At 36.5% G+C, this 71,952-nt stretch overlaps 4 protein-coding genes across 5 annotated transcripts; 3 read left to right on the top strand and 1 right to left on the bottom strand.

The window, feature by feature from the left end:
• The first annotated feature begins 22,132 nt into the window (after window positions 1–22,132).
• On the top strand, window positions 22,133–25,489 carry LOC104114621 (bax inhibitor 1-like). The gene is made up of 5 exons (XM_009625107.4): window positions 22,133–22,469; window positions 23,301–23,444; window positions 23,536–23,627; window positions 24,651–24,837; window positions 25,079–25,489. The coding sequence occupies exons 1-5, from the start codon at window positions 22,341–22,343 to the stop codon at window positions 25,268–25,270; spliced, it is 744 nt and encodes a 247-aa protein (XP_009623402.4). The 5' UTR covers window positions 22,133–22,340; the 3' UTR covers window positions 25,271–25,489.
• A 1,088-nt stretch (window positions 25,490–26,577) lies between these two features.
• On the top strand, window positions 26,578–29,405 carry LOC104114622 (bax inhibitor 1-like). The gene is made up of 5 exons (XM_033660877.2): window positions 26,578–26,782; window positions 27,602–27,745; window positions 27,838–27,929; window positions 28,753–28,936; window positions 29,061–29,405. The coding sequence occupies exons 1-5, from the start codon at window positions 26,654–26,656 to the stop codon at window positions 29,250–29,252; spliced, it is 741 nt and encodes a 246-aa protein (XP_033516768.2). The 5' UTR covers window positions 26,578–26,653; the 3' UTR covers window positions 29,253–29,405.
• A 19,226-nt stretch (window positions 29,406–48,631) lies between these two features.
• Window positions 48,632–55,168, top strand: LOC104114623 (uncharacterized). Of its 2 annotated transcripts, XM_009625111.4 has the most exons (10): window positions 48,679–49,220; window positions 49,367–49,448; window positions 50,535–50,644; window positions 51,139–51,207; window positions 51,341–51,456; window positions 51,593–51,647; window positions 53,441–53,561; window positions 53,866–53,913; window positions 54,142–54,236; window positions 54,652–55,168. In XM_009625111.4, the coding sequence occupies exons 2-10, from the start codon at window positions 49,424–49,426 to the stop codon at window positions 54,751–54,753; spliced, it is 741 nt and encodes a 246-aa protein (XP_009623406.1). In that variant the 5' UTR covers window positions 48,679–49,220; window positions 49,367–49,423; the 3' UTR covers window positions 54,754–55,168. The 2 variants fall into 2 exon arrangements, with proteins under 2 accessions (XP_009623404.1, XP_009623406.1); XM_009625109.4 differs by lacking the exon at window positions 49,367–49,448 and having other exon boundaries at window positions 48,632–49,220.
• Window positions 55,169–56,955: 1,787 nt separating this feature from the next.
• Window positions 56,956–59,510, bottom strand: LOC104092117 (nucleoside diphosphate kinase 1). Its single transcript, XM_009597628.4, has 4 exons — window positions 59,111–59,510; window positions 58,836–58,884; window positions 58,143–58,374; window positions 56,956–57,252 (listed from the first exon to the last, which is right to left on the bottom strand). Exons 1-4 carry the CDS (start codon window positions 59,159–59,161, stop codon window positions 57,138–57,140), a joined length of 447 nt encoding a protein of 148 aa, XP_009595923.1. The 5' UTR covers window positions 59,162–59,510; the 3' UTR covers window positions 56,956–57,137.
• Between the last annotated feature and the right edge of the window lie 12,442 nt (window positions 59,511–71,952).

Raw genomic sequence — 71,952 nt, 5'->3', positions numbered from 1 at the left:
TTCATAGGCGAAACCCGGAGCAATATCCGCTCACCAACCATAAATGCAACATCATGAACCTTCCGATTTGCATAACTCTTCTGTCTAGACTGGGCTGTACGAAGTCAATCCTGAATCAACTTAACCTTTTCCAAGGCATCCTAAACTAAGTCTGTACTCAATAGCCTAGCCTCGCCTGGTTCGAACCCACCCACTAAGGACCGGCACTGCCTACCATACAAGGCCTCATACGGAGCCATCTGAATGCTTGACTGGCAACTGTTATTGTAAGCAAACTCCACAAGTGGTAAGAACTGATCCCAAGCACCCCCAAAATCTATCACACACACACGAAGTATATCCTCCAGTATCTGAATAGTGCGTTCGGACTGCCCGTCCGTCTGAGGGTGAAATATTGTACTCAACTCCACACGAGTACACAACTCTCGATGTACAGCCCTCCAAAACCGTGCGGTAAACTATGTACCCCGGTCAGAGATGATAGATACCGGTACACCGTGAAGTCTGACAATCTCGTGAATATATACCTGAGCTAGCTGCTCTGAAGACTAAGTAGTAATCACAGGAATAAAATGAGCTGACTTGGTCAATCTATCCACAATCATCCAAACTGCATCGAACTTCCTCCGAGTCCGTGGGAGCCCAATAACGAAATCCATAGTGATTCGCTCCCATTTCCATTCTAGAATTTCCAACTTCTGAAGCAATTCACCCGGTCGTTAATGCTCATTTTCACCTGCTGACAATTTAGGCACCGAGCTACATATTCCACTATGTCTTTCTTCATCCGCCTCCACTAATAGTGTTGTCTCAAGTCTTGATACATCTTTGCAGCACCCGGATGAATGGAGTACCGCGAACTATGAGCCTCCTGGAAAATCAAGTCGTGCAAACCATCTACATTTGGCACACATAGCCTGCCCTGCATCCGTAATACATCTTCATCTCCAATAGTGACTTCCTTGGCATCGCCGTGCTGAACTGTGTCCTTAAGGACAAGAAGATGGGGGTCACCATACTAACGTTCCCTGATACAGTCATAAAGAGTAGACTGAGAAACCACACAAGCCAAAACTCGGCTCGGCTCAGAAATATCCAGTCTAACAAACTGTTTGGCCAAGGCCTGAACATCCAAGGCTAAAGGCCTCTCTGCTACCGGTAAATATGCTAAACTGCCCAAACTCTCTACCTTACGACTCAAGGCATTGGCCACTACATAAGCCTTCCCGGGATGATAGAGAATGGTGATATCATAATCCTTAAGCAACTCCAACCATCTCCGCTACCGCAAATTAAGATCCTTCTGTTTAAACAGATGTTGTAGACTTCGGTGATCGGTGTAGACCTCGCAATGGACACCCTACAAATAATGCCGCCAAATCTTTAAGGCGTGAACAATAGCAGCTAACTCAAGGTTATTTACAGGATAATTCTTCTCATGCACCTTTAACTGTCTGGACGCGTAGGTAATCACCCTACTGTCTTGCATCAACACTGCATCAAGGTCAATACGTGACGCATCACAATACACAATATAAGACCCTAAATCAGTAGGTAATACCAACATTGAGGCTATAGTCAAAGATGTCTTGAGCTTTTGGAAGCTCTCCTCACATTCCTCGATCTATATTAACGGAGCACCCTTCTGGGTCAATCTGGTCTTAATAGTTGTTCATAATCAATTACAAAATCGTCAATTAACTTCATGTTAACAAAAATCTCGTTTCAAACCTTCACAATACTAATAACGAGATACGAGGCATGAAGACCTCATAATTATTTACCCGAATTAATGAGTCACATTTAATGTCACCTGGGCGGGAACCTACCTCGTAGGTTAAAACTCAATAATTACAACACAAAATTGGCAAGTATGCACGGATAATTTCATATAGAATTTTCAAATAAACCTAACAGGCATGACTCCCTATTAGTACTATAGTACAAATTAAACTTCACAAGGGAGAACTTAAACACAAGAATTTTCCTCACAAGGATCTCGTCCTTATATAACTTCCACCGCAGCTCGTAACTCGGTCTAAACATATCAGTTTATATTAAAATACGAGGATCTCATCCTCGATTCTGAATCACAAGTAATATGAATATCGTGCCAATCGAAACTTTTCATTTGCTCCTTCTAAATAATTTTCGTTAAACAAAATCACAACACATAATGAACCTCACACAGGTAGGGCATATAATTCACAATTTATAATTAATTATCCGTAAATTACATCAAAACTTACCGAAATGAGTAACAGAAAGACACATTTAGCCTCACAGGTCTTATTAGTGACCAACATGGAATGATAGGCGTAGTTATCTCCATGGAATCTCCCAACAGGAGTAAACACATAAGTAGATTATAGAATTATAAAACTCACTCATAAGTGGAGCACAATAGGAGGACTCATCTCGATACTCATAACCGAATCAAGTTAAGGAAATTATTCCTTTATATTATATCAAGGTCATACCTGTAACGACACCAACTGATGTAGCGACCTCTGCCATACCATAAAATAAATATATCAACGGCTGGGTCTCCACCTCTAGGACGCCTTCTACCCGTCTGTCCTCCACCCCTAACTGGTCGTGTGGGTGGTGTAGTAACTTCAATGGGGCACGTAGACTAAGTGCTTTGATGAAATAAGTCTCTCCCATGTTTGAGACAATTTTCTCATGATGTGCCTAGTATCACCGTATTCATAACAACCCCTTTGCGGGTTAGGCTGCTCATATTGAGTCTGTGCCAGATAACTGGAATAACCATTGTAGGAACTCATGTCGGTGGTGCATTAAAAGAATTTACTGGAGCACCCCGAGTAATCCGATGTGCGTACTGGGCTGGCCGATTGCCCGAGCCCCCTCCATAATGATTTGTACTTGCAGAGTAGAATCCACTGAATCTCCCAGAACCTCAAGACGTCTTGGTCTCCTTAGTTTCCTTTTTTCTCACCCCGAACACATTCTAATATCTTGGCAATTTGTACAACTAGCAGAAATTAAGTATCAACTTATAGCTTCCGAGTCGTACAAAATTTTACGATCATAATTGAGTTCTTTAATGAGTCTGTGGACTCGCCCTCTGGCTGTAGGAAACAAAGTAGGAGTATGATAGGTTAACTTATTGAATTTGATGGCATATTCTGACACCATCAATGGTGACCTGACGCAACCGTTCAAACCATATGTGCCACGCATTACGGAGAGTTCGAGAAACAAACTCTTTCAAAAGCGTTTTTGAGAACTGATCCAAGTGGGCGGTATTGCATTGGCTGGTCTGCCCTCTTCATAGGCTTGCCACGAACACCGGTGTAGAATTATCTCTCCCAAGGCAAATTTCTTCTTTTGTTATGCTAACTCAACAGTGTTGAGCTGACCCATTTCTTAACATACTTTTCGATTCTTCTTTGGGGTAACCCTTACCCCTATTTATACACAACGATCACAAAAGTAGAGCTCCATACAGACAAATCTTGTCACGAACCACATAGTCCAGACTCTCGTCAACAAGTGTACTTCCTCCGAAGCACCCCAAAATCTGCAACAGTGACGTCCATGCTGAGTAGACCTTCTACAAATTTAGAGTTGTTTCTATAACTCCTTTGGTATTGAAGTATAGGATTATTAAGGAGACGGACATACCACAAGTCCCAACCTTATCCTCTATAATATCTCAGGCCTTAAACATATGTAAATTTTAGGGAACCTTTCAGTACCACATATATACATTTCAGGGCCAAAACTGATATAATACATGACCCCGCAATCCACCCATTGATAGTGGACGGCGTGAAGTCATAGGTCACAATGTCTGATAATCCACAATAATAACCTTCATAGCTCGTATAAATCAACCAGACGCCAATGTACACCACACATGATTCACTAGGTGATCTCTCAATACGCCCGCATCTTCAGTCGGAACCATACGTTAAGGCAATGTTTGAGCATCTCTGGCTCCGTTGTAGTCCATCTGCGGCATCACGAACCGTCGACGCACAACTGATACTGAGTGCGCAATGTCATACACGAGTGGATACAAAGGAATATGAGATATATATTTCAAGCTAAATCAATGTCGCACGATAAGGAATCAAAAAAGTGAATATTTTCCTAACAATTCCATAGCCTCCCGAAGATAAGTACAGACGTGTCCTTATCGATCTACAGACCCTACTAAACCTACTTGTGACTCATAACACCTATGAATCTAAAGCTCTAATACTAACTGATCACGACCCCAAATTCCCTCTGTAAGATGTCGTGATGGTACCTAGTCTCTAAGACTAGGTAAGCCTATCAATGCGGAATAATAATAAATATCTGAAATAAATAAACTACAATTCAAACAATTTCAACTCCCAAAACCCGGTAGAAATAAGTCATAAGCTTCTAAGAATTTATTCTCTATGTCTTTATACATCAGAGTCTAAAGCAAATAAGGAAGACAAAATAGTAAGATAGAAGGGGACTCCGGAGTCTGCGGACGCTGGCAGATATACCTCGAAGTCTCCTCGTACAGCTTAGTTTACTGATGCGTGGTCTGATAAGATGTACCTGGATCTGCACAAAAAGATGTGCAGAAGCATAGTATGAGTACACCACAACGGTACCCAGTAAGTGTCAAGCCTAACCTCAGTAGAGTAGTGACGAGGTCAGGTCAGGCCCTACTGGAGAATAAATAATGGCATGGTAAAATGTTTAAATAATATTATAAAATAAAATGACAATGGAAATGAATCAAGTAGTATGTCACATTTAATTACATCAAATAATGGCAAATAAATACATCGTGGAAACAAACCAGAATTCTTTTCAGCTTTAAGAAAACCACAACAATAATCAAAGGCAACTGCGACCCTAAATCAATATCAACAAGGGCACTCCCGAGGTACCGCCTCGTAGTCCCAAATCATAAACAAATTCATAATATCTCATTTTCTTATCTTACCGCGGGAGCCTTCACAATTTATTTTAAAGAAAATATTTTTTCCGAAATAGCATCCCGCGTTTTAGCCATCCTTATCACACCGCATGACTTCTAGTAGTTCCCCTACTAGCCACGCGTATCAAGCCACCCTTATCTCACCGCATGCGTTTCAATACCCAGACCTTATACCACCACATGCATATCAATATCACAATATATCACAATTTGTATCTCAGGTGCTCAAATAATTTAACTTGCCAAAATAATTCAACAATAATATTTTTCCACAATAAAGAGCTCACGGCTCATGTCAAAATAATTTAACAATAATATTTTTTCACAATAAAGAGCTCACGGCTCATGTCAAAATAATTCAACAATAATATTTTTCCACAATAAAGAGCTCACTGCTCCATCACAATGAGTATGAAAATCTTACAAAACTATTCAGGAGTAAATAATTCAGGAAAATAATATTTTAAAATTTTTAATATGTTGATTCAATATCAAGTTTTAAAATGTCAAATACGATGATTTAAAGAAAATCAACCTTCAAATAATGCACAGAATAAAAGAAACCAAGTTCCAACTAAACAGATAAAACAATTAGCAGGAAAAGGTCAAGCAAATTTAAAATATAAACATTAAATCAATAATGAAGAATATAACAAAATAAAATAATTTATTTAATGCGCAACTGTGATCTACACAATTTAAAACATAATCTTTCATATTTACCCCGTGTACACACTCGTCACCTCGTGTATACGACTTTTCACACATTACAATTATCAATCCTAGGGGGAATTTCTCCCACACAAGGTTAGACAAGTCACGTACCTCGACTTGCTCCAATTTAACCAAGTATTATGCTTTTTCCTAAATTTTTCGACTCCGATCGACTCGTATCTAGTCATAATTAATTCGATACAGTCAACAAAAATTATAGTAATCAATTTCATAAGAACATATAATATTTTTTAATAAAATCCGAAATTAGCTCAAAATTTGCCCGTGGAGCCCACATCTCGGAATCCGGCGAAACTTACAAAATCCGATAACCCATTCAATTACGAGTCCACCCATACTAATTTTATCAAATTCCGATAACAACTCGATATCCAAATCTTAAAATTTTGTTTTTGGAAGATTTTGCAAAAATCTTGATTTTTCTTCCATAAATTCACGGATTCATGATGTAAATGAGTATGGAATCATGAAATATAATCAATATAGGATAAGGAACACTTACCCCAATGTTTTCCCGTGAAAATCGCCCAAAAATCGCTCAAGAACCGTGCTCCAAAAATCCAAAACGAAATGAAGGAAATGACCATTTTTGGTCCTTAAGTTTCTGTCCATCCGTCACTAAGAGTCCATTTTCCGTCACTAAAAGTCCACCAGAACTTGCTTGTACCAGCCTTCCTTCAATCGATCATAACTTTATGTACAAATATCTAAATAATGAATGGTTTAACCTTCTGAAAACTAGAATCAAACGACTACAACTTTCATGTTTTAATATTTTCCGATTCCTTATGAATTGCGAGATATAAGCTTCCAAAATTGGCTCCACGCACCAGTTGCAAATTTCTAGTAACCCTCTTTGTCCGAAATCCATTCCATTTACCTTCTGAAATCCACCCGAGACCCTCGGGACCTTAACCAATTAATCCAACATGTCCCAAAATACAATACGAACTTAGTCGAGGCTTTAAACCACATCAAACAATATCAAAACGACGAATCGCACCTCAAATCAAAATCTATGAACTTTGAACTTTCAAATTCTATATCTTGTGCCGAAACACATCAAATCAATTCGGAATGACTTCAAATTTTGCACACAAGTCATAAATGACATAACAAACCTATTCCAATTTCCAGAATTAGATTCCGACCTCGATATCAAAAAGTCAACACCCCGGTCAAACTTCCCAAAAATTTAACTTTTGGCATTTCAAGCCTAATTTTACTACGGACTTTCAAATAAAATTCTGATCACCCTCCTAAGGCCAAAATCACCATACGGAGCTGTTGAAATCATCAAAATTCTATTCCGGGGTCGTTTGCACATAATTTGACATCCGGTCACGATTTGAACTTAAACTTTTAATTTTTCATCAAAATTTCATATCTCGGGTTAGGGACCTCGGAATTTGATTTCGGGCATACGCCTAAGTCCCAAATCACGATACGGACCTACCAGAACTGTCAAAATACTGATCTGAGTCCGTTTGATCCAAATATTGGCCAAAGTCAACTCAGTTGAGTTTTAAAGCTCTAATTCACATTTTAATCCATTTTTCACCTGAAAACTTTCCGGAAAATTTTACGGATTGCGCACGCAAGTCGAAGAATAATAAATAGTGCTTTTCGAGGTCTTAGAATACAAAATTAATTATTAAATTTAAAGATGATATTTTGGGTCATCACACAACCCATCCCTGATCTTACCAATCTCCAGAGGCCTCTTCATTGAAGGGGCCTGCAGAAGACAACAAGCATCAGTGAAAGCCACTAAAGACTTGAGTTGAGCAGTCAAAGAGGAGATAGGTATGAGATTAAATTTGAATGATGGGACAAACATGACTCTATGTAAGGTGATTTGAGGAGCAAGCGACACACTACCAATATCTGTCACTCTAACCTTATAACCATTTGGGAGAGTAACCAACAAAGGATATGGTAGTATTGTAATGTCTAGCAAAGAAGATCTATTGAAAGTCATATGATGGGATGCCCCAGAATCTAGAATCCATGTGTCAATCCAAGTTCTGAAACATTTACAAGATAGTTTCTCAAAATCAATTGAGGATGTGCAAATGATCATACCTGCAAAAGGTGTGGGTCCTGCAACAAGGTTCACAGTACCAGTCCCATGGTTTGTCCTCTTTGAGCTTTCTCCCCCGCTATTCCCATGAAAGTGTTGCAAGATACTGAGTAATTGACCATATTGTTCCTTAGACAAGTTTAGATTCTCGCTTTTATCTTTGGGTCCAAATTCATCTGTTTTAGCACATGTTTCATCTGGAGAAGTGACATGTGCATTGGCTATTACCCTCTTATTTTTGTTATACTTGAAGTTATGATTGTGGCCCTGAGGATAACCATGAAGCTTGAAGCATTTGCCCTTAGTATGACCTAGGCGTTTGCAGTAATCACAGAATGGTCTAGTTCTGTTAGTGTTTGGAAAGTTAGCATTGGGGGCATAATTGGTTCTGAAGTTATTGTTCCCAAAATTGTTGGCATTTCCTGAAGTATTGACATGAAGGGAAACAGATTCTGCAGACAAATTATTTGTAGGTTTCATCTCTCGTTGCTTTTCATCTTGAATAAGCAGTGAAAAGGCTTGTGCCATTGAAGGTAGTGGATTCATCATGAGAATGCCACCCTTTACTGCTGTATAAACTTCATTCAATCCCATAAGGAATTGAATCAATCTCCTGTCCTGTTTTGTTTTTTGCATATTCTCCTTGGCACCACAAGTACATTGACAGCTGCATTGTGTCTTTGCATTCAAGGTGCTCAGTTCTTCCCAAAGCTTCTTCAGCTGAGTATAAAAGGTAGTGATATCCAAAGTACCCTGGGATAAATCATTGATCTCCTTCTGAATTTGGTACAATCTCGCACCATTGGTCTGTTCATATCGATCTTCTAGTTCTCTCCACAGTTCAACTGCATCATTAGCATATTCTACACTATCTGCTATCTCCTTTGATAGTGAATTAAGAATCCAATAGGTCACCATATCATCACAACGTTCCCATTTGCTGAAATTTGGGTGACTGAGGGTCAGGTCGTTTGCACTCTCCACTGATAAATCCAGTCTTATTTTTGACAGATAAACCACGCAAAACAGAGCGTTGCCATGACCTATATCCAATTCCACTAAAGGCTACGCTGACTAACATAGCTCCAGGATTGTCTGAAGGATGTAAGTAGAGTGGATCACTAGGATCAATTACAGAATTAGGAACAGCTTCGACATTTGGAGTAGTACCAGTTCCATCTCTTTGATCGGTAACAGCCATGAAGAAATACGCAGTCGAAAATCGAAGAAGAGCTAGATCGAGGGGAAAATTAGGTACTTACACAGTACGAATTGAAAGGAATTCAGAACGGAATCGATAAGTCCTTTGGACTGAGGGACGACTGGTACGAGTGGATCGAAGGTCTCCGTGCTCTGATACCATGTCAATTTACACCATAAGCAGACGAGTTGTTGCTTGGCGAAACTCCATTAGAGAGCTCTAGAAGCTTCGATTGAGAAAGGAAAAGAGGATTGATTTCAGAGATAAAAGAAAAATGAATTTTCTCATCTTTTGTATTGCTGTATATATGTACATATATACAAAAAGTAATTAATTCTAACTGACAGTTAGCAACTCTAACTGACAGCTATCACTAACTAATTGTACAATACTAACAGCTAACGTATAGAAGCATATGAAATGTATATACTGTTGGGTTTTTTAAGCTTAAATATAGCTTAAAAGAGGGTGAATGGGAAATGGAGGGAAATTGAAAATATTTGAGTTTCCCTCCTTGACAAAGGGATATTCTCTCATATTGGAAGAGGAAGAGATTTTGACGGGTATATATACAATTGCACTTCTTCTAGCTCTTAAAGAGTTAATAAGAAGGCAAGCATCGCGCCGTCGTCGTCGCTCGCTCGCTTGGCTCGGCTTTGGCTACGACTACGGCTTCGGCTTCGAATTCGGATTCGGATTCGGATTCGGATTCAGTCAAATGATCGATTGATTGATTGATTTTTTGGACCAAATTTATTTGTTAATAGTAAATATTAACAGAATTGTTATTAAATATCCATTTCTTTGTAAACGGAATATTAATATTAAATCCAAACGTAATAGTATATGCCCTTCGCTTTTTGTAAAAGACATTTACAAAACAGTTTGTACCTCTTCAGAAGAACAGTTTGTACCTCTTCAAATCTAAAGAGTTGAAGAAACAGTTGGCACCTCTTCGGATTTGAAGAGTTGCACCTCTTCAGATTGAGCTCAACATTGGCTATAAATACCAGTCCATTCTCTCAGATTTTCCATACGAATTTCTGACTTCTCCTCCTTTCTTCTGCATTGTTTTAACTACAAACAAAGTATCAGTAAGTGTGATTTGCTACCGATTTTGTGTTCGCTGAAATATTGGTGTTTGAAGTATTGCTACACCAGTGTGTAATTCGTTCTATCCTGGGAGGAAATAATCTACAACCTTGGATACTAGGAGGGCATTAAATTCCTTAAGGAAACACTGTGAATTCAGTGGGTTCGGATTAAATTCTGTTTCATTTATATTTATGTTATTTTATCTTCTCCATAATTGTTTTACAAATACAGACAAACAACAAGCTTAAGGAATTTAATCTTTTCTGTATTTGTGTTATATTCACTGTTTCTGGAGACTAAAACCTGTGTGGTTTTCTACTCCAGTGGAGATTAAAATCTACATGATTTTAACGTTTGTTTGTGTTATTCTTTTACAGAAATGACGAACGACAATGGGAACCAGACTGTTTCTATGGTAACTGCCAACGCATCGACAAGCCGAACACCACCGGCACTAGCACCGGCAGAAAAACCCGGAAAATTTTTCGGGATTGACTTCAAGCGCTGGCAGCAAAAGATGTTCTTCTAATTGATGACTTTAATTCTACAGAAGTTCATTACGGAAGATGTTCCTGTTCTGCCCAACGAAACTCCAGAAAATGAATGCTTTCTCGTGACTGAGTCGTGGAAGCATTCTGATTTTCTATGCAAGAATTACATTCTTAGTGGACTAGAGGACAATCTGTATAACATCTATAGTAATATGGAGACGTCAAAACAACCATGGATAGCGCTTGAAAGGAAATACAAAACGGAAGATGCCGGGTTAAAGAAATTCGTTGCCGCTAAACTTTTGGCCTATAAAATGGTAGATAACAAGTCTGTTATTACCCAAGTCCAAGAATTGCAAGTGATTATTCACGATCTCCTTGCTGAAGGTATAAGTCAAATTAATACTAATGTTGAAAGTATTAATTATATTGTTTCTACTAACAGAATTTTCACTGAAGGTCTTGTCATCAATGAAACGTTCCAAGTTGCAGCAATGATTGAAAAGTTGCCTCCTTTGTGGAAGGACTTCAAAAGCTACTTGAAACACAAACGAAAGGAGATGTCCCTTGAAGATATCATTGTTCGGTTGAGAATCGAAGAGGAAAATAAAGCTGCTGAAAAGAAAGGACGTGGAAACTCAACAATAATGGGAGCAAATATTGTTAAGGATAGAAAGAGGAAGAAGGCTTATGGACTGAAAAGCAACTCAAGCAAGAAGCGGTTTAACGGAAATTGCTACAACTGTGGAAAATCTAGACACAGATCTGCAGATTGTCGTGCTCCAAAGAAAGACAAGAAGAAGGGTCAAGCAAACATGGTTGAAAAGCACGAAGATATCGATGACTTGTGTGCTATGCTTTCTGAATGCAACCTGGTAGGAAATCCTAAGGAGTGGTGGATTGATTCTGGAGCCACTCGCCATGTTTGTGCTGTTAGAGAAGCATTTGCTATATATGCTCTTGTTGGACCCGAAGAGACGCTTTCTATGGGAAATTCTGCAACGGCAAAAATTGAAGGATCTGGAAAGATATTAATGAAAATGACTTCTGGTAAGGTGGTGACCTTGAACAACGTCCTTCATGTTCCCGAGATTAGAAAGAACTTAGTCTCTGCTGGACTTCTTGTTAAAAATGGTTTTTTAAGTGTGTCTTTGTATCCGATAAGGTTGTAATAAGCAAGAATGAAATGTTTGTAGGAAAAGGTTACCTCACTGAGGGTCTTTTCAAGCTGAATGTAATGGTTATTGAGAATAATAATAAAATTTCAGCTTCTTCTTACTTACTTGAGTCAAATGAATTATGGCATATACATTTGGGTCATGTCAATTACAAAACCTTGCAAAAAATGATTAATTTGAAAGTATTGCCTATGTTTGAATGCGACAAATCAAAATGTCAAATATGTGTGGAATCTAAGTATGTTAAACATCCTTATAAGTCAGTTGAAAGGAATTCAAATCCTTTAGACTTAATTAACACAGATATTTGCGACATGAAGTCAATACCATCTCGCGGTGGAAAGAAGTATTTCATAACTTTTATTGATGACAGTACTCGATATTGCTATATTTACTTACTTAATAGTAAAGATGAAGCAACAGATGCGTTCAGGCAATACAAAAAAGAAGTTAAAACGTAACTTAACAAAAAAATTAAAATGATAAGAAGTGATAGGGGTGCGAACATGAATCTCTTTTTGAAGAAATATGTCTAGAATATGAAATAATTCATCAAACAACTGCCCCTTACATGCCCCAATCCAATGGGATTGCGAAAAGAAAGAATCGCTCATTAAAGGAGATGATGAACGCATTATTGATAAGTTCTGGTTTGCCACAGAACTTATGAGGGGAAGCCGTTCTTACGGCTAACCGGGTACTAAATCGAGTCCCCCATAGCAAAACAAAATTCATTCCATATGAAAAATGGAAAAGAAGGAAACCCAACTTGAATTATTTTAAAGTGTGGGGATATTTGGCAAAAGTGAAAATTCCTAAACCCAAAAGAGTAAAAATAGGACCGAAAACCGTTGATTGTGTTTTCATAGGATATGCGACCAATAGTAAAGCATATCGATTTCTGGTTCATAAATCAGAAAATCCCGACATTCATAATAATACGGTTATAGAATCAGATAATACTGAATTCTTTGAAAATATATACCCGTATAACAAGGAATGTGAGTCAATTGGTGAAGGATCTAAACGACCTCGGGAAGAAACAAAAGAAAGTATATTTAATCAGGAAGATCCAAGACGTAGTAAACGTCAAAGAACGTCTACTTCATTTGGACCAGATTTTGTGACTTTCTTATTGGAAAATGAGCCTCGAATATTTAAAGAAGCTATGTCTTCTTCGGAATCATTGTTTTGGAAAGAGGCAGTCAATAATGAAATAGAATCCATATTGAATAACCATACATGGAAATTGGTTGATCTTCCTCCTGAAAATAAACCTTTGGTTTCTAAATGGATTTTTAAGAGAAAAATGAAAGATGGCACTATTGATAAATATAAGGCAAGACTTGTAGTCAAAGGGTATAGAAAGCGAGAAGGTCTTGATTATTTTGATACATACTCTCCGGTTACAAGAATTACGTACATACGAATGTTAGTAGCATTAGCTGCAGTTTATGGGCTTGAAATTCATCAAATGGACGTTAAGACGGCCTTCTTAAATGGAGACTTGGAGGAAGAAATCTACATGAAACAACCTGAAGAGTTTGTGGTTCTTGGTAAAGAAAAGAAGGTATGTAGACTTGTTAAGTCTCTTTACGGACTAAAACAAGCACCCAAACAATGGCATGCGAAATTTGACCAAACAATGTTGTCAAATGGTTTTAAAATAAATGAATGTGATAAATGTGTGTACATTAAAAATGTTCCAAATCACATAGTCATTGTTTGCTTATATGTGAATGATATGCTGATAATGAGTAATGACATTGCCAACATAAATGCGAATAAGCGTATGCTAACTAGCAAGTTTGATATGAAGGACTTGGGAGTTGCTGATTTAATTCTAGGGATTAAGATCAATAAGATTCCTCAAGGTCTGGTATTGTCACAATCTCATTATATTAAGACAGTACTTGGAAAATTCAAGCACTTAGAGTTTAAAGTTGCAAAGACTCCAATTGACGTGAATCTTGCATTAGCAAAGAACAAAGGCCAAAGCATATCACAATTGGATTATGCTCGTGTGTTGAGATGTTTAATGTATATCATGAATTGTACACGACCAGATATAGCTTGTGCTATAAGCAAATTGAGTCGATACACGAGCAATCCAGGTCAATCTCATTGGATGGCAATGAAACGAGTTTTGGGATATTTAGAACATACCCAGGACTTTGCTTTGCACTACAGTAAATATCCTGCAGTGATTGAGGGATATTGTGATGCAAATTGGATCATCGGTTCAACTGATTCTAAGTCCACAAGTGGATATGTATTCACTATTGGTGGAGGAGCGGTATCTTGGAAGTCGTCCAAGCAAAATTGTATTGCTCGCTCTACAATGGAAGTTGAATTCATAGCCTTAGATAAAGCCAGTGAAGAAGCTGAATGGCTCCGGAATTTCTTGGAAGACATTCCATTTTGGCCCAAACCATTGGCACCAATATGCATACATTGCGATAGTCAAGCTGCAATTGGAAGGGCTGGGAGCGTGATGTATAACGGTAAATCTCGTCATATACGACGAAGACATAAAACCGTTAGGCAATTACTCTCTAGAGGAATTATCACGATTGACTATGTAAAGTCAAGCGATAATGTATCGAATCCACTTACAAAAGGCCTAACTAGAGAGGTAGTTGAGAAATCATCGAGGGGAATGGGACTATGGCCGAGAACAAGCCATTGTGGCGGTAACTCTACCTAGAAGACTGGAGATCCCAAGATCTAGGTTCAAGGAGATCAAACAAAGTCATTAATGACGGTTCAACATTGTCAACTAAAAGTTTGGTCCATTCTCGTGATGAGATAATGTTCAGTACCAAGGATAAAGCATTAAGATTTTTTAATGATTTCTAAATTTGATACGGGGTATATCAAATAATGTATCTACGGGATGACATATTTAGGAATCACCTATGTAAGTGTGAAGTGTTAGCCGCTTCAAGGAGAATTTTGTAAGGCCAATTCTCTATGCACTTATTAAACCAGGCGGTGTTCATGGCTGAAACGAACACAACAATGAGAGCCAAAGACGGTTAAGGGTCGGTTGTGTGACTTATGGTTGTCTAGGTATACACCAAAGTTCGACGGTTCAAAGATATCAAATCTACCGATTGACCGAGTATATCCGACATAAGTTCACTACGGAAAGTTCAAAGGGAAACCTACTTATCCTGATACAATTAATCCTTGCTTGCGAATCACACCGTTTTTCATGCATATTTCCGTGATATAGCCATTCCCCATTCATGTGGGGGATTGTTGGGTTTTTAAAGCTTAAATGTAGCTTAAAAGAAGGTGAATGGGAAATGGAGGGAAATTGAAAATATTTGAGTTTCCCTCCTTGACAAAGGGATATTGTCCCATATTGGAAGAGGAAGAGATTTTGATGGGTATATATACAATTGCACTTCTTCTAGCTCTTAAAGAGTTAAGAAGAAGGCAAGCCTTGCGCCGTCGTCGTCGCTCGCTCGGCTCGGCTTCGGATTCGGATTCGGTCAAATGATCGATTGATTGATTAATTTTTTGGACCAAGTTTATTTGTTAATAGTAAATATTAACAGAATTGTTATTAAATATCTAATTTTTTGTAAACAAAATAGTAATATTAAATCCAAACGTAATAGTATATGCCAATCGCTTTTTGTAAAAGACATTTACAAAATAGTTTGCACCTCTTCAGAAGAACAGTTTGTACCTCTTCAAATCTAAAGAGTTGAAGAAACAGTTGGCACCTCTTCGGATTTGAAGAGTTGCACCTCTTCAGATTGAGCTCAACATTGGTTATAAATACCAGTCCATTCTCTCAGATTTTCCATACGAATTTCTGACTTCTCCTCCTTTCTTCTGCATTGTTTTAACTACAAACAAAGTATCAGTAAGTGTGATTTGCTACCGATTTTGTGTTCGCTGAAACATTGGTGTTTGAAGTATCGCTACACCAGTGTGTAATTCGTTCTATCCTGGGAGGAAATAATCCAGAACCTTGGATACTAGGAGGAGATTAAATTCCTTAAGGAAATACTGTGAATTCAGTGGGCTCGGATTAAATTCTATTTCATTTACATTTATGTTATTTTATATTCTCCATAATTGTTTTACAAATACAGACAAACTAACATATACACATCTCAATTGTAGCAGTCGCAGAGTTACGGCCCAGCATAATACTGAATGTTGGGCAACATTGGTCAATGGAAGCTGTGTTTAACATGCAACTCTTTATCTTTTCTTTATCCTTTGCACAACAAGTAGCCATCTGCTGGTCGCTACTGCTCTTGTTGTCTATGGCCTCCTTAGTTTCCGCCACCTCTTGCAGCTGCTTGATTTTCACATTACATTTTGTGAGGGTAAAACTAATTTATACAGTACTTCGTATTTAACTAGTACAATATTGTTTTTCAGAAGACAAATAAAAAATGGAACTCATTTGTTTTTCGCTGATCCTTTAGTTTTTGGTAAGGCACTGTGTCATATACATTCAAGAAAGAACATGTGGGGTGAATTATTGGTTTGTCTTTTGAATTTTATAAAAAGAAAAGTTGAGAAAAAAATGTACTCCTAAACAGAGAAGATTTTCTTAGTGCTCTACCTACTTTACATGTCTATAGCAGGTTTTTAGTGTCAGACAGAGCCTAAAACTTATTTGATCCCTGTTTGATATATGCAATAACTTAGTAAATGCATGATATATGTGTTTGCAATATAAATGTCTTTTTTTTCCACTTGATCATGGTTAAAATATATATTCTCACCTTAGTCTATCACTTTAACTAGTAAAAATTTGTGATTCAGTGTAAAAAACATGTGTGCGTAAAGATAGACGATTGGCAATTCTTCTAAGTATATGAATGAAGATTTGGAAACTTACTTGCGCAAGCTGACTTTCAAACTGCTCGGCCACCTCTTCTGCCATAGCCGGCCGGTGACTGCAAAGTACGATTACAGCCACCAGTAAGCTGAGCATCACCAATCCTCTGCATATTTTCGCCGTCTCCATCTTAATTTTCTCTTTCAAAGCTTGTGCTAAAATGAAGCAGCTACTACCCCCATCATTATATAACCTTTTCTCAGCTACTACCGAGTTCGGTCGGAAATACAATTTTAAAATAATTAAAATATAAATTTAATGAAATTGCCGACCTCGGTCGGTTTTATATAAATAGCTTTTAAATAAATAATATTTAATACTTAATTGACATATATATATATATATATATATATATATATATATATATAAGATATAGTGCTATATTAAATCTCACGATTGGAGAATATAGTGTTTTAAAATAAGACGGACTAAAGTAATTGGATACAACGACTATATATAGCATGTTGGTTACAACGACTTTATCGATTAAACTCGATAATTTACACTTACTACATATGGCTAGCGTTGATGATTTACTCTCAACTGTTCATACCCGAATTTTTATTCTCGATCACCTTATTAGTACTTTGCTCGGATACTTCATCGGTGGATCAATTGAAAATTCAATTATGCTATGAATATCATATTAATGCTTATATATATATATATATATATATATATATATATATATATATATATATATATATATATATATATAGTTCTATAACATATGTATACATATTAATGCTATATTAACATATTATAACATATTAATACTTAAGTTATTGTTGCTAAAACTTAAGTATTAATATGGCTTCTAATACATATATGTATATATACATACAAAGATAGGATATAATGTCCATATAAAATTAATTTAAAAAAACACATACCCGCACACACACACACACACACACACATTATATATATATATATATATATATATATATATATATATATATCAGTTAAGTATTAAATATAGTATTTTAAAATAAGATAGACTAAAGTAATTGGATACAACGACTATATCAATTAAAATATATAGCATGTTGGATACAACGACTTTATCGATTAAACTCGATAATTTACACTTACATACATATGACTAGCGTTGATGACTTACTCTCAACTGTTCATACTCGAATTTTTATTCTCGATCACCTTATTAGTACTTTGCTCGGATACTTAATCGGTGGATCAATTGAAAATTCAATTATGCTATGAATATCATATTAATGCTATATATATATATATATATATATATATATATATATATATATATATATATATATATATATATATATATATATATGAGAGAGAGAGAGAGAGAGAGAGAGAGAGAGAGAGAGAGTTCTATAACATATGTATACATATTAATGCTATATTAACATATTATAACATATTAATACTTAAGTTATTGTTGCTAAAATTTAAGTATTAATATAGCTTTTAATACATATATGTATATATACATACAAAGATAGGATATAATGTCCATATAAACTTAATTTAAAAAAATACATACCCGCACACACACACACACACATATATATATATATATATATATATATATATATATATATATATATATATATATATATATTATTTATATATTATTTATATATTAATTAAGTATTAAATATTATTTATTTAAAATCTATTTATATAAATTAAATAAAACCGACCGAAGTTAATCATTAAATTAATATTTCAAAATTTTAAAATTGAAATACCGACCGGATTCGGTCGGTATTTGTGAGGTCAAACTATCAAACATTTATTTAACATTTTCGACCGAAATCGGTCGGAAATCAGTTGGAAATATGTTAATTAGACCACACCAGACGGGTTTCTTCCCATTTTCATCTTTTTCACTTTCTCTCTTCTATCTCTTATCCATCTCCCTTCCCCACCGATTTTTGGCCTAATCTCACCCAAAATCAAGTCACCCACCCCCAAACAACGAAGCCACACCTCTTCTCTCTCACGCCTAAACCCCCTGCCGGCGCTACCACTGTTCCGTCGCGCCTACACCACCACCATTGCTGCGCCGCCACCTCCACCTCCACCGCCACCACTACCATTTTGACTCCTTCGCGGCACCACCACTGCCATTATTGTTAAAGGTTAGTAATCTATCTTATTAGCTTTTTAATTTTTATTTTTCGGAATATAATTTTATGTAATTTCTTAGGATTTATGTGACTAAATAGGGTTTTTTAACTACATTAGATTTAGATTTAGAATTGAACTACCTAAAATTACAATTGTTTTAGGGTTTTTTTTAACTACATTAGATTTAAAATTAAGGTATAAATTATGAACTACTTTAAATTATGAACTTATGGTTCTTAATAGAATTCAGAGGATATGGTTGGATGTTGTCGGTGGTCCTAATAAGGGGATAGCATACGGCCTTCCAGAGAGATCATTTTTGCGCTACATGGCTAGATTGTAAGGTATAGGGACTTCCGCCCAAGGCGAGGCAATTGATAGGTCGACTATCTCGTCTATGAAAAAGAAGATCGCAAAGCTGACAGCATAGCTTGAAGAGACAAAGGCTAGAGAACAAAAGAGAGATGAACAATTTGGTACCCTTCAAGTTCAGCTACAAAAGAGGGACGAACAATTTAATCTCCTTCAAGGTCAGCTGGCCAATCTTCTTGCTAGTGGTGTTTTCCCCATTCCCCGGTCTCGTGAGCCTTCCCCATATGCTAATCCTTCTCGTCGTGATCCTTCGAACCATGCCGACGATGAAGATTCTAATAGTGAAGATGAAGAAGATGCAATATAAAACACTTATTGAATGGTATATATTGCTAAACAAAGTCTTGAACTTGTGAATATTTAGTTGGAAATAATTTTGAATGATGATTATATTGTTGATATTATTTTGTTATTGAACATTTGTATAGTTGTTATTGTGGTTGGCGTTGTTGTTATTAGCATTGTTGTTGGTTAATTGTTGTAGTTGGTCAATTATTGTTATTGTTGTTAATTAATTGTTGTTGTTGGGTTTTCAAATTATGGTTGAATGGCAGCAAGTAATGCTGCCATTATAGGATGGATATTGGTTATAATTATCAAGTGGGGTAGCTTAAAAGCGAGCATATTCTGTCCAATTTTTACCCAGAAAACCGACCGAAGTCGGTCGGAAATCTCAATTTTTTCCCCATAAATTCAAATTTTCAAATGAAATATCCAGATTCTTGAAATTTCCGACCGAAATCGGTCGGAATTTTTGAATTTAAATTTATTTATTTTTAGTATATCGACTGATTTCGGTCAGTTTTTTACAAGTTACAAATAATTATAAATTATTATATATTTAAAATTCCGACCGATGTTAGTCGCTATTGGAAAAAAAATTTTAATCAATACCGACCGAAATCGGTCGGTATATTTAGTCTGGTTGTCAGTCAATACGTTGAATATTGCGACCGTTTTTGGTTTTAAATTTGTGATCGATTTTGGTCGGAACACCTTAGCGACCATTATTTTTCTGTCTAATTAAAAGCGATCAGAAATCAGTCGCTTTTCCTCAATTTTCGACCGAAGTCGGTCGGTTTTCCTGGACGAAATTACCCAGTTTTTTAGTAGTGGTACTTCATATCAAAAATCGTGAGAACATTCAATCATGTTACATCATCCACTGCTATTACTTTTAATTATATAAAATTTTACAGTGACAAAGGGAGATCAAAGATTTCAATGTGTTAGATTTAGGAATTTTGAATGAATAAACCCAAAAAATAAAATACTTGATCGATCTCGATGAGATTGATATTCCAACCTTTCTTCTTAGAACGTATTGATTTGACTCCATAAGCAGGAAGGGTATTTGCATCTATACTAGTTTTGGGGTCATAATTAGAGTTATACCTACTTTGCATAAAATTTTGTAAGCCTACTCACTTTAGGATCAACTATAGACTTAACGGGTTTGTTTGAAAAAAAAATTAGTCTGAAGTGTAATGGACTTAAGGCCAATTAAGATGCACTTTGCAAAAATTATACTTAAGATGCGTTTAAACCCAAATAGGTATGAAGTGCAACAAATATTTCCATGCACTTAAGGCCAAATAGGCCTTAAGTGAAAAAATGCACTTAAGGCAAATATGTCTAAAGTGAAAAAATTGCACTTTAGATGCATTTAAGGCCAAACAAGTCCGAAGTGAAAAAATTATACTTCAGTTGCACTTAAGGACAAATAGATCTGAAGTACAACTAATATTTTCATGCACTTAAAGTCAAACAAGTCTGAAGTGCAACCAATGTTTTCATGCACTTAAGGTCAAATAGGTCTAAAGTGTAAATTGCCCAGAAACAGAAACTTCTTCTTTGAATTTCAATAATTTTAACACCTAAATCTACTCCAAATGATCTCAAATTTGAAACATAACCTCCAAATATCATCAAGAACAAACCACAATCATCAATTTGTTAAAACAACAATAAATCTAACAAATGTTTTTTGCAATTAAGAAGAAGAAGAAGAAGAAACCCTAAACATTAGTAAAACATAAAGTGTCACGACAGCTCACCATTATAAAATACCATAAACCACCTTAAAATATGCTCACAAACACCATATAAATTCATAGTTACCTTTATTTTCGAAGAAGAAGAAGAAGAAGAAGAAGAAGAAGAAGTAGTAGTAGAAGGAGGAGGAGGAAGAGGAGGGAAAGAGGGATAAGGAAGAGAAAAATACTTGAAGTTGTCTATACTTACTAATTAAAAAATTTTAAAAAATGGGTACGGGTTAAATGGGGTGACCAAATAGGGTACCCCGTGAAATTTTTACTAAGCGGGACCAAGCATGTTGCCACCAGAAGCAGAACTTTATGTTTATTTTGGAGAATCTCCTAATTGTTCTAGAGTAACTAGAAAGAGATTCTTTAACTAGAAAGAATTTGGTTTAGATGTAGGATTCCTATCCAGAAGTTTTCGCAACTCAATCATAGATGGAATCATCAAAGATTTGATCTTTTGGAGTTATGTCTGTAACTCAGTAGAGGCCCGGGATAAAAGAGACACTAGACATGCCTACAAACTGAGAATTAAACCTACAATTTCACTTGTAAGTACACCAATAATTATTAAACCATTGGACTCTTTGAAGTACAAATATACATTAAAATAGTTATTAAGAAATATAACATTATTATATATGGTATAAAGAGAGGAGCATGGGTTCACATGCCCCAGGCTCCAACATATAGATACGCCCCTGCAAACACAATATTAAGTTGATTAAAGATTTTAAACTAAGTGCAAATATAATAAAAATTGCAAGTTACCATAAGAATAGAAGTAAATAAAAATACAAGAAGCTATGATATGAAAAGTATACATTGAGAATAGGAATAAGGCTTAAAACAATTTGATGGAGTAGTAATTTTAAAAAAATCAAATCAAAAGAGGAAAAAGAAAAGGAAATAGAAATTCCACACAAAATTTACATTTCCAAAATCTCTCCCCTTCCCGCCAACGACCAAAGCCTGGAGATTCTTCTTCTTATTCTTTGGCGAAAATACCCCTATTTGTTCCCGAAACTCATCCCATTATCCGAAGCTAAAACCGTAAATATCCCCAAAAGAGTAACCGCGAGTGGCAGTCGTTGGTAACGAACTTAGCAAAGTCTCTTTTCTGTATAACAAACTATAAGCACAGCTCACATTCTTCATTTTCTCGATCAGTTTTCCTTTTTTCGCTCTCTGCAAAAAAAAAATGAAATTCACTGAGATGAAACTCCACGCCATGAATGCTGTGAAAGCGTACTTCAAAAGGAATTGGAAAAAAGAAGATATGATGAATTCTCAGGAAATTCCCCTGCACGCTTACAAATGCTTGAAGAAGGTACAAATTCCCCTTCTTTTTAATCACAAAACTTAAGAATTAGTGTTTCGATAAAAAAGTTGATTATGAAAAATGTTGTAATTCAATCAATTATAAATCGAGAGACTATGAAATCAATTTTTTCTTTATTGTTAATCTTGTTATTGAAAGCTAAATCCCAGTTCTTAAATTTTGATGGTTGATGATCAATTTCATCTCAGAAGATTCTAAAGTATTACCTAGCTAGATAGTCAGTTTGTTTTTAACAATTCAGTAAAGGCAACATGCTAGTTCGTATACTTGTTCTTACAGTTCAGTAAGAAATAAGGAATTTCGATTCTCAGAAGATTTTAAAGTATTGCCGTACTTTTTACTTTTATTAAATGATTCCGAGTTACATGTAACTTTTCTTTAGCATTTCGAATCAGTTGCTATTGAAGCCTCGCTCCCTATACAGCCTTGAAAGTTGTATATTGCACACTTTTACTTGATTTATATGAGAGTATTTGACTAATGTAAAATTAAGATAATCATTTTATTTATATATCATGATAGTGGAAGAAAATATCAATATAATAGTCTAAAAATTGAATTAGTTTAATGTATTTAAATTCTTGAAAGCTTGAAGATAGTATAGAAATTGAATGGTGTAAAGTATCTCCTAACATCCCCAAAATGAAAGAGTATCACATAAGTTGGGTCGGAGGGATTAATTTGTTTCATGCAATTTCAGATTTCAGCTTCATATGTTTGATCTTTTCTTTCTTTGTAAACTTAGTTAGCTGGAAAATATGTGTTTTTGCTTCTATGGAGTTAAATTCATGTGATTGATAAGCCTTTGATGTTAAATAGGTATATCTTACCCTATTCTGTGCCCTGTTGAGCTCTACTGTTGGATCTTTCTTGCATTTGATCTGGGAAGCGGGGGGCTTCTTCACTGTCCTAATTTCAGCTGCAAGTATACTCTGCCTTTACTTTACACCAGCAATGAAAGTGGTACGTGATCGATGACTTGTAGATTTTCTTTGAAATTGTTGAATTATTCCTGAAGTCGCTTCTTCTTATCCCAAATAATCTACCTCTGCAGAAGAAGAGGGTCTTATTCTTGATGATTGCTGCCTATTCGTTAGGGGCTTCTTTTGGACTTTTTACCGAATATCACTTTGGAATTGATCAAGGGTAAGACTCAAAAGATGTTAAAACACTGTTCGGATTTCTGTTGTTGAATGTACTTTTTACTGCTATCTTGTCATTTCATATTACCTGGAACCTGATTTTTGTAGTTTACAGAGAGAGGCTTTCTGATAATTACTTGTGGTCCCGTTATCCTTAGTAACTATAATCTGTAGATATATATAGTCCACATCCTAAATGGAAAAAATGGTATGTTTATTAGCTGCATAAGAAACTAATGTTTTCCATTTTATTTGAATCTCCTAACTGTTGACTTCTCTCTCTGTGAAAATTCTGAAATATGGACTTGTGAGAATTCCCTACCTAAATGTGCTGCTCTCTTTAACAAGACGAGGGCATTGGACTAGACGAATTGAATTAAAACAGTCATTCTCCATAGTGTTCTATATTATTCTTACGCGCAACAAGATAAAAGTGGCTACTGTAATGGCTATCCTACATGAGTAGTTAGGCTTTGACAGTTCAGAATTCGCATAACGTTTACCTTATGAATGAGCATATGACCAGCATTGGGTATTAGAATGTTGGTTTTTTATTAGGTTATAAGCTATTGATTTGTACTTCTAAATTGATGAGTTGTAATTGAGATTCCCATACCCTGGAATTACCCTCTCTTTCATGGCACTATGGGACTGGATTAGAGTTAGCAAAATGCATCTCATAGCTATGTGCTTCTTTGGAAACCTGAGGCAGTTTTCAAGTTCTTGCATTTTCGGCCAGGCCAAATGTTATAGCACTTAGAGTTCCAGATTTTGCGCTACTGCATTTGGATATTATTTTACCCCTGATGTCTGTTCCAATATGGCAAATGCATTTGTATTGCTCTGTTAATTTCCTACATTGTATTGCATCTTGATGAATTCAATAGAAGTTACATACTGCTTCAGTATGACAGTATGACAGTATGTGTCTAAGATTAGCCTCTGTGTTCTTTATTCCATATTTAAATAATGTTTCTAATCTGTGAGAAATATCTAAGTTCAGAAAGCATTCATGCTTGTTCTGCAGCTTCGTTTTCAGCTTCTTGGGAGGTACAACAATAGGCTTTGGAACTTTTTGGTTTGGAGCCATGCTAACAAGACAAAGGATCGATCTCTACATCGGTTGCCTGCTTCATTCTTACGCCTTTATGTACCTGTGGTTTGTCACTGCTTCTGACATCTTTGGCGGCCACACAACCCGTTGGATGATAAAGGTAACCAGTCGTAGACTTCTCTCAGTTCCCATGCATGTTCCTTAGTTGTATATGAACAAGGACGGATTTAGAGCGAGTTATGCAGGTTCAACTGAAATATTCATTGCTTTCGGCTTAAACTATGTATATACAAGTATACAAATACATAATTACATTCATATGGAACCTGCTCGCTGACACTAGTTCTAATTTCGCCTGTCTATGAATGAATAATATGACTGACTTGAACTGCTTGTGATAGGCATGCGCTGTGCTTGCGTTGGACTTGGGGTACTTTGTGATATATAGCCAAGAGATACTGTACAATGCTCGCTATGGAGATGTTAACTTTGTCAACTGCACATTCACCGTCTTCTTCCATTTACCAGCTATAGTGGTCCATGCTGCTAGAGTATATCTGGTTGCAGAAAGTGAGCACTACAGACAGAATTAAAGCTTTAACGATACAATAAAGCTACCATTTCGCCTTGGGAACTAACTATAGAATAAATAGTGAGTAGAATGCGCAGCTTAAAAGATGGGAAACTACAAATGATGTACAAATATTCCTCTAATTGTGACTACTACAGTTTACTGATTGAATTTGGAATTCGTTGTCTGAAGCGAAGTGCTTTGAATGTTTCTTGGCGGATACTGATTGTTGATTACCCCAGAGATATACTTTGCAATTAAGAAACTTTTGAATAGAATATAGATAATTGTTCTTCTTCTTTTCAGGACAGTGCAATAAAGACTATATGTCTTTTAAGTGATCAAACAATTACCTACTTAACTCAACAACAACAACAACCCAGTATAATCCCATTAGTGGGGTCTGGGAAGGGTAGTGTGTACGCTCACCTTACCCCTACCCTGGGGTAAAGAGGCTGTTTCCGATAGACCCTCGTCTCCCTCCCTCCAAGAACTCCTCACCTTGCTCTTGGGGTGACTCGAACTCACAACCTCTTGGTTGGAAGTGGAAGGTGCTCACCACTAGAGCAACCCGAGCAAATTGAACTGTTACAGTTTCAAATTTAGAGGTCTCATTAGAACCATATGTGAAGAGTAAGCACTCAACTTTTACTTTATTACACCTAAGTCAATAAACTATTTTTCTAACAAAAATTAGTCACTCAACTTTATTTAAGTATTACTAAAATCACAAAACTATTTTTGTACCAAAAGCCACTCAAATTTGCATAAGTATTATAGAACATATATCCTTTATTTTCTCCCAGTGACTTTACTAAGCAAATTTGAGTGACTTTTTGTTACAAAATAATAGGAGTAGTTTAATGACTTTAAGATAAAATTGAGTAACTTTTTCATTACAAAATTCATGCTAATTTAATAACTTTGATATGATAAAGTAAAAGTTAAGTGAATACTCATGAAATTATCTATGTGGGTTGTCCCAAAGTTTTGCCATTGGAAGCTAAAAATATGAAAAATATAGATAGAGAATAGGAAAGAGGTTTTAAACAATTTGACAACTTCGCCCATGCAAGTACTTAATTTAAAACTTTATTACCAAAAAATAAAAGAAATAAATGGAAATAGAAACTCCCAGCAAATCTTATACATCCTTCCCGCCAACGATCTGAACATGAAGATTCATTTTCTTTGCTTCTTTGACAAAAACCCCCCTACGATATTTCCAATAATCGGGTAATAACAGAAAGCTAAAACCGTAAATATTCCCAAAAAGAGTAATGGCAAGGGCAGTCGCCGATAACGAACTTAGGAACGAACTCTTTTCTGTATAACTTACTACAAACACAGCTCTCATTCCTCACTTTCCCTTCTGTTTCTCTGCAAAAATAAAATTAAAAATAAAATGAAGTTCTCTGAGATGAAACTCCATGCCATGAATGCTGTGAAAGCGTACTTCAAAAGGGACTGGGAAAGAAAAGACCTAACGAATCAAGGGGAAATTCCACTATACGCTTACAAATGCTTGAAGAAGGTACATTTATTCTGAAAGTTTCCTTTTTCTTTCTTTCGCTTGATCGAAAACGTGAATTTTTTTTCTTCTTTGAAGTTTTTGCGTGTTTGTCTCTGCTCTGATGTTTTTAGTCACTCGATAACTGTTTGGATAAAAATGTTGAATTACGAAAAGATGTTGTAATTCCAGAAATTTTGTCAAAGATTTTTCGTTATTATGATCTTGTTATTGGTAGCTGATAAGATGATGTGAAATCCCAAATGTTATATCTTCAGTATTGATGAATTTTGGTTTTCAGAAGATTTTCGATTATTGCGTGACAATAATTATTTTGTATACTTATCTCAGCGATGGCTAAATTGTTTTAGCGTTTGAGTTTTGTTGCTCCCTGTTCAGTTTTCGAAGTTGTTTTTGAGTTAAACTTCACCCTCTGCTGTTATTTGTATGAGAATATTTGGCTGATGCGAATTTAAGATATTATCATTATATGATAATGGAAGAAATATCAAAGTAATAGTTGGAATAGTTTGATAGAATAAAACATCACATTGAAGATTATAATTTGAATAGTTTAGCGGATTTGAATTCTTGAAAGCTTGAAGGTAGCATTAAAATTGAATGGTGTCAAATAGTTTTTTAACATCTCAAAATGAAAGAGTATCATATAAATTGGGGACGCGAGATCAATTTGTTTCATATATGTCTCTGATCTTTGCTTTCTTTGTGAACCTAATTAGCTTGGAAACATGCGTTTTCGCCTCTACATCGAAATATAGATTCCTCTACAGCCCCAGTTTGTCTTTTTTCCCTGTGATTGAATTTCTTTTGATGATAAAACAGGTGTATCTTACCCTATTCTGTGCCCTATTGAGCTCTACTGTTGGATCCTTCTTTCATTTAATCTGGAAAGCGGGGGGCTTCTTCACTGTCTTAACTTTTGCTATGAGTATTCTCTTCCTTTTCTCTACACCACCATTACTAGTGGTACGTGATGGCTTTATAGATTTAGTTAAGTATAAATTGGTGAATTGTTGTTAAAGTTGCTTCTTGTAATATCATATCTTCTACCTCTGCAGAGGCGGAGAGTGTTTTTCTTTATGGCTGCAGCATATTGCTTTGGAGCTTCTGTTGGCCTTTTAACCGAATATCTCTTCGGCATTGATCAAGGGTAAAATATATCTTCAGATTTCAGTTGTTGAAGTTCTCTATTGTTGCTTTTTATCTTGTGACATCATATTATCAGGAGCTGACTTTTGCTGTCTTCAATTATATACAGACAGAGGCTTTATGTTTATTGGATACTTGTGATTCCATATCTTAAAAATACTACTACTAATAATCAGTAGCATAAAACTATTTGGTTTCCATTTTGAATTTGAACTCCTAAATGTTGACTACTCTCTTTGTGGAAGTCCTGACAATAAGAACTTGTGAGATTTTCCTGCCTGAATGTGCTGCTCTCTTTTACAAGATAAGGGCATTAGAATTGGATGAATTGACATAAAACATAGTGAGCAGTAATGGCTATTGTACATGACCAGTTAGGTTTTCATAAAACATAGTGAGAAGTAATGGCTATTGTACATGAGCAGTTAGGTTTGCACAGTTTAGAATTCATTTTATGCGTTAGTAGCTTAGTTTGTTATTAGGCTATAAATTATGGTGTTGTACTTTTAAATGGTCAATGTATAAGTTCTGAATTTATGACTTGTAAGATTCCCTACCTTGGAAGTGCTTTTCTCTTTCATGAAACTAGGGACTGGAGTTGATGTATTGACATAACCAAAATCAATATGTTTATCATTTAATTTGCACCAACTACCAATTTACTTTGCTCTGTTAACTTCCTACAATATTTTGCCTCTTGCTGAATTCAATAGCAGTTATTACTCCGCTGCTTTAGTATTTGTATTTAGTAAGCCTTTTTTGTTCTCTGTTTCCAATTTGAAGAATGTTTCTAATCGAGCTGAGGAATATTTTTCGTTTTGCAGCTTTGTTTTCAGCTTTCTGACAGCAACAACAATAGGCTTTGGCACTTTCTGGTGGGGAGCCATGAACACACGGCAAAGGAGAATGTATAACCGTTGCCTGCTTATCTCTGATATCCTAATTTTCATCTGGCTTCAAATTGCTTCTGCCTTCTTTGGCGGCCACACTGCTCGTTGGAAGCTTCTGGTAAGCCATCCTTTATCTCTATATGAACACATTATAAGGACATGTTTAGCGATTCAATTGAACTCAGTTACTGTCGTCTGCTCGGATTATGTATACATATTATCTTCTGAATTGCTTGTGATAGGTATGGGTTGTGCTTGGATGGTACATGGGGTACAATCTTGTATATAGCAAAGAGGTGGTATATGATGCTCGTTTTGGAGATATTGACCCTGTAAACCGCACATTCACCCACTTGTTCCGTTTACCAGCTATAATTGTCCATTTCACCCGGCTAAGCGTGCGTGCAGCAATTCAGCGCTACAAACAGAATTAAAGCTGCTGCTGCTACTACTACTACTACTTCGGTTGGGAACTGTAGAAATAAATAGCGAATAGAATGCATTTTAACAGATGAGAAACTGTAAATGATGTACAAATATTCCTTTCTGACCACTGCATTTTTACTAATTGAATTTTGTGAATGGTAGCATGAAGCGAAGTGCTCTGAATATTTCTTTGCAAAATATGATTGTTGCTTACCCCATATAGTTCAGTCCATATACATATGTCCAAGTGACACCAGGCCTACCAAGTTTTTCTTTCATTACATTGGGCTCTTCAAATTTGAGAGAGGACAATCAAGTAACAACAATGGGTTGCCCCATAGCCCGTTTATCAACAAACTATTGAAGGTTTACTTTGTCAAATCCTTTGGATGGAAACGTTAACCAATTTGCCAAAGAGAAGGATAAGGGATAGTACTATTTCCTTTGTTTGGTTAGAAACCAGATGAGAAGAATAATATTTTTCCCGAAGTCAGAAATATATACCAATACCATAAATAGAATCTCCAACCTATCTTAAGTAAATGAGTTCTATTATATGAATCTTTTGTATCAATTTTTTAAAGTTTTCAGTGGATTCATCGTACGTAGTTATACGATTTGTAAATTAATCATCTAACTTATCACAACTCTCTCTTTATCAGGATTTGATACTAACTACGTTTTGTGAAACTCGCCTAGATGGAGTTATAGCCGTGCGAAGATTCTGACACCACTAACAGAAAAATGATAAAGGGAAACTCATAATTTTGTCAATATTTTTAATCAACTTGGGATCTAGAGATTGGCGGCTGAGCTATGCTATGCTTCAAGTCTCTAAATTCAAGAAAACTTGAAGATGAAGAGAGAATTCCATAGCATTTTTGTTTCCACCGTTGAAATTCCATAACTAGTGAGAACTGGCATGAAATGAATCCACTGTATAACAGAAAAATTATGAAGGAATATATATATGCAAGGACGGATTTAGTGTGTTATGCAGGTTCAACTGAAAATGATAAAGGAATATATAATGGCGATTCAGATTATATACTCCAAAAATATGTTGCATTTTGTTTAAGAACAAGGAGAGCACTACCATTTATAAGGGATCACCCAATAATATTAGTACAATCAAATTACTCTCACTTAGCTTGATATGCCCCTTTTACTTCTCAAAGCACTCCAGCGTTGGATGAAGCTAGAGAACGAACTCTTATGCTAACAAAATAAAAGAAAATTTAACCAGGTAATATTCTCGAATAAAGAAATAGCTACTAGTATGCTGAGCTAAATGTTATTGTTAATTTCATTCTGCCTTACTTTGGGAACCTAATGAAGAATAAGAGAATATTAACTGGTTATCAAAAAGAAGAGAAACGCATCGGCTAATTGAAATGAAAATTGTCTAGTCTTTACATGTGATAATAGTATCTTAGTTCCAACTCGATATTTCTGGTGTATCTGCCTTGTTTTCCCAAAAATTAAGCAATCTTCACAAATGTGAGAACAAGAGCTGCTTCATATGATTCTCATGTAGGATTTGTTAGGATCGAGAACTCGGGTAGTGCGGAATTTAGCCAAACAACGGTATAATGACAATAACAAAGACAATGAAAGTTGATAACAACGGCAATTAAAGAAGATAAAGAAGACACCAATTTAACGTGGTTCGGTCAGTGTGACCTACGTCCACAAGCGGAGAGGAGCAATTTCACTATAACAATAAGAGTACAAAAGAGAGTACAAAATTAGAGTAAACACTTTAATTAATCCAAAATACCCTAAGAGAATAACCTCACAAGATCACTCCAAAAAAAGGGTTCACACAAGTGTTTCCCAATACTAACTCTCATACAAAACACTCTTAATAAAGGAAGAAAGGAAGAAATAAGAAATGAAGACTCAAGTCTTGTTGGTGTGTGTAAAATGAACTAATGGCCTTCCCTTTTATAGGCAAAAAAGTTTTGGCCTCTTAGGTGTAAAAGAAGATATACAACTTGTGCAAATGATGTCTACCGCAAAATAAAATATTTTTGGGTCCCAAAGAATATTGTCAACAAAGTCTACACTTTGCAAAGATATTTATGCTTATATGAGATGGAGTCCATTAGCCAAAATATTGGTCATATTACAGGATTCATAAAGGTGTCACATTTCAAGGTTAATAAGTGTTCTCATGCATGACAAGTATTTGATGAGCATGAATAATATTTATAAGAATTATTCAGTTTATTATATCTTGATAATTTAAAGAACTTTTAGGTTATTAATCTAATCTATAGGAGCAAGTAATCACCTTATCTTTTAGATTATTAATCACTTTTTATGATTACTATCAATGCCAGACCTGCTTAATTGTTTGGATTTTACTTGTCAGTTGTTTGGATAGTCTTGCTTAGAAGCCCAAGTAGTAGAGCACGCCCGTGCAAAATATATACATTGGCCCAATATCTAGACAGACTGACAAAAAATAAATTTTGTTATGGACTCTCACCTTGGTCAAGAGTCGAGGTAACATGTGTAAGGAAATGGATACTACTACAAACAGTAATATAGAGCTAGTTATTTCTCCTGGGAATAGTTAATTGTTCTTCCACTTAAGTTTTCCCTTCACTTTCTTGCCAAACGTTAAGTTGATTTAGAGCTAATTTGTGAAGAGGAAGCCCGAACATATTGTAAAAATAGCAAGGGCTAACTAGTTTTCGAATTGGTAATTTAAAAATAGCCAGCGTTTGCAAAGTTATTGAAAAATAGTCACTATTTTGTCGTAACACGGACCGGTCCAGCATAATATACTAGAGATTGGTGCACCTATGTATGAACTTCCATCATATTATGCTGGAGCGGTATATTATACTGGAACTCCAATATAATATGCTGGAATTCCAGTATATTATACTGGAACTTCAGTATATTATGATGGAATATTTTCCAAATTTTGAACAGTGTTTTCGTTCAGATTTATCTTTACATGAAAAGTGGCTAAATTTCTATTACTTTTGAAACTGTGACTATTTTTTAATTATCACTTATAAATCTGATTATTTTTGAATTTCTCCCGAACATATTCCAAAGCATAAGTTGGCCCATTTACCTAATTCCCCGAGACTCAAAAATTGACCAATGCCAAGCCCATACAAAGGTACCGACTAATTACAGCTTGGAAAGTATTGGGAAAATGACATTGTATAGTCACTCTCAAAATGACATTATATATATATTATGTATGTTATATATAAAAATTATGCAAATTTTATACACTTTTTCAGCTACTGAATATAAATAGTTTCTAGCGCGGGGCTAGAAGTGATAATACCCCGAAAATATTCTCTCTCTTATATATCTCTATCTGTCTTTCCTTTTCTTTTTAATGGAAAAAGGCATAAGTTCCATAGCATTGATCTTATCATGACTTAGAAAGTTGGTTTGGTCCCTAAATCCTAACTTTGCCATGAAGCTTCATATTTCAATCAGTTAAAGGTCAAAGGTGTTTGGCCCCTTGGCATGGATGCTAATGCTATCCCCCATTTCCTTTTCATGAGTGTGTGTGTGTGTGTTGTTACCTAAAAAGTTGAATTCCTTTTCTTTTGATGCATGCTAACACATTCTTTGGGGGACCTCTTCTTTTACCAAATAATAAAAACCTGCCCATGATGCACACAAATGCCAGATATATATACTTTTTGTTTCAAACTTTTTTTTCTTTTAGAAAAAGAAGAGAATTACAAGTATTATCATATGTTTTCTCATTCCAATATGTACATACATATATGCATATAGTTTCTCAAGTTTGAGATGTTTAATTAATACGGTTCCGGTCCATATTATTTGTCTTTTAACATTTTGCACATCTTTTTGAGGAAGAGATTTAATAGTCTTAATCATAAGGATATTTAACTAATATACCATTTATCTCTCTTGAATCTCTCATTTAATTAACACTCCATTAATTAAAATCAAAGATAAATCTGTGAAAACGTAGTACATACATTTGATTTTTCTAAAAGGATTGTCCAATATTTTTTAAATAATTTAATTTGCCAAAACGAATAATATTTGGAACCTAAATGAGTACCTTAAAAGAAATAAGTGTATTTTTTGAATAATGCATGTAATTACGAAGTAGAAGAATAGAGATTTCTTGGTTCCTTCATACATTGAATTGGGTGTTTTGCTGATCTTTTTTGTTGTTTGGATTTACCAATTACCATGTGTTGTTTTCTTAGCCAGTAGTTTTTAACCATTGTATCAAATTATATTCTATTTTTCCCATACACAATGCTAGTGCTTTGTGTTGGATCCTGAACTCCATAATTGAAAAAAGCAAAGGTTAAATAATCTCCTTTGACCTCCCAAAATGCAAAGAACCACGCCAACCAAGAAGCTTGAGGCACCATCACCAATTCACCACTATGGCCACCTAAATGGGCAGCTCTTCTATCAACAATAAAATAAAAAAAAATACATACAAAGAATATATAGCTTGCTTTTTCTTATTTTTCTTTTTTCCCCCTTAATGTGAAGTCGCCAATATAGAAGAGTGAGTAGAGGATATTTAAAATAAGCTTTAGGGGGGGGGGGGGGGGGGGATGAAGTAAAAATATATTTATGTGAAGGTTTTATTTGAAATTTCAAGAATTTGAGAGAGGGGTGTTTCCTTGAGGCTTGTTTTTGCGCTTTTAACACATTTAGTTGCTTGGCAATAAGTATTTACATTAATATATATATATATATATATATATATATATATATATATATATATATATATGCTCTCCGGGTAGGGGTGTTGAGTTGTGTACGTCTTACCCTTCCCTGACCCCACTTGTGAGAATCCACGGGATTTGTTGTTGTTGTTGAGCGGGCGACTATCTAAGTTAATTTCTTTTATTTTTCTTTTCCCCTCAAATGAAATATCATGTAAAAAAATTTTAATCTATGATATCAGATTTCGATGAAAATAACTCCCTCTATCAAATCAAATATAAGTGATAATCTTTCTTGGTTTAGGGAAGGATGATCTCCATTCAAAGTGCAGTCGAGCCAAAATATTAAATTATTATTTTATTTGTCTTAAATTTTGATGAACATATAATTCAATAGATATACCGAAAGAGGGTAGCATATACTTCTTGAAGTAGTCGAGTTATGCTTAATTGATTGATCTGAACACTATTGTCATAAATAAAGAAACTTGTATACGGTCAAAATCGAGCTTGCCCTTCGTATGACTAATCGAGACTGGAACATAATAGGTTAAGGTTCTAACTCGTGTAATATCGAATCATGAGGCGAGGTTTGAGTGTCGAGCTCGTGACCTAGAGACCGATCGAGATCGAGATCGTCCAAGATCGAGACCGAGCAAGATAGAGATCGAGCGAGACCGAGGGAAGTTTATCGAGCCAAAAAACATAAAGTCGTAGTATCCGCAATTGGGCGAGAATCACAGCAGAAATCCCGGTGCATATCAAGGAGAGGACAATTAATTAACCTATCATGAGATCCCTTACTGTATTTAGAATTATATCAAGAGTAAGACTCTCCTATTATATAAAGGGGATCTAATCATTTGAAGAAGGGTATTAGATTTTACGCAATAAAAAAATAATATAATGTCTTTCTTCTGGTTTTCAATATTTGTGTTACACCTCACAGTATTACGACAATGTTACACCCCGTAGTAGTATACGTTGGAATTGTCGTAAGATAATTGACATCAGTTCAAGGACAAGATTATTTTGAGGTTATAAGTATTATGTGCTACATTTCGCGTTTTCGTACGTTAAAGTTTCGTCGTAAGTTAATCGACGTAGATTCGGGAATGAGATTTTTTTGAAGTAATAAGCATTTATGCTATTTATAACAGGCGATAAGTAAGTGTCGTGAAGGTTAGAGGGTAAACGAATCAAAGAAAATGAGTTTCGTTGAAGGTTATCAATTTGGGATAAAATACGGTCCGAACTATAATACCCGATATTTATGGACTAGTGTCATACAAGGTACCACTTGACCATGATAGTCGATCACGCCCAACTATGCCTTATAAAAAGTACTAAGTGGTCGTTGCAAATTAATCTGGTTTACAAGTCCGGAGTCGAATCCCACAGAGAACTAAGGCTCAGCTACAGTTGTTCAATATCGCTAAAAAATACAAGTCCAAATAATTTCCTAATTATAAAGATTATAATATTTATTTTTATCTAATTAACTAACAAATACTATAAAGCAGTAAAATTATCAACTAACAAGGATGAAATTTAGACAAGACTAAGGAGGTCTAGAGTTATGATTTTCTCAATTGTCGGAATCCTTCCCGCTATGCCTTTTATAATTTCGCGTAAGTTTTCTCTACCAATCATGAGCGCTTTGAGTGTCGTAACTCTCTCTCCCGAGTAATTACCACAATTTACTAGACATATTCTCCCGAATTACGCTAGCTGACATTAAATACAGCTCACTTGGATCGCATCAAATTTTCGTTATCCCTAATCCCACCTTTAAACCCTCTGTATTTATCCCTCATATACATTAGGAGTGATGTTGTTCAATAATTACCTAAATATGCACTCTTTCCCGAGATGCACACTAAATAGGCACAGCCGATTGAGATCTCTTCAACCAACTACAATATAAATATAGTTGAACAAATAGAGAAATCCAACGGCTCAATTACATAAAACCATAACAAGAATTTATCCTACAAAAGGTTCTATCAAAACTCTAGATAACAAATTAGCTATTCATAATAGTATGCGTAATTACAATACTAGAATTCATAACCAATAATGAAAATAGGAAGAAGGAAGTGAAAAACTCGTAGAAGAATTCCCCGCCTTGCTCCTAGTGTGTTCTTGCCTCCTTAGGTCAAATCCGTGTCCAAATCTCTAATGTCGGTCTCTCGCTGTCCAATTTTCCTCAAAAGTGGAATTTTAAGGTCTATTTATATGTGTAGGAAAAGACCTAAATGTGTATGTCAAGTCCTAGTCAAACCAGGAGACGAAATAAGTTTTCAAAACTCGGAATGTGCACGCCCAGACCTAGCCTCGCGAGGCATTACGCTTGGTGGACCTCGCCCCAGGCATGGCGTCGCCAAGTATATAGCCTGCTTGAGCTCGCCTCTACCTCGCCTCGCCAGCTCCTACGCGAGCTAAAGGCCTGGCGTCGCCAGGTATAAATCCTGCTATAAGCCTGGCTGCGCCAGCTTTCTCCTTTTCACTGTTCTCGAGCACGCTTTCAACGTTTAATTATCCCTTTTACTCTACTTTCATCTCCAATTCACCTACATATAAAATAGACTCTATTACGTGGAAATAAATTATAATTTATCATTAAAGTATATAAAATACAAGGCAAATAATGTACGAAATTATGGAATTATAGCCACACATCAATACTCCACACTTAAACATTGTTCGTCCTCGAGCAATTAAACTACACTTATAGACACAACTTCTTTTTTTAAGCTATTCCCTTAACTCATTACAGTAAGAATGTTTAAAATAGTCTAAGCACTAAGGTGTAACATCTTCACCTCAAGATTTGACTCGCGAGTACCATGCATTATTCACAATTCACTCACTTACTCTAACATGGAGGTCAATGACATTACATTTCCTTCATGAATCACGTTCCCTCACACAACAAAAGAGAGTAGTTCCATACAAAAAAATTTAAGAACACTTAGGAACTAAATATAGAAAGAATCCACTCACTCTCAGAAATAGCATTCATATGCCACAAAAGATGCACCATAGGCTTGCCCATAGTCTACTACTCTACTAATCGAGCTCATTCAGTCTAGGATCAAGTAGGACTTTATTTGGTTGTAATGTAGGCTACGGGTCGGGTAGGATATATTTGGATATAAAAGTGACAATATCTCCCTAAGCACTTTAATACATATACTTTAACATTCAAGCCCACACTTATGTCAAACCAAAACTCCACCTTCACATCAATGTATATTACCCCATACTTCTTTAAGCACAATTACATCAAAAGCCACCACCATCAAGGAATATTCTTCACGACAATACAACTATTTTTTTTTCTTTCTTTTTCAATTCAAGTGGATTTTATTTTATTTTTTAACACATTGCACCTTTCTCCTTATTTCATTGGTTCCACTCAAAAACCAAACCAACTACCCCACACTTTAATTTTTACAAAGTTCATAACAATTCAAGTGCTCATGAGAGGTGAAAAGGTTCAAATAGATGGTTAATTCAAACAATTGGGTAAGGCTTGTAGTGTGGTTGCCAAAGAAACAGGATTACAGGCTCAAAGGGGTTAACTATGATACATAACAATTAGGCGGGTAAAATATACATATCTGGCTCAACAAAAAAATGCCTATATCACTTTCAAGACTGAACAAAACTACTATTTCGCTTTGCAAACATACGGGGCAAGTTCTAGACATCAAATGCAATGCACAGAATAACACACAAAACTCACACCTACATGGCACATAACTCACTCAGGATTGGATTCAGCAAGACACTCTAGTCAAAGCAGTTAAGCAAATTTAAAAATCTACAGTTTAAGGTACTTATATTAGAGTCAACAACTGAGCCTAAGCGTTACAACCAGAGTACTAACTATTCTCAAGGCATAACAAAGTTAAGAGATATCGATGCAATTCAATTCATCTCACACTCGCTCCTACTCCTAAAAAAATTCAAACTAACTACACCCGGTTTAAATAAAACCCTTGAAAAAGAACCACGACACAAAAAAAAAACAAGGGGGAATTACTACACTACCTACAAAGAATTTTTTTTTTTTAAGACTTAGATCCCTCAATAAAAAATAATAATTAATTAAACTAACACAACTAAAATAACATAGAAAGTCACCCAGACAATCTCCTCACCCCACACTTAAAATTGTGCATTGTCCCCAATGCACATCATAATTAATAAGAGGGTAAAAGAAACTCCTTGGTAGGCCAAAGGTCGAAGCACTAGCAGCTCATGGGGTACTCAGACTTCTCCCAGACCTGGTCCTTCGTGCGGGTACCTCACACTTAGTTCCAACCATCTGGTTTGTTGTTGCATCCTTCCAATAGCTTTTCTTTCCATGCTCCTAGAAAATAAAAAATTGACACTACAAACATAATACAATTAAAAGAAATAAATAAATAAATAAAGCAGTAAAGCTAGGTTGCCTCCCAACAAGCGCTTGATTTAATATCGCGGCACGACATGAACCGCTTTTTGCCTCCACCTCGAGACTATGAATTGAATCCCAAGTTTTGCTTCAAGCTTATGATTATGCTCTTGGGGTGGTACAAATTCTTGCAAGCCAAAAATTAGATAAAGTCTTATGCACTTTTTTGGCTCTCGACTGAGGAGTGTTACCTTGCCTAGATGGCCTTGAAATTTTTAAAATATAAGGCTCATCTGCCTCTTCATTTGACTCTTGCATTGGCTCATACAGATCAGTTTCCATTTTACCATCTGAACATAATTTAGAGAAGTGTTTGGAATGAGGTCCAATGCGCTCAAATATGTGAACTTCAAGATTGTCAACCTCCTCTACACCAATCACACTAGAGTCAACTAAATTTATATCTTCAACGTCCCTGGTTGACTCTAGTATTACTTCTTCACCATCGGCGTCCTCAAATTCTAGTTGGTTAGATTGTTGGTGTTCTACTCTGACCTCTTCCATTAGAACCTCAATTTCGGTATCTATTCCATGCTCTTCTTGGCTACTATCCCCAACACTAGCTTGTTGAGCATTAAATACTTCAACCAATTTACTCACTTGTGCCTCCAGGTTGTGAATAGTTTACTCTTGCCTTTCTATCTGCAACTGTCTTTTATTATTTTGTTCCATAAGGCACTTTAACATATCATTGATCTCTTTCAGGTTTTCATCCCTGGGTTCTTTATTCCTATTAACTTCACAAGAAAAAGAAAAACCATCAAAGTAAGGGGTTGGGAGAAAATAAGAAATATAAGCACAATCATGAAAGTGATCATCTTGACCACCATACATATCACACACATTCCACACATAAGATTGAGTTGGTGCACATAACTCGCTCTCGGGAATATTTTGATAATTTTGTCATGGTTGTTTTCCTCCATAATATGCATAAGGAGGATTAAAAGTAGAATTACCAACATCAAAACTCTCATAATTCCAAGATGCCATATTTTTAAAATCAACAAGTAAAACAAAAGTAAAAAAAAAATCAAATACAAAAAAAAAAGTTCAAACTTGAAACTTAGCAATACGTACACCTACAACTACACTGTTAGTCCCTCGGCAACGACGTCAAAATTTGATCACGCCCAACTATGTCTTATAAAAAGGATTAAGCGGTCGTTGTAAATATAATCTGATTTACAAGTCCGGAGTCGAATCCCACAGAGAACTAAGGCTCAACTACAATTGTTCAATATCGCTAAGAAACACAAGTCCAAACAATTTCCTAATTATAAAGATTATAATATTTATTTTTCTCTAATTAACTAACAAATACTATAAAGCAGTAAAATTATCAACTAAGAAGGATGAAATTTTAGACAAGACTAAGGAGGTCTAGAGTTATGATTTTCCCAATTGTCGGAATCCTTCCCGCTATGCCTTCTATAATTTCGCGTAAGTTTTCTCTACCGATCATGAGTGCTCTGAGTGTCGTAACTCTCTCCCGAATAATTATCACAATTTACTAGACATATTCTCCCGAATTATGCTAGCTGGCATTAAGTACGTCTCACTCGGATCGCACCAAGGTTTCGTTATCCCTAATCCCACTTTTAAACCCTCTGTATTTATCCCTCATATACGTTAGGAGTGATGTTGCTCAACAATTATCTAAATATGCACTCTCTCCCGATTTATACATACTAAATAGGCTCAGTCGATTGAGAGCTCTTCAACCAACCACAATATAAACGTAGTTGAACAAATAGAAAAATCCAACGGTTCAATTATATAAAACCATAACAAGAATTTATCCTACAAAAGGTTCTATCAAAACTCGTGATAACAAATTAGCTATTCATAATAGTATGCATAACTATAATACTAGAATTCATAACCAATAATGAAAATAGGAAGAAGGAAGTGAAAAACTCGTAGAAGAATTCCCTGCCTTGCTCCTAGTGTGTTCTTGCCTCCTTAGGTCAAATCCCTGTCCAAATATCTAATGTCGGTCTCTCGCTGTCCAGTTTTCCTCAAAAGTGGATTTTTTAGGTTTATTTATATGTGTAGGAAAAGACCTAAACGTGTATGCCAAGTCCTAGTCAAACCAGGAGACGAAATAAGTCTTCAAAACTCGGAATGTGCATGCCCAGACCTGGCCTCGCGAGGCATAACGCTTGGTGGACCTCGCCCCAGGCTTGGCGTCGCCAAGTATACAGCCTGCTTGAGCTTGCCTCTGCCTCCCCTCGTCAGCTTCTACCCGAGCTAAAGGCCTGGCGTCGCCAGGTATAAAGCCTGCTATAGGCCTGGCTTCGCCAGCTTTCTCCTTTTCACTGTTCTCGAGCACGCTTTCAACGTTTAATTATCTCTTTTGCTCTACATTCATCTCCAATTCACCTACCCATAAAATAAGCTCCATTACACGTAAATAAAGTGTAATTTATCATTAAATCATATAAAATGCAAGGCAAATAATGTACGAAACTATGGAATTATAGCCACACAAGAATAGTAAGGTATATAAAGTGTGTTAAAGGTGAGTAGTATTTTAAGTAATTTGAGATAATTCTTAATTATATAGATAATTAGTTAATTATAAATTTTTGGTGGGAGATTAACAATGTAATTGGAAATTATGGATATGGATGAGCCTAAAAGGCCTCCCACGTGGCAGCAAGTGAAAAGATATTCAAAATCTAATGGTGACTCTTTGGTTTATGAGATAGGTGGCATAATTTGAGAATTCTTTGGGCAAGACTAAGTCACAAAGTGGGGCCTACAACCTATAACTTCAAGATGTCTTCTTATCTTGTTAAAAGTATGATGCTATGATTTGCTAATTATTGGAGGAATTTTCAAAAATGAGTTCAAAGGAAACTTCATAACGCTACAGCAACATGTGATAAAATTTTAAGAGAGCACGATACAATCTTTCTCAAGAATATCATACGGATTTTTCCCTACTTCGATCCGCCGTTACATGTTTTTTCGCAATTGACGTGTGTTAGAGGGATTGTCAAGAGAATCGGCTCAGGTATGTTAAGGCTATCCCTTCTTACTTTTTGGCATGATTCATACGATACAAACGAAACGAGTAAACGCACATCTTTCATAAATGACTGTATTCGTAGAAGTACTAGGGGTGTCTATGTTCTTGATTCCCTGTGTGAATTATTATTATATTTTCTGTTCATGGGTCTCAGAAAAATATGTAGTTGATAAAGATTATCCGAAGGAATATTGATCCTATGACATTCCGAAAAATCTTATTAACGCATTTCTTATGCATTTCATTCATTTATACATGTACATTGATCCATGACCAGATGACGTTATATACGCATATATTATATGTATATGGGAGATGGGAAAAGTTTACGGTATTATATACACACCACCACCTGATCAGCTGGTATATGTTGATAATTTTTCCCAGAGTGGCCAAGATGATATGATGGGATGCCCTTAGAAGATTGATGATGTTATGTACGTATATACCTATACATGGTATGATATTTATACGCATATGCATGATATTATAAATATGAAATGATTCACAGAGTTATTCAGACTTACATGTTGAGTCTTTTACTACATATGTCTCCCATGTCTTTTATTTACTGATTTTCATTCCTTACATACTCGATACCTTATTTGTACTGACGTCCCTTTTGCCTGGGGACATTGCGTTTCATGCCCGCAGGTCCCGATAGACAGGTTGAGAGTCCTCCAAGTAGACTATCAACTCAGCTGAAGGTGTTGGTGCGCTCCATTTACTCCGGAGTTGCTTATTTGATCAGTATGATTTGGACATGTATTGATTGGTATGGCGGGGTCCTGTCCCGACCTTTATGGTATTTATCACTATTAGAGGCTTGTAGACAGATGTCATGTATATGGATACTTGTATGGCCTTGTCGGCCTATGTTTTGAGTACATAAAGGATCGTGTCGGCCTTATAGGCCCATATGTCATATGTATAAGTAGGTACATCATGTTGGGTCATCTTATGTCGAGTATTTCCTCGTGTTTTATTCTAGTTATCTCACGACATCCTTTTCCAACTCATTTAACTATGATAGTATGATACGAAATATACGTTACGTTGGTACTCGGTTGAGTAAAGTACCGGGTGCCTGTCGAGGCCTATCGATTTGGGTCGTGACAATCTGGTTACTTTGTTCTTGTATCAGTTTATTCTTCACTTGGTTTGAGGGTGATCAAACTTGAGGGCCAAGGCTAGTTGATTCATTTGGTTTGCATTTATTTCTTTTGCAGTTAATTTCAATATATATATTCTCAATTTGTGTCAAGTTATATCAAGTATCCTTAAAACCGCGTATAAATTTAATTGTTATCCGTTTTATGGGTAAACAGTTTGGCGCCCACCGTGAGGCTAAGGATAATAATAATTGTCTGGTACTAACCCTCGTAACATACACTATTTTATACTTGTTCTTGTGAGTATCTTTGATTCCAGGATCAACATGTCGAACTCTCAGGAAGCATCCGTACACGTGGACAATGACTTCAGTCACCATGTGAAAATGACAACATAGCACCAGAGAACGGCATACCTCCAAATGGCTTGAATGGAGTTCTGACAGTAGATCCGATCGATGTCAGCTCGCATGTAGCCATTAACGCAACATCGATCCCGATAATAACATCCGCAGGGATGTTCGATCGGCCGCTCAGAGCACACATGGCGATGAAGAAGGCGGAATCATCATTCAAATGATCTTCGAGATGTTGCAGGCTTAACAAGCCGCAATAGAACAGATCCGAAACTAGAACCATGCACCAAGGAGAATCGAGCCCAAGCCGTCCCAGGAAGTTATTCACAGGGTCGAATCGATGTCAAGGAAATCAAACGGAAATGAATCGGGGACCGATCCCGCAATCATGAAGATGCTTGAGGAACTAACGAAGCAAGTTGAATCGGGGGAAAAGAAGATCGAAGCAAACGACAAAAAGATGAAAATTTATAATTTCAGGGTTGATCATATCCCGGAGGCACCATCAATATTGAAGGGTTTGGATTCCAAAAAGTTCGTACAGAATCCCCCCCTCCCGAGCGCGGCTCCCAAACCGATCCCCAAGAAGAACCGCAACATGTTATTCACATGATTGTCGGAGGGGTCGATATTCCCAAGGGCCGGTGTTAAAACGCACCAAGGTGTCGATGACAAGGGAGAAGCGAACTCGGGATTACATACGAGAAGGAACCTTGTCCTTCAACGACGAGGACGCAAAAGGGATCATGCAGCCCCATAACGATGCACATGTAATATCTGCACTCATGAATAAGACTCAAACGTGTGTTAATTGATTCATGTAGTTCGGCCAACATCATTCGGTCGAGGGTCGTAGAATAACTCAATATATATATATATATAATATATATACACCCTCAATTTGTACCAAGTTATATTGCGTATCCTTAAAACCGCGTATAAATTTTGTTGTTATCCGTTTTTCGGGTAAACAAAACTAAAAATGGAATGGATCAACTCAAAAATTCAAGATGCGTGAAATTAAGTAGTCATTTGTTATTTGTATTGTCAGAAGCTTCACGGGTTTTATCCCCCACCCCACCCCCACCCAGCACCCAGCACCAGAAAACACGATAACTGATCGTAGCTACCTATGAACAAGGAGATGTGTCATCAGGTGCTATTTTTCTTTCCCAAGAAAAAAGAAATTGCAAATAAAAAATACTCTCTAAATATTGTTATTAGTAAGAAGTACATGGAAAGCACATCTAAATTTGACCTAGTCTAGTTTGGATCTCAAGACTTATATGCCAATATGTCAATTACCAAGGACAATGAAAACTTTGTGCCACTCATAAAATAACATATACGTAGTAGATCAAAAGAATCCCAAGGATTCTTTCATTTAATATGCCAGAAGATTTTTGTTTTATTTTACTTCTTCGTATATTCTAATCATCGGATGAATAATATATTATCCTAGTTGTTTGGATATGCCTCTGATTTAATTTTAGAAAAAGAAAATCCATATAACAACTAACAAACAATTGTTTTATATGGATAGCCTTTTTAGTTTAATTTCTTCTAGAGAAAATAATTTCTAATAGGGCTGTTGATCTAACAAAGCAGGTTGATTTTATATTTTTTTTTCGGGTACAAAATGTAAATAATTTTTGACGGAGACAAAAAGTAATGATACCTATTTAAAATTTAGATCTTTTTGGATTATTCATAGCCGAGAAAAGAATACTTAAAGAATTCATCTTATAATCATTTATAGAATACGTCTTGGAAAGACATCTCCTAATTAAAACGGCGATATTAGAATCTTATGCTTCTAGAGTTTATTACAAATTTGGCCACTAGCCCTTATTTTTCACTATATATGTAGTTACTATAACAAAGAGTTGGTAGCATGTAGTCCCTTCTTTGTTTTTAAGGGCCGAATGTTACTACTCATTATCTGCCAGTTGGCCTTTTTGTAATAGTTTCTTGACATTTTCAGCTGGCCTGAATTATCATGAATTAGTTACTCCACGGGAAATACTACAGTATATTCATATTATTTATCTTTTAAGATTTTTTCTATCATTTAAAAAAGATATTCAATATCATAGCTATAAAAGTCAAATTATCATTTATTTCTCTCTCAAACGTCTCAGATACTCCATTAAACAAAGTAGTTGGGTGAATTTGAAGAGAAAAAAAACATCTAATGTTTAAAATATCAAATATTTTGGAAGAAACTCAATTTACCAAAACGGAAAATAACATGGACTGGGATAGAAACATACTCCTATAATTAACCTTAAAGAAAAAAAATTAAAAATTAAAAAATAAGAGTATCATGTTATACAAAATACACTTCTCAATTATCTATCATCATAAGGTTGAAAATCGTATTCACGGTTAAGAGGTGGAAGGCGGAAGGTCATCATAAATTAATGACGGTGAAATCTCAAAGTTTCGATGGGAACATGAATTGATTCAAGTATTTTTAAAGTGCAACAGTAAAAGGAAAGTGTCATTAGCTTTTTTCACACGTTGGAACCTACGTGAAGTGTGGTTGAGCCAAAAATTTTATTGGAAAAATCAAACTATAAAGAAATAAATATACTAGAAAAAGTCAAAAAGATTCAATATATATAGTTTATAAAATAATTATTTAATTATTCAATATAATTTTTCGACGCCAAAAGGTTTTAACAGTAGGATGATGATTTCATATCCTACCGAAAAAGGGTCCAAATGGCCTAATGTTAAGTGATTACTGCCCTTTTTATCCAACACAACGATGTTGAAATTTGAAGCTTAGATAGTCTTCAATACGTGGCTTTGTAACTTTCACCAAATCTCAGTGATATAAATATGGTAAGTAGCCCAGTGGCCGTCTCCATTAACAAGCATCCAAGCTAGAGCAGCTATATATGTTAGACCAAATGGAATATGACACAATATTGACATTTCTATTTGGTACAGAACCAAACATGAAAGGGAAATTTTGGAGGACTAGATTCAAGGCTTTATTTCATCTTGTTAGTGGTTTTGTTATTGCTGGTCGAACGTGAATATTCCATAAGTGTTTGGGCATCTAAAACGGCCACTGGAAATACATTAATTTTTGAAAAAAATTCTTATCGTTGTGCCGTTGCTCCCTCTGGAAGATATATAAATCCTTGAATTATAAATTTATTTTTCAGTATCTTAGCTTTTCATAGTTGTTTTGCTTGGATAATTTGCTGTTAGCCACTTCAAAAAGGTAGGAAAAAAGATGAATGTGAAATTGATGAGGAATGGTATGAGAGGATTAGAAAGGAAAAAGGATTACAAAGGAACCTAAATTGGACCACAACATGCCTAGCACATGAAAAGTCATGAGAGCTCCAAACCAAAAGTTATTTCCAATATGTTACTATGTTATACATTTTGAACAATTATATTGATTCATCATATTTTTTTCGTTTGTTGTTTTTCAATCGATCCTTGAACTAGAATATAAACTCTCAATTTGCTAAGGACCACATAGTTTATTAGAAAGTTAATTATAACATGCACCTAATTTGAACTTGCTCACTCACTGCTTAATCTTGAGCCCTGTGATAGCATTATGATCTATAAATATTCTTTAGCATCCACAGTTTGCAAGATATTCTTGTAAACTTGAACAGAAATACTCTTAAAAACTAATAATATATCTTTAAATACCATAACTATAACAATGCAGTACCTATTAAGTTCTACACACTAGCTAACAATGAATAAAATTTTAATACCATCAGATTAAGTTGACCTACAATAATATAAAACGACATGTTATACATATCCAATTAAATTTCATTTACAGTAAAAAATTATTTATGATCAGTATATGTATCGTAAGTTTTTTAATAATGCATAGTATAGTTGCCTCCAAAGCAAAGCAATCTCACTAACATACTTTGAAGAACCCATGCTTGTAGGGCATATATAGCATTGATTTGATTTGGATGTTTTGATCATTCATCAGAAAATATGTGTAACCCACAAGTACAAATTATATAGTGAGTATTGTAGGGTCAAAAGTACTTTAAATGAAGTATTTCCTATCAAAGTTAGGATCCCTCTCTACCAACATCCCATGTGATTAAAAAAAATTTTCCTCCAATCCCTCATGTCTCATGCTCATGCACTTATATATTCATTAGTATTCAACACTGGTCCTCTGCTAGATTCTCTAACAGCTACCTTTAAATTATTGTCCTCATGTGTTTAATAACAAAACTTATTCTCAAATGAAGGCAAATAATAAACTATACTAATTAATAACTTAAACAAATAGTGACCTTTACGGGTAATGGCGGAGCTAAGATTTTTAAAGACCGGTCAAAATATAAAGAACTCCGGAAAAAGCCAAGGGATGAATCAAGATAGTGTATATACATTAAAAATAATTCTATCTAAATACATAATGTAATTTTTTGAAGAAGGGATGTCAGTTTCCTTGAGTATATGTGGCTCCGCCACGATCTACACACAATAATTGGTAAATACTGCGTTCTTAGTGACGCTAAGAGAAAACGAATTTTCCTTTAAAAAGAAACAACTATTGATATAACCAAGTGTATTGCACAAAATGCATTGTCAATTTTTAGTGACATAACATCAGTTTGAAACATAATATAGGTTTCACAAGTATGTTATTCTTTACCCACCTTTATATTACCTTTTTGCTAATTTCAACTCCGGAGAAAGCTCTTTTGAGGAGAGAAAGATAAAAGTTTATAAAAGGCTTTTGAAAAGAACAAAACAAAAGGTTTATAGCTCAATCAGGTTGGGCTTATTTTGTTTGAAGGGGGAGCTATAGTGTTAGCTATGATTCGTGATAACTTTTGTCTGAACTCTATAAATGTATTAAGAAATTTATCAAATATTTATAAATATTTGAACGTAAATTCAATTATTATTGTATATTAACTTGAAGCCGTTATATGCATTCATAAACTTCAAATTCTAGATCTTTTTTGTCTATTTGTCCCTTCAAAGCTCCCACATAGCTCATATTTTGCCGAATATATGTACATATCTAGAGCCTGAAAATGAGAAGTTATCCTTCTAATATGGCTCGTTTGGTACGGGATAAAGAGACATTTAATTTCAGAATTAAATTTAATATTAGTTTATTTCACGTTTCGTTAGGATAAAATCGTAAATTTTATCCCTATAGAAGTTGAGATAATAATTTCGGAATAATTAATCCCGAAATAACTTATTTTTCAACCAAACGACGTCCAAGGAGTCTCCTTATAAGAAGGAGAGCAAAAATATAAAATCCCATTAGGAGTGTAGAGTAACAAAATTCCCAAAACATCTCTACTTGACCATCAAGTCAAAATACACTAGTTGGATTAGACGTATTAGTCGACCAAACATTTTCATCAAGTTTTATTCAAATTTGAGTTGATCAAGTAAAAATATTATGAAAAGATGCAAATTCCTACAATAGTCGTAATTAATTCACAAATTTCTATCCAGCTTTGACGAAAAATTGTAAATCGGCGTTCAATTTTCTGATTTTAATAGTAATTATCTGGTTTTTATATTTTAATTATAATTCTGCAATTAAACCCCCCATTACTCAAACCCGTAACCGTTTTCTCAATAATCGCCGCTCCCCCACCCCCCACCTGGGGGTCCTCTCTAACAGACGCGAATGCCACCCAACTCAACAAAACTGCTCAACAGCTTATATCACATTCACACACCCCCAACCCCACAAAACCACCCACCCTCTTTCTCCCCACCTCTGCTTCGCTCTTCTCTTCTCCATTAACAAATCTGTTCGGGGAGAATAAGTTGCAGAGTAAAAAAAATCTAGAGATAGAGAATATTGCTCTTCCTGTTTTCTCTCTCTATATATAGATATATAGATATCATCTTACCTATATATACACATATTCACCTTCAGATATAGCTATATTTTTGCACCTATAAATACACACACAAATATACATACACTCCCTTGGTACAGAGGTTTTGCGTGATAACAGATCTCGAGATTCGAACGGAGGAATTGCGCATTTTCTATTCGAGAAACTGTAAAAGAAATTCAACTTCGTTATTGCAATTTTTTTGCTTAGTACATATCGGCTCAGTTCTGTTACTTTGAACTGTTAGCATTTCCATTGACGGAGGTCTGCTGCTATCGGAGGAGTTGAATGTGATGCAAATATTGTAGAGAAGAGTTTTTTAGTTTCGGTATTATGGAGGATAGAGGAGGATCGTTCGTGGCGGTGAGGAGGATATCTCAAGGACTTGAAAGAGGCAATACTTGCCATTCAACTTCTGGTATATTCCTTTACCTAACAGTACAAACATTCGCTCATTTCTCTCTCTCTCTATCTCTCTATCTCTCTCTATCTCTCTGTTTTGTGGCCTCAAAATTTGTGTATTTCTATCTGTATGTATTACCGATTGGTCTCTATCTATGTCAGGAGTAAATTTATACTATTGAAGTTTTGGATCTGTGAATTGAAAAGTGAGTTGCATTCATGCCTACTTGCATTGATATTTGTGGTGAGTTTGCATCCGCTGCTTCCTCTTTTTTCCCTGAATTTTGGCGTGACGTGTCCTACCTTTTGGATAATCAGCAGATTCATGCATTTGTTATGAACAGATTGGTTTCATAGAGTTAATATGTGATTCACCAGTACTTAAGTCTACTGTAGATAAAGCTGCCCCTGCCCTGGAGCATATTTTGAACACGTCTGCATACCTTAAGAGGAAAACTCTTTCCGATTTAGCAACAGAATATGGTTGTGTAGAAGAAAAATATGTAGTATAATTAATCATTCAGGTGCTGAACCACGGCTATATTCAATATTTTAAAACCTTTCGGACATTTAGACAAGCTATATACCAAATTCTAGCTAGACCTTTGAAGCTAATTGCTATTCATCTGTGCGTAGCTCATTTTTAGAATTTTGGGTAACATAAAATGACGTGATATTGGCTTTTTCAGCTTTTCTGGAACCATTCATTCCATTTTATTGATTCTGAATGTAGGTTTATCAAATTGTACAACTAAATGTTTTTATAAACAATTGAAAATATTATTTGCCCCCGTATATTTGCCGGAAACAGTCTGCTAATATGCTGTTGATTGTATCCACGTAGCGTGATGAGTTGTTTCCCTTAGTGCTTAATTAAAAGTCTCATGTTTTTTATCAGATCAGATACTAGAAAGGATACTTATGTAATCATTGAATGACTAAGTCAAGCAGGAAGTGTCCTTTACAATTTCTACTGTGTTACTACAGCCCATGATGTTTAGGATGTATCATAGGAACACACAAAGCAAAAATATCATAAGAACACATTGTATGTTTATTTCCTTTATCATGCCATGTGCTATAATTTATCAATTGCATGATGTGATTCAGCTAATCCTTGTTGCTTAATTGTGTCATTGTTGAGTGTTGACAGTATACTGAGAATGACTAAAAATTTCTTGTCACATGTGAACATGTCTTTAGATAGAAGTTCTTCTCTATCTGGCATCTGTATCATCCTTGCTCCAGTCCCACTCATAATTGAAGCATGTCATCACTGAAAAATCTGGAATTCCCATTTTCTTTATACAATCATTTTATTTTGTTACAGCGGAGGTTGTGGCAGGATCAGCAGCGTGGCTTGGCAGAGGCCTTTCATGTGTTTGTGCTCAAAGGAGGGAGAGTGATGCTCGTCCGTCGTTTGATTTAACTCCAGCCCAGGTAATATGTTTGTGGAGCTTATATGAAGTTTAAATGTCCTGCTTGCTGAATGCTAAAATTGTCATAAAACACAATGTAGTAGTATGCATTTCAGATCTACTTGTTCTTTTCCTGTTGAACTTTTTGTATTTCTTGGAATGACTCTCAGAAGTCCTGTTATGTGAGTTCGTAGTTTGTATTTTTCAATTTTGTTCTTACTTTTGTTGTTGAGTTGGACAAATGTGTCATTTTGTGCATCCAGATATGTTGTGCTCTTTATTTCTAGTTATGCCATGTCTTAGGCACAAGTGTTTTGTCCAAATATTCCGGCTTTCTATTTTAATGAGATGGGCCACAACTCTCTAGTGGGTGTCTGGCTGTCCACGCTGTCAAATTTTCTTGTTTTTTTATTTCTAATGTCGTGCAAAAGAATAGCTTAGCCATGGTAAGGAAGTTTGGAATGTCTTTGACATATTGGATGCTACTGATGCTTTATCTCACTTTGTTAATGTCAGGAGGAATGTCTGCTAAGGCTACAAAGCCGTATAGATGTTGCATATGATAGTTCAATCCCTGAACACCAGGTACTTTCTGTGTAAGACATGTAAGTGTTTTGCAATAAGGTTATGAGGTGATATCTTTAAGACTTTAACATTTCATTCAGGTTGTTTCCCACATTCTCATTCCTCAACTTTTCTCTTTGTTTTTTACCTAAAGGAAGCTTTAAAAGCTTTATGGAAAGCTGCCTTTCCTGAGGAAGAACTTCGTGGTTTAATATCTGAACAGTGGAAAGAAATGGGCTGGCAAGGAAAAGATCCTTCTACTGACTTTAGGTACATCAGCACCTCACTCCGGCCAGAAAAAAAAAAGAAGATATTCTCGAGCTTATTCAACATCTTTCTGATTAATTTCCCGTTTCTGCCTATTGCAATCTTGGGTCGTTTTTAAGCTGTTTGATTGATTCTGTAGGGGTGGTGGATTTATATCGCTGGAGAATCTGTTATACTTTGCAAGGAACTTCCCGGTATGTCCTCTTTCCTCACTCTTTTGTGGGAGAAAGCCAAATTTTCTAAGCAAACATGTACTTACTTGTAAGAATGAGAACATTACTTGGAAAAGCTAATGTTTAGTGTTGAGATTTACTGTGATTTTGTGGCTATTGCAGACCCGACAGGTCTAGGTTTTTTTTCTAAGCAGCTCTTATGAATTTGCATCCTGAGATTGTAGCTATTCAGATTGTTGTGTTACACCTGAGTTACTTCACTACTTCTGCTGCACGTTTTTCTTTCCTTATGCACAGAAAAGATATGATTTTTAATTACTTGCTTAACCCTGAAAATCATGATAGTTGTTGGAGGGATGGGTTCCCTGATGTGTGGATGATCTCTGTATTCCTTTCTAGTGTTATACATGCAGGCACCTAGTCATTTCATGGTGATAGCAGCATATAAAATTTGTTGAAATAGCTGGAAAAAGTATTTCTGTCATTAATTATTTAGTGCTAACGGGTGAAATGTACAGTAATGGGATAAATTAGTCCGAATGCTTTATAAGTTGGTTGACCAAGAAGGTAAAAATGGCTTTACTGTTATGCATCTCTTTGTTTCTTGTAAAAGTGGATAACTTTTTGATAGCCAGATTATGAAATTGCTACTCTTCATGTGCTCTTTTACATTATTTGACATTTCAGATCCTTATTGGCTAACAATATTAGCAAATTGTAAGAAGTCTATGTGAAGCGATAGTCTAGTGGTAAGGACCTTTCTCCTCCAACCATTGGAGATTCGAGTCACCAATGGAGCGAGGTGGGAAAAGATCATGGTTGTGTTCCTGGGTCTTCGGGTTTTTTTTTTTTTTTTTTTGGTTGGGGGGGGGGGGGGGGGTACCCTCCCTAACTTTTGCTGGTTCATATATTTTGTTTGAAAGTTGTATATTTAAGGCCCTCAAATTAGCACAAAGCTATGCCTTCGACTTCAAATCTAACTTGGTAAATTATTTGTGATGTTGGATTGCCTGATATGATGCAGTTAGTTTATGTCATATTTATCATTTAATTTAGAAGTTAAGTGTTTATCAATTACTTTGCTCTATGGTAGACCTTGAAGATAAACACTTAATGGATGATAAGCATTCTTGCATAAGTCTATATGATAAACTTAAATAGATCTATCAGATACTTCTCAGAAAAGACTGAACCAAGACAGTGAGCTCACAGCTTAAGATGTTAACGAATTTCTGAAAATAATTCTGCCAAATTGCAAATTTTATTATCTTTGAACAACCGACTATGTGGATGTGAGGCCTTCAAAGTTGCACAATTAAATTAGAAATGTGGCCCTATAATTCTGGCATCCATGAAACAACAAAACTGGTTAGAGCTGCTCTGCAACTTTACATAATCTACTTCATTATATGTGAAATATTTGAGTGTGTCTATTATTAGTGATAACATGTGACTTTGTGCTACTCAATGTTGGTGAAAGATTCACGAAGGCGTGATGTTGCTTATGATCCTTTAAATCTAGCATTCATGAATAAAAGATACAACAATTTTGTCTACTGCACCAACAATTATTAAAAGAAAAAGCGCATTATCTTCTTGATATTATGTGAAATAATCGGAGTCTATCTACTGTGAATGACGGGTTCTTCAGAAGTAAGATAACTATATTTAGTGTGGAATGTAAAATATATCATATTTAACAGAAAATAAATATTTAAAATCTTTCGCACTTAGTTAAAATGCTTATGCGACACTCAAGCATTATAAAGTTCTAGATCCATCTATTTATTCTCTTTTCCTAATTTTATTTGCAGAAATCTTTCCAGGATCTTCTCCGAAAGCAGGAAGGTGATAGAGCAATTTGGGAATACCCATTCGCTGTTGCTGGTGTCAACATCACATTTATGCTTATCCAGATGCTCGATCTGGAAGCTTGTACGTGTACCATCTACTCTCTTTTATATGCTGAAAATTATTGAAGTCTTAACCAAAATTCCAGTATATATGCTTCTGAATTAGTCCATCTAACAAAAAAATGAGATATGAGTGTTGTTACAACCAGTTTCATGTTTGCCAAAAAGCAGTGTTCTAGGACTTGTGAATCTAAATACTTGTGAAACAGGAGTTGTTAGAATGCAGACTCTCTCATGCACAAGTATATATACAAACCAAATATACTTAATTTTCCCTGGAAGACTTGTTTCGAAATCACTTAGTTAATTGTGCTTTAACTCTGCAGTAAAACCCAGAAATCTGGTGGGAGCTACTTTCTTGAAGTTTCTTGCAGGTAAATTTTTTACAAGATGTGTCTCTTCTTTCAGGTGTTGCTTAACTACTGTTAATTTCTTTTTCATTTTGATGCATTCAGTTATTGTGTTTAGATGCGCCCTTTGTGTTCCTTTACTGATCTTCTGTGTTGAAAAATGAGAGTCGGTGAATTCCGGTTTAGTTCTTTAGAAATGTGAAGTTTAACTTGCACCTTTGCTCCTCTAAGCAAGATGTTTCCTTTTTGCAGAAAATGAGTCAGCTTTTGATCTTCTATATTGCATCACGTTTAAGTTGATGGATCATCAGTGGCTTGCCATGCGAGCATCATATATGGACTTCAATGTATGTACTTTTGGCTTCCTGATATTTAGTTAAGTGTTTGGAGTGTTCAAACTGTGCTTATGTCTTATCCAGTTCGTTTGCGTTTGAAAGAGTTTTCATGCCTCTTTCACTTAAATGTTTTTCTTAGTTGTTTCACTTTGGCTAATGTATCTTGATATCAAAGAAATGTGTATTCCTTGGCAACAGAGCATAGCTGCAATTCTACTTACTGTCGCTTTTGGTATGAAGCTCTGTAAGAATGTTTCTGTGTTCCATGTTTGTTAACTCTTGCTGTCAGCTGTCTGTATTATCTTATCTAGTTTACTTGTATTATCTTATCTAGTTGTTTACTTGTTTACTCTTCATACTACATTACTTCTTGTTAAGTAGGAGGCCCTGCATTCGTGATTTTATATAATGTAATTTGTTCTTGCAGACGGTCATGAAGGCTACTCGTCGTCAACTAGAAGAGGAGCTTCTGCAAGAAGACATAACACGGCTGGAAGATTTACCCTCATACAGCCTTCTTAGTCGATAGTGTTTGTAGTCGTGACATTTAAGAAAATGAAATGGCTTTTGTATGCAAGTTTTGAGGCATCTATTGGTTTTGTTCTTACATTAGTAGCTTTCGGTGGTGGGTGTTACTTTGTAGAAGTCAGCGGGGAGGAAATATGGGGATTTTACAGTGCCTGAACTTGGTAATGTAAGAGCAAGTACAACGTACCCTTGTGTCTTGAATTTGGTAAGGGGCAATACTGCTGAGTAGTCTCAATACTGGTGGTAGGAAATCGAAGAGTTGTCCTTCGACTACCTTTTTTGTTTAAGCAAATCGAAGGTGGTACCCGTCGATCAGCTCTGACAGAGACTTTAGACCAAGACGTACCTGTGTAAACTAACTGATCGGTGGATATTGGCATATCTTAAGCTTTAACGTGTGGCCTATGTTCATCTTATCTCGAATACCATTGAGTATAATTTATATTACCGCAATCATATGATTGAACGGTTCCAGTTGTTGCCCGCCAGCCCATTTGTGAAGTGATGGCGTAGTATATGAAACTTTAAAGGAAAAGGGAGAATCGGTCCCTTTCCCAAAATAGAGTTTAAACCAGCAAGCATTGAACTTGCAAACGGATGTGTCTGCACCTTTTGACAATCTTTGGATGATTTTGAAGTGTCAATACCTATTTGATTGAACTGGATTCCCCTACGATACGTCTATTATGCACCAAATTAGTCACCTTCGTTTTATCGAGAGGATTCAATTTGCAGAATTGGTAACGTGACAGCCACCTCCCGGTCTGGTGAAGAGAGAATGGAAGAGACTCTCAATAGGGCAAGCACAAAATACCTCGTTCGAGTCCCCGGACGAAGGTGAGACCAACCTTATTATGATTAGCGAAGTCCTTTCCAACTCCGTCGAATGGTTTCACTCCTCTTTTCCCCTTCTGTCAGTTCCTTGTCAGTCAGTCGACTCCCCTCCCTCAAAAGATTGTCGAACTTCACGGTTATTCATCCATATATGGGTAATCTCCGGCGGTCAGAGAAGAAAGGATCTCCATGAAAGCAGGAGGTCTTAAACATTAGTCTGTCTTCAAATGCGGGAAGGGTAGACATTCAGTTCGATGAGGGCAGGTTCCTACACATTAATTTTAATTGATTGATTGGGAAAGCTGGTTCCGTAGCATTAGAAGCTTAAGTATCCGGAAAGAAGGAGGAATGAAATGTCATTCTCAACTCTATCCCTGACTGGGTCTTTGATTTCAGGCCCTTTCGAGGAGGGTATCTTTTTGGTTAATATCAGCCCGGCTCGCATGGACTTCCGGTCTTTCTTAGTTGACAACTTTATTGCAATTTTCAGTTCTCTAGTTACTCCTGCACAAGCAACAGCAGTTATGGATCTGATTGAGGAGCGCTGGGAAGAATGGATCGGGGAGATGCCCTTGAAGATCACTTACCCAGCTCTGGAAGGACATGAGTGGAGAATTGTCACCGGATTTGATCCAAAAAACACAGGGCGGAGTTACCTTATTGGTGAGTCTTGGCCGGGTTAGTGTTTAAGGAAGAAAACCTTATTGTAGGTTCTTTTTTATTTAAATAGTGCCAAATTCAAAAATAAAAGGAAAAAGATGCTTGTCCACGGAAGCTAAACTTATTTTTTTTTTTATAAGTAAAATATTATATTGGAAAAAACAGCTTAAAGTGCTGGCTGGTGTGTACAACCCAATTACAAAGTGTGTAGATTACTTATAAAGTCTGTCGTTAACACCAAAAGAGGAGCAAAGAGAGATATTTCCGCTTAAGGCTTAACTATGTTCTCCGTTACAGTGGCCTGGGGACCAAAATGTTGCATTGTGTTTTACCAGCCCTAATTTGCGTAACCCTTGAAGAGAAGAATGCTCTCTCTGGGAAGCACCATTTCATGCCTAGTAAGTTGAGAATAAAATACCACAGTTGACTAGAAACCCCGAATAGGCCCGAGACCAAGCTCCAGAAACGAAGCTCATTCAGGCAAATCTGACTGTAGCAACAATATTTTATGAACCAAATTCACATCCATATGGCCATCTAATGCACCTAATTGCCACAACTAAAGCAAACTGCGCACAACATAAGTGCCCTCTTTAGCCTTCATAGCCACAGTACAGTATAGGAACATTGTGTAACCTTCGGCTGATTTTTTTGAAGAAAAAAGTGAAGCTAACAAATTATAAGCTCAATTACTTGAAACAGGACGACATGAAGCATAAAAAATGACTAAATAATCACGAAAGTAATACTGATCACATATTAAATGTTTTTGCAACAGGGAATGACAGAACCTCAAACACCAAACTACTAGACTCAAATCACATCCAAAATTCATAAGTTACAACCAAACAGGCAGGCCAATTGATAGAGTTCTAAAGTCATAAAACTTTTCTACTCGTAGATCCAAGAGTGAAGGCTGCTCTGCCACTCTGCAACTCCTTCGGGGAACCAAAGAGCAATTTCCTTCCTTGCACTCTCAACTGCATCACTTCCATGAATAACGTTCCTGTAATCAAACATGTTCTCTTAGACTTCAAGCTGGTTAAGGTCAAAGGTAAATAAATATACCAATTAGGCCAACTCAATAAGCATTAACACCATTGAACTGACAAATGGTAACATAATCAGGCTTCATTAATCTAAAGTGGATAATAAATTTCTCAAGATAAAACTAGGGAAATTGCAACTACATCAATACTAACTAATTGCTATTGACAAAGCTGTTGCAGGAAATAGACAGTGGGGATGCATGGCTAACTACAAAACTATTTGTCCAATACAAGTCTATAGAAATGCAATTTGGACAACAATTGGGAAAGGTCTTCTTCAAAAATCCTTTGGAAAAAAGCTAGTGTAAGTTAAAAACATGTGGATAGTTGCGATTTTGAAGATTTGAGAGTGTTTTGTCAGTGGAAGAAGAGTTTCTTGGTGAGAAACAGATCTTCAGCACTTGTTTATTTTCAAACATAATTTAACTTTTTGCAAGAAAAAACTTGAGCCAAACACCATTTTCCAATAATCAACTTCAATTTTTTCAATAAATCTACACAAAGTGCCCACCTACATAAGACCAACAATGAATTTGGTAAAGCATTAATAGTTAGTGTTCTAAAGTCTTGGATTCATCACTCCTATTGTTATTATTTGGGGAGTAGATCCAACTTATTGGGCATTACATCCATGCAGGCTGATCACCAACATAACAAAGTATTAGAGCTTAAAGTGAATTAGTTAAAATACAAAACTCTCAAGAAACAGATGTTAATAACAAAATTTAAGCAGGCTGCTAAAGCAGATAGTATTAGTCCTACCTATTAGATAGTATTAGTCCTACCTATTGGCAAAGAATAAGGCATGTTATGACAGTGAAACTACATGGGGTACTGGGTGTTTTACCTGCCAATGTCAATAGCATAATCACCACGGATGGTACCAGGAGCAGACTCCAATGGGTTTGTTGCTCCAATGATCTTCCTGCCAGTGGTAACTACACCCTTACCTTCCCAGACCATTGCAACAACGGGGCCAGAAATAATATAATCAACAAGTCCATTAAAGAAAGGCTTAGCAGACAAGTCTGAGTAATGCTTTTCAGCAAAGGCGCGATCCACGGTGATGAGCTTCAAGCCTATATCCAAAACAAAGTAAAATAATGGCACAAATTAATCAGAACAGTCAAAAATAGAAACCAAAAAAAAAATGACTGATTCCAAAATCCTTTTTTTTTACCGTTGAGCAACCAATGTGCAAGTCACAACATATAAAGTGGACATATAATGGACAAGAATATTACTCGCCAATGTACAGACAAATTATACAGAAAAGAGAGAAATAAAGGAAACAAATTAGTTTACTTAATATTATTTCAGTGCAAAAAAAGAGCTACAATCCTTTTATTTAACAATTAGGTAAAAGAATCACAAATCAGCAGAAGCATCATCAGGGAGTGGGTCCTGACTAATCATAAGTCTGTGTGTTGTTACAAATGATGGAACGGACACATAAGGAAATCGTTTTAACTTTTAAGTACTAATAAAGCAGCATAAGACTAATCAATCATACTTCTCATAATTGAGTAGCAAAGATTACCTTTCAAAGAGAATCCTTTCTTCTCAAATCTTCCAATTATCTCACCAACCTGAACCATAACATAAAATCAATGCACAGCTAAGGTAAGAAAAACTGCCATATCAAGAACTTTGGAAAAAGAAAAAAGAAACCCAGATACAAAATTGACAATTTCTAACATGTAAAGAACAAAAATAGAAAAACAAACACAAAATCCAATCAATCAAAGCTTTAGCTTATAGATCTAAACAGAAAACGCGTATAGATAAAAACAAAAAATAATTAGGAAGACGAACCAGGCCACGTTGGACACCATCAGGCTTGATCATGATGAAAGTCTGCTCCATTTTCGCTTCTTTGATGTTCTGAAAAATGGTCTATGGATTTAGAATAGCAGTACGCAGCACTCGGCGAAGAGTGGGAGATGAGGTATTTATATGGTGGTGGGTCTGTGTCTTTTTAGATAGCAAACCCTAATTGTTCTTTCGAATATTCCGTTTTTGAGTAACCGGTTGGAAAAAAAAAAATCCACAAATTATATTTAATTTGATCAAGTATAAGAAAATTTAATTTAACATAATGGAAAGGGATTATGCAGGTTGTGAACTTGTGATCTGGTCCCAAAAATAAAATGTCTAATAGCCAATTATTACAATTTTATAAATAGCAGACCCCAATTTTGAAGAATTTGATAACAGGTGGACTACTATCAGTAGGTCGCCTCTAAATCGAGCGACCAAAAATTAATTTCTTAAAAAGCACAAAATCATTCATCATCTTTGGGTTTAGATTCAAAGCCAACCTTATTTTTTCATAAAGAGCATTAATAGTCCTAATTGTTTATCATATACAAAAATAATATTCTTAATATTTTTATCATTTACAAATCTATTACATAACTAAAATAATATCCGTAATGTACTATAAAATTACAACAACAACAACATACCCAGTAATATCCCACACTGTGGAGTCTAGGAGGATAGTGTGTACGCAGACCTTACCCCTACCTTTGTGAGGATAGAGAGGTTGTTTCCAATAAACCCTCGGCTCAGGAAAGTATAAGCACCACATTAATGAAAATATGGACAAGAAGGGACAGTACCAAAAAGTCATATAAAAGCAGAATAAAAATAACAAGACAGTAAGGTGATCAACAATGAAAGAAAACAACGGTTAGTCATAAAAACCTACTACCAACAGAAAGCGAGATTGAGTGTCAATTAGTGGCGGAGCCAGGATCTCCGCGAATGGGGTTCAAGAAAAAAAAGATCGTAGCTAGTGAGAATTGAACATATGACATTTCAAAGATTTTGAACCCCATTGACCACTAAGCTACACTTTTGGGGATATGTCAAGGGAGTTCAAAACTTAATATATATATTAGGGGTGGGCATAAAATCCAAAAAAATAAATTCCGAACCGAACCGAATTAATTTGGTATTTCAGTTTCGATTTTTTCGGTATTTCGGTATAATTCAGTATTAAATTTTCGGTATTTCGGTATAACGGTACGGTCCTCGGTATTAAGATTTTGATATTTCGGTATACCGAAATACCGAATTTATAAAGTATTCCATGTGCTTCCCAATTCCTTGTCCTACACTGCCCTAGCCCAACCAAAATTTTTAAGTTTATTTCTAGCTCAATAACTCAAGACTAAGCCCAAGTCCATTACTCTCTTAGTCTTTTCCCCTTATTTCTAAGGATTGGAATTAGTATTAGGTTTCTCAATAAGTGAAGAACAGATCGGATGTGAGCTTGTGGCTGCGAGTGTTGCGACTGCGATAGAGACGGCGTCACGGCGACTTAACGACCTCGGCGCCGACGACTCTCAAGTGTGACTGCTTGTTTCCTCGTTTTTAACCTTCAATCTTCAACTCTTCAACAGGTTCACAACTTCTTCATTCTTTATTCTTCAATCTTCATTAAGTTAGTACGTCGAACAATTGACTCAAGGATAATATAGTAAGTACAGAAGTAACATTTTGGTGTCTAGTTTATAGTTAAGTCGTGGAGACTTATGGGTAGTTGGACGCCATTTACAAAATACATTTTACCACTTGGCCTGGGCGAAATTAAGAGGGAAAGAACTAACTTATATCTGCAACTTGTTATTCAGCTTTTCAGTAGTTTGGGTGTACACAAACAGATTTAAGGGACTATTTTATCGTAGCTATTGTAGTTTTCACTGGGTCTATTTTCCTTAGGCATTGTGATACTAAACCCAGTTGTTTATTTACACTTATCTATTTGTATGACATATATATTTGGTCGAATTATCTTTAGATATGGAAGATAACGAAAGCACTACTACCATTGTTTGATCACTGGTGAGTTTAATATTCTATTTGTTTGGTGATATACTTTTGTAGTTTTTTTCTTTTATCATCAAAAAATAATATTCTAACTTATGATTTTATCTTCTTTTTTTAGGTTCAAGTTCAATAATGCCCCGTGCTCCTAAAGTTGATTCGAGAGTCGAGACTATTTATGTTATTTTGATTTTTGAGAATTTGTTAAACTTATTTAAGCTTAATGTGTTAGACACTTAGACTTATGTTATGGGCCAGTGTTCTTATCATTTTATGTTGATGTTGTTGCTGCCCTGCTTATTAGTTAAACTTACACCTTTATGTTTGGCAGAATGGCAGTAACCAGTAGGTTTGCAAACTTTGCATAATGTTATTGCTACTGTGAGCGTGACACTTTAGTTGTTATTACTTATTGGTGTAAACTTGAATTCTCTCTGTTTTTGTTGCATTGTGTTTAATGCTGCTGCTACTCGTTAGTAATTTTTGCATGATGCATCTATGTTTTTGTTGCATCTGTGTAAAGTGTAAATTTGAATTAAAAATCCTGCTGCTGGTTGAGCTGCTGCTTAGAGTTCAGTATGATTTTGCAGTCCATATTTGGTTTAAGTGGTGCTGACTGATGATGCCTATGGATTTGATTCATTTAGGAAAGATTTTCCTTTTAGTTAGAATCTTTCGTTTCATATTAGTATTAAATTTAGTCATTATCATTTTAATTTCCAAAGGAAAGATATTACTTATTAGTGGTGATGAATGTTGATGCCTCTGGATTCTATTTCCTTTCAATAAGAAATGAAAGGAAAGATTTTTCTTAATTAGGAATGCACTGAAATTTTATTTCTGCTTGCTAACGCTCTTAGCACTTAGCAGTACATGACACATGAATATGTTTCAAACCGAAACCCTACCGAACCAAAATAAGAAGTACTGAACCGTACCGAATTAATTTGGTACGGTATTTGGTATACACAATTGATAAACCTAATACCAAACCGAAATTCCTAATATCGAACCGAAATACTGAATGCCCACCTCTAATATATATATATATATATATATATAGGTAAAAAAATAAATTTTGCTTTATATATACAGTGTGATTTTTTGGCGAAGGGGGTTCAGGTGAACCCCCTTCCGCCCCCTAAATCCGCCCCTGGTGTCAATACTACTGTTATGAACACTCTAGACTACCTACTCTACTACCCTAATCCTCGACCTCCATATCTTCCTATCAAGGGTCATGTCCTCTGTCAGCTGAAGTTGTGTCATATCTTGCTTAATCACCTCTCCCCACCTCTTCTTTGGCCTACCTCTACCTCTCCGTAGGCCCTCCAATGTCAACTTCTCACACCTCCTCACCGGTGCGTCAGTCCTCCTCACATGACCAAACTACCTAAGTTGTGCCACTCCAAGCTTGTGCAAGCCTGCCTTGCCTGTACTCTTCCAAAACTCCACCGGGATTTCATCCAGCTCGATCGCTTTGCTCCTGCTCATCTTATGCATAGCCCCCTCAACTTCATCAACTCTAATCCGCCTACAATACCCAGAGTCACAACGACTCCCAAAAATTTCCAAATCTCCCAATATAATGCTCATGTCCCCCTCCTCGTTCAAGAGACTATGGAAGTAGGTCTGCCATCTCCGACGGATAAGCCCCTCATCCAACAAAACTCTACCTTCTTCGTCCTTGATGCATTTCACTTGGTCCAAGTCTCGCGCTTTCTTTCTCGCGCCTTGGCTAACATGAACAACCTCTTATCCCCACCTCGGCCCTCGAGTTCCTCATACAAACGACTAAAACTTACAGTTTTGGCCGCCGTAACTGCTAGCTTTGCCTCTTTCTTAGCCAACTTATAATGCTCTCTATTCGCCCTCTTCTCCTCATCGTCCACACTTTCCACTAGCGTTAAATTTTTACTAATAATATCTAAAATAATACTCGTAATGGATTATAATTAAGTCTTCAATAAATAGTTGAGACATGTTGAAGTGAGGAAAATATTGTGAAAATAGTACGGGCTAGCCAGTTTTCGTACTGGTAATTGAAAAATAGTCAGCGTTTGCAAAGTCACTGAAAAATAGCCACAAATTTGCCGCAACACGGAAAGTTCCAACATAATATATTGGGGATTGGTGCACCTGTGTATGAATTTCCAGCATATTATGTTGGAACTCCACCAGACGGAAAGTTCAAGTATAATATACTAGAGATTGGAGTATATGTGTATGAACTTCCAGGATATTATGTTGGACCAGTAAATTATGTTGGAACTCCAATATATTATGTTGGAAGTTTACATGTAAAAAATTCAAACTCCAGTATATTATGCTGGAATATTTTCCGGATTTTGAACAGTGTTTTAGTTCAGATATATCTTTGTTTACCCTTAAAATTGGATAACAATTAAATTTATAATGTGGATTTAAGGACACGTGATTTTACTTAATACTGATTGATAAATATGAAGATTAAAGATAGAATTATACAATAAAATAAATCAAACTAGTATTTGAGTAGAACTAAACCCTTGAGTTAGAGTATCCTCGAACTGATTGATGCAAGTACAATAAGAACACAATAAGATGAAGAACAAGAGTGTGAGCGAGGAAGAAAATTATATTGCTTTTTTATCAGTTGTCCCCCTACAAATGGTTAGAACCCCTCTTTATATAGTAGAGGAATTCTATATATGGTACAATTCTAATTACACAAGGAAATTCCATGATTAACTAAACAATCGTTCTTGATTCAATCCGTTCCGAGATTTCGGCCATGATCTTCGATCAGTCGCGGATATCTCGCCTTTCCGTTATTATGCTACCTTCAGTATTGCTCGATGTTTGTCTCGTTTGGTCTCGATTTCTACCGGCCTCGATCTTGGCAAGTGCCTCGAATCTCGATCTCGATACCTTGTCTTTGTGCCTCGATCCCATCTATTTCGGAGTCGTCATTCGATGCAAACTCCCAGTCTCGATCAAATAATAAAATTGGGTGGGCCCGGTTTTGACCGTATATATATAGTCCCCTCGTTATTTTGGAGTGTAATGACAAGAAACGAATTGAGCCTTCTATTTTCTGTCTCGATCTGTCATGACATCATCCTTGTGACGTAAGCGACGGAAGTGACTGAAACGTCCCGTTTGTACAGTTTTCTAGGCATTAAATGCGCGTTAGTTGATGGTCGACCACCGCCAATTGGACCGTCTTTGTGAAATTTATAAATAGCTCCTATTTCCACCATTTGAACTTTTACTTTTAAATTCTTAATCTCCAAAGATTTTTATATCTTTTAACTTCTTCATCTGCAAATCCACGATTTTTACTGCTACGATCTTCTCAAAACACCAAATATTATCATCTTCATCTATCTTTAACTTCAAATCCATACAAAAATGGCAAAAACATCAAAGATTGTTCCTCAAAAGGAAAACGCTTCTTCATCACGGCCGGCCGGCGACAAAACACCGGTGGAGCCACAACCTGAAGAGTGTGTTCCCGGGGGGTGCGTTATCACTTCTGACTTCAAAATCGATAAAGCCTCATCGATTCCTGGTCGATGCGAGCCAGTGTCAAGGTACATATGTTCGATAACTGAATGGTACCTTAAGCAGGTAAGGAAAGACTGCAATTGGAAAGGCAAAGAAGTGGTGATCCCGACTCCGGAAGAAATAATGGTTTGATTTATTTTATTGTATAATTCTATCTTTAATCTTCATATCTATCAATCGGTATTAAGTGAAATCACGTGTCCTTAAATCCATATTATAAATTTAATTATTATCCAATTTTGAGGGTAAACAGTTTGGTGCCCACCGTGGGGCTAAGGATAATAGTGATTGCTTAACACCGATTCCGATAACACACGCTACTTTACGCTTGTCCTTGTAAGTGTTTTTATTTTCAGGAAAAAGCATGTCAAACTCACAAACAACACCCACACATGGTGACAACAGTTTCAGATTTCACGGAGAAAACGACAATATAATCGCCCCAGGAATCGAGGTGCCTCAGGCTGATCTCGAGGGAGTACCAATTGCAAACCCCATCAATGTCAGTTCACATATCGCCCTAAATACAAATTTAGGCGTTGATCCCGAAGGTATCATACGCAGGGAAGGTCGATCTAGTGGTCGAAGTACGCAGGGTGGAGGAGATGGTAGAGTCAGCCTCCAATTGATATTTGAAATGCTACAGGCTCAACAAGACGTTATAGCACAATTACAAAATCAACATCGAGCACCGAGTGGGTTAGAACCAGAAGTCGTCCACAGGACCAAGCCAGTGCCGAAAAGGTTGAATGGCAATGAATCGGGGACTGACCCCGTCATTATGAAAATGTTCGAGGAGCTCACTAAACGAATTAAAATGGGAGAAAAGAAAATCGAGGCAAATGACAAGAAAGTGGAGACATATAACTCTTGGGTTGATCAAATACCGGGGGCACCGCCAATTTTAAAAGGTATGGACTCGAAAAGGTTCGTGCAGAAGCCGTTCCCACCGAGTGCGGCTCCGAAGCCCATTCCGAAAATTTTTTGCATGCCGAAAATCCCCAAGTACAATAGGACCACCGATCCAAATGAGCATGTTACCTCCTATACATTTGCGATAAAAGGAAATGATTTAGAAGATGATAAGATCGAATCGGTTCTACTAAAGAAGTTTGGAGAAACTCTATCGAATGGGGGCAATGATATGGTATCAATCTGTCACCTAATTCCATTGATTCCTTCGCTATGCTTGCAGACTCTTATGTAAAGACACATGCCGGAGCAATAAAGGTTTAGACTAGGAAGTCGGACCTCTTCAAGGTAAAACAGAAAGATAACGAAATATTAAGAGAGTTCGTATCTCGATTTCAGATGGAATGTATGGAACTACCACCAGTCACAGACGATTGGGTTGTGCAAGCTTTTGCTCAAGGTTTGAACGATCGGAGTTCGGTAGCCTCACGATAACTAAAGCAGAATTTGATTGAATACCCAGCGGTAACCTGGGTCGATGTACATAATCGATACTAGTCGAAGATCAGGGTCGAGGATGATCAATTAGGGACTCCTTCCGGTTCCACTTATCCTATCAGGCCCGTTGGAAGAACTCAGAGAGATATCGACAAAGAACCTCGGTCGAACAGAGACAGATATCAACCATACAATGCAGATCGTAGAAACAGCGGCCCAGGACGCAATCCCATCTGAAATGATCGAAGGAACGATCGAGGACAGAGCTCTCGCGGACTCATGAGGAAAAATGATTTTGATAAACGTGTTGGTCCCACAGAGGTACCACGATTATCAGAATACAACTTCACCATCGACGCATCAGGTATTGTGTCATCTATTGGGAGAATCAAAGATACTAGATGGCCCAGGCCCCTACAGACCGATCTATCCCAAAGGAACCCCAATCAAATATGTAAATACCATGGTACGCATGGTCACAGAACCGAAGACTGTAGACAACTAAGGGATGAGGTGGCCCGTCTATTCAATGAGGGTCACATTCGAGAGTTCTTGAGCGACCGAGCTAAAAATCATTTTAGAGACAGGGATACAGACAGAAAAAACGAGCAGGAAGGACCACATCACGTGATTCACATGATCGTTGGTGGGATCAATATTCCACAAGGGCCCATTTTCAAATGCACTAAGGTATCGATCACCGGGGAAAAACGAACTCGAGACTATACATCAGAAGGCACTTTATCATTCAACGTTGAGGAAGTAGAAGGAATCTCACAACCCCACAATTATACATTGGTAATCTCTATCCTTGTGAATAAAATTCAAGGTTAAACGTGTTTTAATTGATCTAGGAAGCTCGGCCAATATTATTCGATTGAGGGTTGTGGAGCAGCTCGGCCTACAAGATCAGATCGTGCCCGCAGCTCGAGCTCTGGAGAAATTATTTTACCAGTATATATAGCTGGGATTATTCAAGAAACCAAGTTCCACGTGATCGAAGGCGACATGAGATACAACGCCCTATTCGGAAGACCCTGAATTCACAATATGAGGGCAGTTCCTTCAACACTTCACCAAATGATGAAGTTCCCAACACTGGATGGAGTAAAAATGGTATGCGGGGAACAACATGTTGCCAAAGAGATGTTAGCGGTCGACGAAGTGATACCAGTATCGATACTTTCATCAATAAAGGGATCAGAAATCAAAGGAAAACAGAAAGCTAAATAGCAACCACAACTACCAGCCTCGACTCAATCGGAGGAGCAGAGAGCGGACGAGGACAATGACTATTGGATCCTTCGATCCTTCATAATCCCGAAGATTCCAATGCCACCAAATCGACAGTCGAGGAGCTGGAGCAGGTCGTATTGATCGGGCATCTACCCAATCGAAAGGCAAACCTAGGAACGGGGTTAACCCTTGAGCTCAGGGAAAAACTCATTAAATTTCTTATCAATAATATGGATTTTTTTGCTTGGTCCCATTTAGATATGACATGGATCTCGGTGAAAATCGCTACACATCGACTGAGCTTGGACCCGAAGTTCGCCCAGTAAAACAAAAGAGAAGACCCTAGTCCGAGGTAAAATATGCATTCATCAAGGACGAGGTAACCAAACTTCACAAGATAGGATCCATTCGGGAGGTAAAATATCCCGAATGGTTAGCAAACTTAGTCGTAGTCCCTAAAAAGGGAAATAAACTTAGGATGTGCGTAGATTATAAATATTTGAACAAAGCATGTCCTAAAGATTCTTTTTCTCTGTCGAATATCGATCGCATGATCGATGCCACAGACAGCCACGAGATCCTTAGTTTTCTCGATGCCTACTCCGGATACAATCAAATACAAATGAACTCGGAGGATCAGGAAAACATTTCGTTCATCACCAAGTACGACACCTATTGTTATAATGTAATGCCGTTTGGACTAAAAAATGTTGGTGCCACTTATCAACGCCTAGTAAATCGAATGTTCAAAGAACAAATAGGTAAGTCAATGGAAGTTTATATTGACAATATGCTAGTTAAGTCCCTGCGAGCAGAGGACCATTTGACACATTTACAGGAGACCTTCGATATACTAAGGAAATGCAACATGAAACTCAACTCGGAGAAGTGTGCATTCGGGGTCGGCTCGGGCAAGTTCCTCGACTTTATGGTATCAAATCGGGGTATCGCAATCAACCCCGATAAGATCAAGGCGATCTAAGACATCACAGTCGTGGATAATGTTTAGGTCGTACAAAGATTAACAGGGCGCATAACCGACCTAGGTCGATTCATCTCAAAGTCTTCAGATAGAAGTCACAAGTTCTTCTCGCCGCTAAAAAAGAAGAACAATTTTGTATGGACCCCGGAATGCCAACAAGCATTGGAAGAGTTAAAGCGGTACCTCTCGAGCCCGCCGCTGCTTCATACTCTAAAAGCAGACAAGCAACTCTACTTGTACTTAGCATTCTGAGAAATCGCGGTAAGTGGAGTCCTAGTTCGAGAAGAGCAAGGTACGCAATTTCCTGTTTACTATGTTAGTGGAACTCTAGGTGTGATGACCCAAAAGGTCATCTTATGTTTTAGAACTCAAATCGGTGCTCTTAAGCCTTAAAATCTCATTTTTACCCTCCTCGATTTGCGTGCACAGTCCGGACAGGTTTCCGGAAACCTTTTATGTTGAAAACTAATGAATATAAGAATTTTTGCCTTAAAAGTTAATTTTAGTTGTCTTCGGTCAATATTTTTGGTAAACGGGTCCGGATCCGTGCTTTAACGGTCCCAGTGGATCCGTATTGAATTATAGGACATGTGCGTATGTCCGGAATCAAATTTGGAGGTCCTTAGCTTGAGTTATGAATTTTTGATGAAAATTAAAAGTTTGGAAATTATTTGTTTTTACGAATTGATTGATATTTGGCATTGTTAGTATCGGGTTCGTATTTTAGTCTCGGAGCCCGGTACAGGTTCATTACGATATTTAAGACATGTCTGTGAAATTTGGTGAGAAACGGAGTTGATTTGACGTGATTCAGACGTCCAGTTGAGAAGTTATGGATTTTAAAGTGTTCTTGGGAATTTCATTAGAATTGGTGTGCTAAATTTAGAGTTCTATGTGTTATTTTGGCAATTTGATCGCGCGAGCAAATTCGTATGATATTTTTAGACTTGTGTGCATTTTTGGTTTGGAGCCCCGAGGGCTCAGGTGAGTTTCGAATAGGCCACGAGATGTTTTGGACTTTGGAAATATGGTTTTTCTGCAGAATCTGTGTTCTGGCATGTCCTTCTTCGCATTCGCGAAGGTACTCTCACGAACGTGAAGAGTAATCCGGTGAGGCTGAGAATCCTTCTTCGCGAACGCGAAGGCCTAGTCGCGAACGCGAAGTAATGGGGGATATATCCTTCGCGAACGCGAAGCACTTGTAGACCTGGGGGAGGGTTGGTCGTTCTTTCATCGCGAATGCCAAGGCCAGGGGAGCATAACCATCTCGAACGCGAGAAACATCTCGCGAACGCGAAGGCTTGGCAGCCAGTACCCTTCGCGAATGCGACAGTGGCCTCGCGAACGTGATGCACATTGTCGCCAAGTGCATAAAACAGAATCAAACACGGGTTTAAGCCATTTCTTCAACACTTTTCAAGAACCAAACGGGTAGAGGCGATTTTCAAGAGTCATTTTCTTCCCCAAAGTATTGATAAGTGATTCTAAACCATTTTCTTTTAATTACCCATTACATTCCTTGAATTATCAACAAAAAATCCAGAGTTTTTATGGTATAATTAGGGGTTAGGGTAGAAAATAGGAATTTCAGAAATTTCGGGATTTAGACTTCAATTTGAGGTCGGATTCCAAAACTAATTACACATTCGGGCTCGGGGGTAAATGGGTAAAAGGATTTTGGTCCGAACCTCGGGTTTGACCAAGCGGGCCCGGGGTCGATTTTTCTACTTTTTGGTGAAAAATTTGAGAAATTTAATTTATGCAATATAATTGATTCCTTTAGCAATATTTGATATTATTGAGTCATTTTTGAATAGATACGAGTGATTTGGAGGTGAATTCCAAAGGAAAGGTTGTGATTGAGGATTAAGTGGCCTTCGGAGCAAGGTAAGTGTTGTGTCTAACCCTGACTTGAGGGAATTAGGAACCTTAGATTAATTGCTAAGTGAAATTCATGTGAGCGGCGTATATGTGAGGTAACGAGTACCTATGCGCCGCCAATTTACCTGTTTTTCCATGTTTCTCTATTTTTCTGACATTGTCTCATTCCTATGCCAAATTGCTACGTGTTATACTGGTGTTATTCAAATTATCGTTCTTATTATGTTTACGGATTTTCTGGTGATAATTGAGTTTTTATTTCAAGTTGAGATTGATATTATGGAACCAAATGTTGAAATACGGTCTGTATTTGTTATTCTATCTCCCTGTTGTTATTTATGCATTGCATTATGGTAAGGGAGAGTGTTAATGCACAACGGGTGATGTCGTGCCATATTGTGAGTGTTAATGCACGAAGTGTGGTGCCGTGCCATATTGTGAGTGTTAATGCATGAATGGTGATGTTGTGCCATATTGTGAGTGTTAATGCACGAAGGGTGATGTCGTGCCATGATATGAGAGTAAAAGCACGAAGGGTGATGTTGTGCCGTTTCTATTAATTTTATGGTGAGATTGAGAGTAAAAGCACGAAGGGTGATGCCGTGCATTTTTCCTTATTGTATTCACTATTCCTATTGATTCATGGTATATTGACTGCTTCGGTGATCATTCTGTTGTAGTTCTTTATCTTGTATTCCCCTCAATATGTTTTCCCCTCCCGACATTTCCTGTTTAGTTCTTCATTCCTATTATTTGCGTATACACTGTTAAATTGTACAAGTTGATTGTAAGTGCCTTGCCTTAGCCTCGTCACTACTTCGTCGAGGTTAGGCTCGACACTTACCAGTACATGGGGTCGGTTGTACTGATGCTGCACTCTGCACTTTCTGTGCAGATTTTGATACCGGCTCTGGTTGATCGAGATTTTGCTATTGGTCCAATGTCCGGAGACTAAAGGTAGATCTGTTAGTGTCCACAGACTTTGAATTCCTAGTCTATCATTTCTGTTCTACTGTTTCTTTTATTCAGACAGTTGTATTTTTTCAGACTATTACTTGTAGTAAATTCTAGAATGCTCGTGAATTATGACTCCAGATCCAGGTGGTAGTAATTAATACAATTTTTATGATATTCCGCACTTATTATATTTTATTTTAGTTAATTATTATTACTTAATGAATGAAAATAAGAAATTGGTTTAACGATTCTCTAACGTTGGCTTGCCTGGCAAGTGAAATGTTAGGCGCCATCACGGTCCCGTCGGTGAAAAATTTCGGGTTGTGACACCAGGCGAGGCCGATACCCGGTACCCACACTTAGAAAAGTTGGCGCTTGCCCTAATAAGCGCCTCTAGGAAATTAAAATCATGTTTTCAATGTCAGCCAATTTGTGTAGTGACTACTTATCCTCTTCGCAATATTTTGCACAAGCTCGAACTCTCGGGCCGATTGGCCAAATGGGCCATCGAAATCAGCGGGTATGATATCGAGTATCAACCCCGAACGACCATCAAGTCTCAAATCTTAGGAGACTTCATGGCCGACTTTATGCTAGCCCTCGTACCTGAGGTCGAAAAAGAGCAATTATTAAAATCAGGTACAATATCGGGGGTGTGGACCTTATTCACAGACAACGCTTCGAATGTGAAGGGGTCCGGGCTAGGCATCGTTTTGAAGTCGCCCACGGGTAATACAATTAGACAGTCTATCAAAACTTCCAAGTTAACTAACAATGAGGCCGAGTATGAGGCCATGATTGCAGGTCT

The sequence above is a fragment of the Nicotiana tomentosiformis genome, chromosome 1 (genome assembly GCF_000390325.3).
Source record: "Nicotiana tomentosiformis chromosome 1, ASM39032v3, whole genome shotgun sequence".
NCBI classification, from domain to species: Eukaryota; Viridiplantae; Streptophyta; class Magnoliopsida; order Solanales; family Solanaceae; genus Nicotiana; species Nicotiana tomentosiformis.
Note: the sequence above shows the minus strand (reverse complement) of the source record. Positions and strands in the feature narration are given on the sequence as shown.

Bases quoted from the DNA above. Each gene is read 5' to 3' on its own strand.
- LOC104114622 (XM_033660877.2), top strand. From the start codon at position 26,654: ATGAAGTTCTCTGAGATGAAACTCCATGCCATGAATGCTGTGAAAGCG. The intron at 27,930-28,752 runs GTAAAATATATC...TTCGTTTTGCAG, and splicing joins CTCTTCGGCATTGATCAAGG to CTTTGTTTTCAGCTTTCTGA. The intron at 28,937-29,060 runs GTAAGCCATCCT...TGCTTGTGATAG, and splicing joins CTGCTCGTTGGAAGCTTCTG to GTATGGGTTGTGCTTGGATG.
- LOC104114623 (XM_009625109.4), top strand. From the start codon at position 49,136: ATGGAGGATAGAGGAGGATCGTTCGTGGCGGTGAGGAGGATATCTCAA. The intron at 50,645-51,138 runs GTAATATGTTTG...TGTTAATGTCAG, and splicing joins TTGATTTAACTCCAGCCCAG to GAGGAATGTCTGCTAAGGCT. The intron at 53,562-53,865 runs GTACGTGTACCA...TTAACTCTGCAG, and splicing joins GATGCTCGATCTGGAAGCTT to TAAAACCCAGAAATCTGGTG.
- LOC104114621 (XM_009625107.4), top strand. From the start codon at position 22,341: ATGAAATTCACTGAGATGAAACTCCACGCCATGAATGCTGTGAAAGCG. The intron at 22,470-23,300 runs GTACAAATTCCC...GATGTTAAATAG, and splicing joins CTTACAAATGCTTGAAGAAG to GTATATCTTACCCTATTCTG. The intron at 23,628-24,650 runs GTAAGACTCAAA...CTTGTTCTGCAG, and splicing joins CACTTTGGAATTGATCAAGG to CTTCGTTTTCAGCTTCTTGG.
- LOC104092117 (XM_009597628.4), bottom strand. From the start codon at position 59,161: ATGGAGCAGACTTTCATCATGATCAAGCCTGATGGTGTCCAACGTGGC. The intron at 58,885-59,110 runs GTTCGTCTTCCT...GTTATGGTTCAG, and splicing joins ATGGTGTCCAACGTGGCCTG to GTTGGTGAGATAATTGGAAG. The intron at 58,375-58,835 runs GTAATCTTTGCT...TTTTGGATATAG, and splicing joins GAAAGGATTCTCTTTGAAAG to GCTTGAAGCTCATCACCGTG.